Raw genomic sequence first — 72,089 nt, 5'->3', positions numbered from 1 at the left:
TGGAAGCTTTTTTAATATTATATACAAGCCATAGTTGCTGCTTATTTATCTTATGCAACTAACAACCACTGACAAAGCCAATAGTCCTGACTTGTTGTAGGTATGGTGTTACATGTTGTGTCATATATCTAGATGCAATGACAGAAACAGCAAAATACAAGTCAGGCGGCACACTATGTAAACACAGATTTTTAGTTTACATGTTTTAAGCCACGCCCTTAATTACATTGTCCACGCCCCTTTGAGAGACCCCCCCCCCAGTTTTTTCATCCCACTTAAAGCCCTGGGATTGAGCGTATCTAACCCATTGTACTGCTTAAAGGCTTGTAATAGCCTCTCATAGTAAGCATGTACTGACTCTTTAGGTTCTTGGGTCGTTCGATCTATCTTACCCCAATCCATGTCTTGAGGGGCTATTTTGGACTGCAACCATGTGATCACCTGATCGTACTTCTTCATAACCACAGGCGAAGGACCATGTGCTACTGGATCCCTCTCTGGCTCAGCAGCAGGCCACTCAATAGCGATTTTACAAGCAGACTGTGGGTCACTAGGAACCACAACTTCAAACAAGGGGCCCGATTCACAGAACTAACTTAAGACAAAATCCTAAACTTACTACCATTTTCATATTCACAGAAGGCACTTACTCATTTTGGTATTCACAGAAGACACTTACTCTCTTCGGTATTCACAGAAGTTAGGAGTCCTAGCTTTAGGACTCCTAACTGCCTTCTGTGACTACCGAAAGTCTTAAAATTAGGATTTTTGTCAGTTTAGGAGTCCTAAAGTTAGGACTCCTAACTTTACTACTACTAAACTGAGAAAAATCCTAATTTTAAGGCTTTCGGTATTCACAGAAGGCATTTAGGAGTCCTAAAGTTAGGAGTCCTAACTTTACTACTACTAAATTGAGAAAAATCCTAATTTTAGGACTTTCGGTATTCACAGAAGGCATTTAGGAGTCCTAAAGTTAGGAGTCCTAACTATACTACTACTAAACTGAGAAGAATCCTAATTTTAAGACTTTCGGTATTCACAGAAGGCATTTAGGAGTCCTAAAGTTAGGACTCCTAACTTCTGTGAATACCGAAATGAGTAATTGCCTTCTGTGAATACCAAAATGAGTAAGTGCCTTCTGTGAATACCAAAATGGTAGTAAGTTTAGGATTTTGTCTTCAGTTAGTTCTGTGAATCGGGCCCAAGGTATTTAACTCAATTCACACACTTTCAAGATTTTAACAAATTGATCGACTTGCTTATACCACTCCGCAGGTTTCTCCCTCAACCTAGGAAAATCATAATTGAATGTAGCTAGATCACCTCTACTCCAGGGACATACACATACCCTCCACTCGACACTTCCTGTAAATGATATGCCTCTAATCCCTGTGTTCCCCCTCCTGGAGGTGGTGTCCCTCTTGTTGCTTTTCTCATGCTCTTCTTCTTTGACCATCTTTGTTCCTACTTATCCAGCATACTCCAAGCCCTTATTCCTATGACCAACTCTGGGATATGCATTTTCAATCCCGTAACTCTCTGTTCCTGCAGCTCCTGGTCACTGTAGTTAAGCCTATGATTTCCCTGTAACTTTTTCGCTCGAGACAGGTTTACTCTATACCTCTGGGCTAACTCTGACAACTTCTCATGCGTTCATCTTGCCCTACGAGAGACATCCTTCGCTACAAACAACAGGTCATCTGGCTCATAGGTCTCTATTGTATTCAGAGGCACATTCCCACTGATGAACTTGTCTACCTCATATTCCTGGGGTCCTCCCTCTCCTACCAGCACTGAGTACAACCTTTTTCCCTCAATAGTCTCCGCTCTCCATCTTTTAAGCTGTGCGTCCCACTGTGCATCCGGATATGCCCTCACAGTTTTCCTCATTCTCCCTTGGTACTTCTCCCTCTGCTTAGCATGTGCCTCACGCATACATGCATCCAATGCCTCATACTGTGTTGGTCCAGGCAAAGGTCATCGTAGTGCAAACATCACTCCTTTTAACTGATGATATACATCCGACCGAAATGCACCAAGGTGTGGAAAAGACAATTCACCCGTCTTTTCAGTGATCTTATGCCAATTTTGGAGCCAAATTATAGTATGGACTTCACTTTCACTCCTTGCAGCGGCTCACCCTCCTTCACAATTTCTCCATATAAATTCACTCACACTGTCATCTTAAATCCGTAATTGTCTGCAATCTAAAAGATCGATGGAATTCATTCACTCAAGAACATTCACACGCAATGACCCTCACTTAGCGAGGATCACCCAAATCTGTATAGTTCTCCTCTGTACACAAGGTCCATTAGATGATTCCCATCTGTCCCATTCACACAAAGTTCCCTGTCTTAGGTGGGACTGCTGATGACGTCTCACAACAACTCCTCAATTCTTTGGTCAGACAATCACAATCTCGGTGTCTTCTACACCTTCTATATATCCTGGAATCTTAGGCCACTTTGGGACCTACAACTCAAATCTCAATCCTTGGACCATGTCCTGCCCGAAAACACATTCCCTCGACTATCTGCAAAATGACGAAAAAAAACGAGCCTTCATCTCAGGCTGATTTGAGCCCCGGGGACCCCATCCCCTGGGGCCCAGCCTCTGAAATTAACTGGGAAGGAGGCATGCGCCCCCCTGGCCGATGTTGGCCCTGGGATATCATCTCTGGGGTCCAGCCTTTTGTATAAACTGGGAGGGGGACATGCACCCCCTCCCCTGCTGATTTAGGACTCTGGGACATGTCCCAGAAAACCCTCCCACTGAAAAAGGGGGAGGGGGCATACAGACCCCCTCAGCGGGCTGATTGAGCCCCGGGGATCCAGCAGTTATAGATACCTGAGCTAACTATAACTTACGCACTTGTACTGCACTGCTTATGGCAACACATATTACATCACTCATGACATGATAACATCTCTGATGACATCACAATACTTGTTACATAATGATTCTTTGACCATTTGTTTGTTCACATTCGGTTGGAAACATAGATTCCGAATCGGATTTGGGGAATCCAAATTCCGTTCGGAGCCTTTCCGAACGACATCAGAATCGGCCCCTAAGTATTATTAAGTATTTACATTTGTGGGGGGCTCTAGAGGGCGCCCAAGCAAGATAGCCGCACTTGTGTGAGGCTCCGGTGGCCCCGGAGAAATAATATGGCATTATGCTGCTCCCACTATCGATGGTTTAGAACTGCGGAATCAACGCCGGATGGTATCTTGCTGCGGAAAGTCAGGCCAGAAGTAATTACGGGCCGGTGATCAGAAGAGAACAACGACCCTCCCCTACATGCTGCTGCACCGCGGCGGGAAGACGTGGCCTGAAGCTGGAGAGGCTGTGCTGAGACCTGCCGCTGCGAAGGGAGACGCCGCTCCCACACTGCGCGGTCACCAAAAAGTGCAGAGGAAACAAACCAGTGCACTCGCAATAGCAGAAACTGGCAACAGTTGTGGCCCGAAAAGACAAACGCAACAGTCTCCCTGACCCAGGGACTGGGAACCAAGGCCGGACCGCGGAGGCCCTAACAAGCCGCGAAGGCCCTGACCTGCAAGAAAAGGCATGCGCATCAGTGGTGCGTGAACACGAACACGCTCTGCTGCAGCCGCTGCAGCTGGAAGGCCAGGAACGAGCGGACTAACGGAGGGGTGCACAATTATTGGCAGGGCCGCACCCCCGCGATGTTGGAATCTGAGACTGCGGCAAGAAGCAGCTGTGGCCTGGATGTGGCCTCTACACATAGTGAAGCCAGTGCACCAACAGCGGTAAGTGCACACCCACAGACAAGCGCTTCGGTACATGCAATGCTTACCTATGCCTGGGGGGACTTCTACCCCCAAGCCACTGCTAAGGAGAGCGACTGTGTGAAGACCCACGCTTCAGAAGGCGCGAGGCCAGGTCCAGCTAGATGGAAAGCGCAAGGATACTGCAGACGCTGGCCGATCCAGGGAGCGGTTGAGAGAGAGACGAGCTGGCGCTCGGTCCCAAAATTATGGGAGACAAGTGAATTTGAGAGAGGACCTCCACTACCGCAAAAGACGGGGCAGACTGGGAGATGCCCTCACTCCTGATGCAAATAAATAAATAAAGCTAGGCGACGCCTGATTTCTATTGAAGTAGCACCGTTAACTGAGGGGGACGGGCTGCCTAGACAGAGAGCCCCCCGCCACCGCAGAGGACCGAGCTGAGAGGGAGTCTCCCCCACTCCCATTTCACTACTGGGAGTACTGAAACCCTGTAGCACGCAGCTTATACTACATGCTAAGTAACATCTGCACACTGCTGTTTAGGGGCAGGGGTATTTCTCTGGTCACCATATCCACTGAGCACTCTAACGATGAGACAACGGTCTTGCTCCATAAATATTGGGCAGTACACCCACCGACACAGGTGAATACCTGCGGACTACAGCCAAGCAAGATGGATAGGACGGACCCCAAGCAGGCTAAATTACCTTTTGAGGCTCGCAAGGTGCCGATACACCAGGGCGAAATTGAGCACTTACCTACGGATAATCAAGATGATGACTCGCAACCTGCAGAGGATGACCTGAAAGCACTCCTAGTCACCATGACACACAGCCTCACTTCTATAGAGTCCAAAATGGATACTATGTGCAACGGTATCGACTTGATGGCCCACAAAACATAGTAATACAATGCACGCATAGGGGAGGCAGAGCAGCGAATTTTGGATGTAGAAGACACTGTGACTACCAAGGAAAAGCAACTGTCACAAATGGATAGGTTGTTAAAAGTCATAGCGGCCAAGAATGAGGACCTCGAAGTGCGCTCACGGCACAACAACATTCGCATTTTGAGGATACCTGAGAGCGCCAACACCAGCAAAATGGAGGAATACACTGAAAAGCTACTAGGTAATCTTTTTGGCATGGAAGCCTTCTCGGCCCAGTTGGTAGTAGAGAGGGTGCATCGCTCCCTGGGCCCCAGGCCGCCCCAGGGACACCACCCATACCTATAATCTCCCCACTCCTTAACTATAGAGACCATGACATGGCCCTGAGGATGACGAAAACGAAACAGCAGCTGACGTATATCGGACACAACATTGCTCTACACCCGTACTTTACAATTGCTGTTCAGGAGGCCAGAAAGATATTTGCGTTATTCAAGCAGTAACTGATGCAAGCGCATATAGACTATGCAATGATGTACCCTGCGCGTCTCTGGATCACGCACCAGGGGAAACAGTATTTCTACACCAACCCCCAACAGGTGAAGGACTAGCTACGAAAATTGAAGAAGCAGAAATCGAATCAAGAGATCGATGATCCAGAGGCCCGATCGCTCTCGCAATTATCCGATAATTACTGAATACATCAGAGAGAAAAGAGCCGTGAGTGTAAAGCGACCGAAGTTGATAAACCAGAACTTTATACACACTGAACTGGTTAAAACTTGCAAAATCTTTACACAGAAATTCGAAGCAATAGCATGATACAAATGACAGCCTAGTATATAATCTAGGGAATTAGTGAGCATGTCTATTCAAACTCCCGGGCACCCCACTCCCACTCTTTCCTGTACCATAGGGGTGGTGGAGGCGGGTAGATGCGCCCTCTGATGCTATCCAACAGGGTGAACCCCCTGGCTATTGTAGAGTTGTCCCCCCCCTTCCCTAAAGAATGTTCCCGAAAAGACCTAGGTGAGAATCTAGTCTACATCCTTACTATTTGTGCATTTCTTTCTCTCCCTCTCCTTCAGGAGATAGAATCGAACTTCCCACTTCTTCCCCCCCTTTTTTTATCTTTCTATATCTCGCCCCATCTTTCTTCTCCCCCTCCTTTCCCTTGTTCACATTTGTTAGGAGCATTGTTGACTATTGAAGCAGTTTCTAATGGACCTGTTAAGTTTTATTAACTCAGAAAGTAGGGGTGGGTATGGCATTCACGACAAGTTTGCCTTGTCGATGTGGGCGGGGGCTGGTAAAGGGGAATCTTTGCATTTAAATTTACTGCAGGATAATACAATATATGTCTCAGAGTTCCGACACTGTGCACAGCATATACAAGGAGATACACCGCACAACATTACCAGAACTATCTGGCAAGGGGGAGTGAGACGAACAACACGCACTTAGTTGCCGGGGAACATATATCACGATAGCCTGGCCAAATGAATAACTCGGGCAACACCTTCACGATACGTTTGCTGACCAGGAAAATCAGGGGATTGGGAGACCCACGAAAATTCAGGCAAATACTCGCATATCTAGACAGGCACTCAATGCAGGTTGCGATGCTCCAAGAAACTCATCTTGATCCCAAGAGACCACAGAGGTTCACTGGTAAATGGGCAGGATACAGATGCTTTGCATCCTACTCCACCTACTTGCGAGGCACAGCAATCCTAATCAAAAAGAACACCTCGTGTGTGCCTGCTGGCATGACCTCGGGCCCACAGGGCCATTTCAGCCTGGCATGGTGAACACTAGCCTCTCATTCAGTGAAGTTAGTTAGATGCTATGGACGCAACATTGACGACCCTATGTTCTTTGCCTCACTATGGGGGAAAATAACAGATATAAGATCCACACATGTGATATGGGGAGGAGATTTTAACATTACCCTCAACCCGAGGCTGGACAGGTCGCGACTGCAACCACACCACTACACTCACTGCCAGCTCCAGGTAAGCGACTTAATGACAGAATAAGGCTTGCTGGATGCCTGGCGACACATACACACGAAGAGGAAAGAGGGCACATGTCACGTGGCAGCACATGCGTCGTGGTCGCGATGGGACTAATGTGTAATCACTAAAGGACTCAGCACCTGGCTGACTAATGTGAAACATATGGCACGCACCTACTCAGACCACTCCCCGGTACTCATGAGCCTCTCTCCACCGATGTCACACGCCCCCTACATGAATGGGCACCTAAATCCCACTATGCTCTTGAACAAATTCGTAAGCCTCGATTCTCAAGCTACGTCCTGTAAATACAGACTCCAGAAGGGGGCACTGCCAAGGACACATCAGCTATCTTTCAAATATTCCAGACCTTCTATTCCACGCTATACGCCTCGACTCAGCAATATTCGTTGATGCTACAACATTACCTGGAGCCAGTCGCCTTAGGCTGGCTGGGGAACTCACAGAGAGAATTTCTCTCTGGCGAGTTTGAAATAGATGAAATTCGCGCTGCAATAATGCAGCTCTGCTCTGGCAGGGCCTCTGGACCAGATGGCCTGCCAGCCGATTTTTATAAAACATATATAGACCATCTAGCCCCGCTAGTCAAACAGGTGTATGAAGAAGCTTTGGAGCTAAGCGAGCTACTGTCCACCATTAGGGAGGCCTCCATAATCTCCTTACTTAAACCTGGGAAGCCAGCAGATAGATGCGACTCATATAGGCCACTCTCTATGATTAATTGTGAGTCTCCTCATGACAGCGCTGGTCTTGCCGGACCAAGCGGGATGCGTGCCAGGCCATGCCACCTCCCATAATTTACAAATCTTGTTTGCGACGATGCAAGACATGGACCCGGATCTTGAGGCAGCTGCAATATTCTTAGAAGCCACCAATGCGTTTGATTCGGTGGAATGGGACTACCTGTTTGGAATACTGCAAAGGATGGGAATGCCACATAGCTTCTTGTCCTGGATATGACTGCTCTATATTCAACTGCGTGCAAGAGTAATAATAAACGGTGCCAGCTCGCCCTGGTTTGGCATCATGAGGGGCACGCGCCAGGGGTGCCCGCTGTCGCTGCTGCTGTTCACTTGGGCCATCGAGCCCTTGGCGGCCAGGCTTAGACAGCGGCATCGGGAATGGGCCCTCGAATATCCCACATGACACGTGCTGATTTCACTGTACGCAGATGACCTCACGCTGTATGTGCGAGAACCCAACACTAGTCTCAATCCAATCTTGAGAGCTTTCATTGCCTTTGGAGAGCTATCGGGAATCAAAATCAACTGGGGAAAGTCCCAGATGTTCCCGCTTACCGACGCTGTGTGCCCTTATCCTCTTGATCACCCTATACAGTGGTGCCCCAATGAAGTAAAATATCTGGTAATAATAATTACCAGAGACGGCTCGGAGCTCCTTCGGGCAAATTACGGGAGAACGATGGAGCACATCACGTAGTCGGTTGGGAGATGGGAGGCACTACCTTTTGTCTATGGCAGGAAGAATTTCCCTGATGAAGATGGTGATCCTACTTAAGTTATTATATCTATTTGTCAATATCCCCCATGCACCGGGACCGGCATTCTTCAAAACCCTAAGAACTCAGATGATACGACTCGCCTTGGAAGGGAAGCAGCCCAGATTGAAGTGGGAGACTCGGACGCAGCCCTATGCACAAGGAGGATTTGAAGCTCCTGATTTTGAACTGTACTATCTTAGTGCACAGGCACACCATGCAACATACTGGTTTAACCTCCGCCTTTCATTCCGCACTTGGCAGTGGATCAATATTATATGCATCCAACGCCACTGTCGGGGTTTATAGCCACGCAAGCTAGGGCGAGAGAAGTGGGCTCTACCACTGTAGAGTGCACTGTGACTGCATGAAATAAAATTGCGAAACAATTTGATATAGAAATGCTCTACTCACCTTTGCTCCCAGTAGTCCGACACCCCAACCTAGAGGTCACTAAGGAGCTGAAATGTCGCCAACTGCTCACGAGAGCAGGCATCATGAAATGGGGAGATCTATATATAGATGGGACGCTTCGCACCAAAGAGCAGTTTTTTACAGACATAGAGCCCGGAACGATGGACTTATTTATGTACGCCAGACCGAGACAGAGCGTGAGGGCTGTAACCCCTGCCTAGCCTGACAAACCCCCTACGTTTGGCCCTCTGCATCGCCTGCTACAGAATACAAACCCAAACCACGTAGTATCCTTAATATACCATAACACACAGATGGAGACACGTGTGCCTGCAGAGACTGCCAGAGAGCAATGGGAGTAGGAGTTGGGGGAACCCCTCGAAGAAGAGAAATGGAGATATTGCTGCCAGCAGACAGGCAAGGTGTCGGCCAGTGGCCAGCTGTGAATTATCCACTCCAAGTATCTTCAGAGATTATAGTATACCCCTGTCAAACTCTTCTAATTTAAATTACGAGACAGTGATGCCTGCGATAGATGTGGGCCGGAGAAGGCAGATATCCAACATGTGGCCTGGGAGTGCGCGGAGACCCGGCTCTTTTGGAGACACGTCCTTGAGGCGCTGGGGCAGATGATCTTGACAACATTAACACAAACACCTGTAGTGGCGCCCTTAGGCCACACCGCAGACACACCCTCAGCATATCGAAGATACGTATGCTGGGATTGATGCTGGCTAAGCGGAGGGTGGCATGGAGATGGGGCAGAGGGCGAGCACCTAAATTTAAGGAATGGATCCGAGACCTACTTTTCTGGCAGGAACAGACATTAACATATGCCGAACTACTGTCCGCAACCTCTAGGCCAAGAGACATTTGGAACCCATTGCGCACTTATCTGCTTACGAACTCAGAGGAGCTGGACAAACAGATAGCTCCATCCGCTTCTACTGAGTAGCACTGACGACTCTGACTTTCCAAAAACACTGAAAGGATACCCCAAAACACATATGCCTCCCCCCCGAAAAACACGAAAGCCCTCAGAAACTCTGGCTGATCACTGGGATGTGAGGCAACAGATGCCAGATCACCAAGTATACATGCAAGCTAGTCTATTCTCGTTTTTAAGACACAGCCTTATAAGGAAGTAAATGTGCAGAAACTGAATGGATGTACTGTATGTCTAACTGCAAATGACAATGGGACACCAAAAATGCAATTATATTGATTGTTTACTGTATGTTGTATTTGTAAATGTCAATAAAAAGATATATAAAAAAAGTATTCACATTTGTACTAGAATCATAGGTACTTCCAGTACACATTTCTTTCAGTACACACACATTTCCAGACAGGCCTGCTCTCTCCTTGACCACAGGGAAGTAAAACACCATATACGGCATAATGCTAACATTTGGAAGCAAAAAAGAGGGACCTTTAAAAAAAAATCTAAAAAATCTGAGGAATTTATTTACTTGCATTGATTTGGAGGCAATTTTAGGGAGGAGACAGCAAAAAATAAAGTTGTATGTGGTTTAAAAAGTCGTGAGTCACCCAGCTGAGACAGATGTGTTGGCACGTATGACATGGGTAGAAATGGAAGTGCATGCAAATATTCTTCAAGCGCAGAAACACTTTAGCAATAGGGCCGACATGCATAGGGGTTTTATCTAGCACTGTAAGTGGGATACAAACGTTTGAGAGGGTACTCTAAAAAAGGCATGAGCAAAGAAGTGTAATTTGGAATATTTTATTAAATGCGCCGCCTTAACAATATGAAACATCCTGTGTATATGATTATAATACCTTCATCAGCTTCATCCCAATTATTTTCAGGAAAACAATGCAAGTACTCCCGAGGCAAGGCTTAAATCCACCCTACCCTCCAAAACAATTAACAGTGGGGAGCCAAAGGCAATGGCCAATGGGTCAAGGGAGCCGCGGGTTGAAAAAGTTTGGGAACCACTGGTTTAAGACAATGGGAACGTCTTTCTGGAAAAGAAATAAACAAATGGTGGGAGTTAACTCTGAAAAAATATGTTGAGGTGTATAGAGTGCCCAGAGGGCTTCGCATATCTCTGATGCCAAGTTATCAAGACACTAGTGTAGAGTTACTGCAGGAATGGGGAGAACATATACTAGGGACCTCAATAGGTCTAGTGGTCATACTACTTAAACACATAGAAAAGGAATTATGGACATACAAAAACAACTTAGAGATTTAAAAAATGAATTGACAAAATATAATTATCATCAAAACTTAAAAAACTGAAAGAAGAAATAATGGAGACAATAGAAAAACAGGAAGAGAACGTCAAACCACGGAAATCGATGAAATTTCAGGGAGACAAGGGGAATTATGAAGAGGGAAGAATTTTTACATTTTCACAGAGGTTTGACTATTTCAGGAAAAAAGATCAACTAGACTCTGCAGCAAGGGAATATTCTGGTTATAAATCCCTAACAGATACTGATCAGAGTGAAAGTGATGGAAATGCTTCATCATCATCAAATACTGGAAGCAAAAAGAAGACTTTTTAACCAATATGCGGCTAGCCTTATAGCAGCAGCAATGGGCCAAAAACAAATTCTCGGCAGGAGGGATGGGACGAGGAAGCCAAAACAGACAAGGAGAAGTTGAAGGAGACATGGATGCAAACGAGAGGGAGTGCCAAGCATGGCAAGAACTAGAAACGGAAACACAAGAATTACATGTTATAAATCTATTGGAAAGGAAAATAACGGAAGAAGAAGCTACGTTATTAAAGATAGGATTGAATTTCTATCCCACTATACATATAGACCTGACACAGACAAGAATAGATCTCTATAAATACATTACAAAAATAAGGATAGCAAAAATGTTTGCTGAAAAAAACAACAAAAGAACAAGAAACAAATAAGAAATGTCAACAAGTAGTCTTTTGGCTGAGGAGAAATCTACGCTCTTAAATTTAATGATTGTGGAAAATGAATTAAGATTGGTGGAATTATGGGATATGGAAGACGATCATCCATCATTGGGGGCAGGAGAAAGTAGAAACAAACAAACATTGGCTAAACTAATAGATCTCGCCTTTGGGACCTTATAAGTGTTTAGCTAGAGCTATTGGCTTAGCAAATATGTTTAAGCTATGTTGTAGAGCAGTGTGGCTGCAGGCAATTTTTTCAACATCTTGAAATGAGAGACAAATAAAGAAATTGTGTGTGTGTTTGTTGTTGATCGTGAGATAATGTAAGCAAGTGCGAGAATTCGTGAAAGTAAAAGAGGTGGACTAGATAGGGTTTGTTATATAGAGAGTCAATGTAGGAGATATTAATTGAAATAGAGGATGGGTGTGTGGGTAAATATGAGATATAGAAAGAGAGAAGGTGGAAGAGTAGAGACTGAGAGAAAAAAGAGTAGCATACAGGAAAAATAAAAGTTGAAATTATCGCAATTACGGCTTATATAAAAAAAAAACTAGATATAGCTTTTAATTATTGTGCCTCGTTTACAGCAGGACTGTCTCCATCCTGTAGCTCCGAGTAAACTTGTAAAAGAAGTGTAAACGGCTGACATTGAAGTCAGATAAACAGAGACAAAATAAATCTTACTGATGTGCAAAGGTTAACTGAAACCTGCGTCTCCACCTTTCTACACCAAATGTAATCCAAAAACGTTTTGTTTTAATATACGTAATCATTTTTCTTCCTAAAACAAAAATCCTTTAGACTTTGCTTTTTGGGGGAGTTTTTTTCATAATGCAAACTGAAGCCAAAGTAATCAGCACACTATTTACATGAGCACCAGTTACAGTACACACAAAAACTGGGGAGAGGAGTTGGCCTAACGGCTAGGGCGCTCGGCCTCGGACCTGGGGAACTTGTTTCGAGTCTCGGCAATGACTCCTGACACGATTTAAAGATGGGCTCCCTGGTTAAAATTCAGCGGCTCTATTCGTAATATCCCCGTACAATTATGTCCAAAAGGTAAGAATTGCCCCGTTACTGCATTAGATGTACTGTAAGGGCTGCAACAGTGCCAATAGCGCAGCAAGTTCGGCTTTCTGGGCAGTCAAGTGGCCCTTTTTCATTTTATTTTTGTAACATTTGTCTAAAAACGTAAATTTCCAGATAAACTTATTTGCCTGCATGTGTGAACTGAATGCTCCTGAACTGTGTGAATTAAAACAGTTAAAATAGGTAAAAAAAACAATGTACTCAAGCTACGAAGATGTGAACAGCAGAGGCGTAGCTAGAGCTTGTGGCGCCCGGGGCTATCCCTCAGATTGCCGCCCCTGGAGAGGGGGATGAGGGGTGCTGGGGAAAAAGGACCGAGAGACACATAGTATCGCCGCTAATAGTTACCTCGATCATGCAAGTTACATGCACATACATGACACCGTCCAAGGCTACACAGTTAAATACACCGGTGACTGGCAGTACAAAGGAGAACACACAGACTGCCACCCTGCAGGATTTCAGGAAGGGCCTAAAAACATGGTTATTCGATTAACGTCCCTAATCAGCAGCACCGCCCCCACCCTCCAGCGCCTAGATACCCTCACAGGTGATAAGTAGCGCTATGCAAATCCTGTTTGTTTGATTGATTGACACCCGATTTCCACACATCGTTTGTGCGCTACATTAGTTTTATCTGTAAAATTGTATGTCTTTGCAAGTTAAATGACCACTTCAATGGAGATTGTGCTGTCTATAAATGACACTGCGCGAACACACCATGCTTTAATGATATATGTTCAACATTGTGAGTTCAGTGATGAAGCATTGATGGCAGCGACGCCACTCTGAAAATTGTTCGAGCACCACTGGGTGTTCCCAATCCTGTTTCTCTTGGTTATTACCTTCTCTGACTCAACGAAATTCTAGTCCCCCTCCCATATAAATGTGTCACAAGCCCTCTGGACATTATTAAGGCAGGTATTGGCTTGATAATGTGGTAACCAGATATTTTACTCATTTGCATTTTTAAAGAAGGGCGCATGTTGTGTGTGTTTTTAGTGTCTCACCAGAGTGACCAAAAAAAGAAGCCTGCTGTGGTAGGCCCTTTATAGTTTTCAGAGCTCGATACAGTCTCTGACAATTCTATGTTTATTCGTAAATTGCTGGCCCCTGTGCTGAGGCTGGGTGTTAAGCAGTCTGGATTCCTCCTTGCACAATTGTTGGCTCAATTACTTTAACTGTAACTCTAAACCTAGAACACAAACCCTAACCACAAACCTGCGGTAAGACCCAATCGAAACACTTGTGTTCATCCAAACCTTAAAACTAACCCGCAATCTAAGCATAATCATACATTTATCTCTAAACCTATTGTTAATCCGTGCAATGCTAATAATTCCAGTCCTCGTTCCACCCCTATCCCATTCATCTAACCATCACCCTCATCCTAGTTGTAACCTAATTCTTTATAACACTAATATTGACTGTCTCTCCAACTCAAACACTAATACCAGCTTTAAGGCAACCCCTATCTCGTGCCCTAACTCGAGAATAGCAGATCTTGTTTCTGTGCAAGATTTGTGCATGCTGTGGTGCCTTATGTTAAAAACAAGATCTGCAAACTTTAATCCATTCTCTAGATGTCACCAGGTAGGTATGTGAAACTGCCCTACTCACTGGCCTATCGAGCCTGGCTTCCCCAACATTATTATTAATCTCAGCAGTAAGGCTTACTGCAAACATGGAAAAGGGCAGACCACAGCTCATCAGTTAGAGAATGTCTGAGCTCGCTCCCAGTAGAGAAACACTGCATACTTAGGACAGTGTGCATAACCTTCAAAGCCCTTCACCAACCTGCCTAGCATCAGCAATTACATGTCACTGGGCAAAACAGAAACCCCAGAAACAAAGAAGCACTGATGCTTGTAGCTCTGAAATTCAATATAAAAAAATCGTATGGCCTTATTTAGAGATTGGTGAATGGAATACTCTGCCACACAGTGGCACATATCCTGTGCTCTGTATACAAAGGCTATAGGCTACAATGCACCTGTAATACATTTGTGTCTGAGCATCCCATCGGCCAAACTCCGAAGTAGGCCCTTACTCCATCTCAATAACAGCACCCAGAATATGGATTTTTTATTTATCCAATAAAACTCCATATTCATGCCTCATAACACCTAACACTAACACTTACGTTTGTGACATTTAATTGCAGCTCTCTCCAGCACCTGCACCGCCACATATGCAGTGTCATTCTTAAATCAAATATTGTAGAGAGGAGAACAAACTGACTACTTAACGTTCACTAAAAAACAACACGTCTTTGCTAACATGGATTTATATGACTTGGATGCATTTCTCAAAATATGTATCTACAAATTGCAAAATGCTCTGCCGTCATCCTGAACATTTCTTTGTAATGTATGTTTATTATTTGGAATCATTTCTCAAATTTTTTTGTAAAAATAAAAAACTGTAGAGTATTTTAACATCGTCTGCGTGTGGTATAAAATTTCAAATAAAGAAATAAAAACGTAGAAATTACCAGCATTCGCAGGGTTCTATTCTTTATGGAATGCTCTCCGACACCCCACTGTACAACCAGCGGCCATGTCTACGTTTCTACAGGGCAATGCCTGCAATGTTCAGTTCATGGTTTGTGCATGTGGAGGGGCGCAGCTGGCACCGAAAGTACAGCTAACAGCAGCAGGCCGGACATAAAGGAAGCATAGCTGCCAAGGTTTCAGATTGCTAAGTGTCACATTTTTATAATGTCAGCGTAATTATGAGTGACATTTCAACAACTATGAGTGACACTTTTTTCGCAAGGAAAATCAAGCAATAAAAACAAAGGCAACATAAATATCAGAAATTACACCCATTTGAGCAACGAGAAACTGTAAGAATTTTTTAAAACGGCTGCAAAGCACTGGAAATGGAAGGGTACACGCGTAGCTTAGAGGCCACAACCCCTCTGCAGACTATAATTTATCTCAAAGGGACACACTGAGCAATTTGATAAAAATCAATTTGTTGATAACAGCAGGGTGTGCATCACCGCCCGTTATTTATTAACAATCTGAAGCTACGTTGCATTGCTAGTCTAAGCAATTAACATTTAGACACAATTAAGCATGGGGGTGCATGCAAGCCTCAGGAGAAAAGTTTGATTAAAGTACACATAGGCTAGGGGTCACAATTCGGCTGTAGGCAGTTTTATTTCAAATATATGCATTTTGAGAGAGTGAGCATTAAAAAGCCCGCACTATCTAAGAGTACTTGCACCAGTGCGTGTTGTGTAGCAGGCTGTAAAAGTAGTCTAAAAAATACATATGGCACTGCACAGAAGTGTTTGCTTTAAAACATACCTGTACTCGTACTGACTCCTGAAGATGAATGACTTCTTGTGGCAGCTGTGCATCGGATCCCACGCGCAGGTGTCGACATGAGAAGCTTAGACAGCTCCTATACTTCTGCACAGGTTCGCCAGTGACTCAGAAGGCCTGCCTCACTCGAGTAAGCCATAGGTAGGCCTGAGGTCATGGGTCGAGTCGCCAGGCGGGATCTCATCATGCTGCTTTCAGCTGCTCTCAGCGGCCTTGCCCAGCACTTAGCAGGCTGTTGACCAACTTAAGTTAGCCGCGGACGGCGTTGCCTGGGCCCGCCTGTCCTGGATGGCATGCGTCGGTGGTGGGAATCAATCCATTTAGGGGAGGGGATGTGGTCCGTCGGCTGCGTTACCGACTTTGGTGCAGGAAACCAGGGTTCGAGCCTCGAGGTCGCGTCCACATCCTTTGATTCTGGGCAAATCACTTAATCTCCCCGTGCCTGAATATGTAATGTAAATACGGTGCTCATGTACAGCGCTCCAATACCTTCGGGTCGAGTTTGCGCTATATAAAAGATGCAAAAAAATATAAATCCCCACCGGGACATGGTCGAGTAGCTCGAAGCTGGCTCCCACGCTATCGCATTGTGCAGAATTATGGCGCCGCCTAAACGTGCAGCACAAACCTTCGATAAATGCCGCCCGCTCGATGTGCACCGCGGGCGGCAGCTGAGCTCAGCATGACTGCGGGACCTGGCTGTGACTCGTCCCCGCCTTAGCCCGTGTCTGTGCGCGGGAGGTTGGCATTGCCCAGGACTCGAGAGACTGGTGACCCGGTCGCGACTCTTGCACGCACCACACCACCACCACTATGCGGTGCGTGCAGCGTGCGTGCGCTTGTGCAGTAGTTGCAGGTCACGTGAGCTTGCTTGCACTTCAAACAGGGCTGCGAGGCACTGGCGGCAGAGCGTAAAGAAGGTTGAGGGGGCCCCCCTGCAAGGTACATGGAGGGGCTCCAATTACGGATTTTTGCCGGAGCTCTCAGACCCGAGTACTGTGCTGAGGGGGCCCCCTGCAGCTCACCCCCCCGCACCGCAGGGGCAGCGGGGGCCTGTGTTATGCCACTGGACAAAGCATGTGTTAAGGCACCTGCCTTAAGCATCTGCCTCAGGAAAGTGGCAGAGTGTGAGGGAAAAACTCTTGCTTTACATCCCTAGTAAGGTGTTTATTAAGGCATATTGCAGCGTGTGTTCTACAGCCATGCGAAGAACTTACAGCACGCCCATGAGTAAAAGGAAGAGCAGCACACGGTAAGGGAAACTTGCTCTTCATCCTCAGCAGAACGTTTAGCGGAGGATATCGGCAGTGTGTGTAACTGCTGTACGAAGAGTAACTATCACTGCTGTGAGTAAGGGTGATTTTTCTAGTATTCTGTTTCGCTGTGTCTTAGGAGGAGGTGTTAAGAAGTGGCAGCAGGGCGCGTGTAGAATCGGTAACGTTTGCCGCCTGTGTCAGGTGCACTGTCAAAGTTGTGGTGCTTTGCTACACTCTGGAGTGACTTCCTCTTTTCAAGAACTTCTTATGAATTTCTCTGTAGTGTAACTGCAGCTTCTTTTTGGGTACAGTGCCATCAGTGCCTCAGTGTGAGCCTTGTGATAGGAGCGCCAACGAGGGTGTTTAGATGGTGCTTCAAGGGTCTCAAGATGCGCTCAGTTGCGCACAGTTCCATATCCTCACAGTGGTGGTCTCAATTCTCAGCCCATCAGACAGGCACAGGCCATACTGGTTAGAATGCTGGTCCACAGTGTTCTGTGAATTGAGGCCTAAAATCACAATCCCGCAGCTTTTCAGCAGAGTGGTGTATTTCAGGGCTCCGGCCAAAATGGCTGCCCTGTGCCACACTAACAGAGTAATTGGAAATGCAGAGTCTGTACTGAAGCTGATCAGCGTGCAGGATGGAAAGATAATGGGAAGTGGAATCCAGAACAGCAATAAACAGCATAACCATCAAGACTAAAAGAGTGGCATTGTTTGGCTAATTGGAGATCATGCCCCTAACTGTCCACTGAAATGTAGGAGAAACTAAGGGTTTGGAGACAAGCTCCACAAAGCAGTAAAATGATGATTTAATGATAGACAACCACCGAGTGTAGATGAAGTCTGTCTAATCTTGCCGCTGAGTGAAGGTTATTTTTCGAGGATGCGGGCATAGGTGCAGTGGAGGAGCCCACTGTTATATATCACACTGGCACACTCAGCTTTCCTCATAACAAGCAACAATCTAGCTATGCCAGAGGTCCACATGACAGATGCCCAAGAGGAAGAAGCTTTTCCTATCAGTACCAATCTGCTTTTAATTGCAGTATTAGGTGACATGCTCGAGTCCTCGGATGACAGCCACCCATGTTTTCTCATCTACTATGGTAGTTCAAAAGGCAGGATGTGTTTAGATGAAACAGAACTGAAATGTTTTTAATTATACCATACAGTTTGCACTCAGCAAATAAAGGTACACTAATCCCTCTCTTTGATTCTACCACAGTGCTTCATACTGGCACCGATTGCGGATCTTCCTAAAAAAGATCTTGACCTATCATTATAACAGTATACTGATGACACTCAAGTTTACGTTAAACTGGACTTCACTGAATCTACCTCCATGATCACACCTGCTCTACAAGTCACAGAAATACGCACAGGCAGAAATACTGAAGTTACTCAAAGCCTGAATTTCTGTTACTTCCCCCAAAGCTAGCTGTATAAGCAAGAGTTTGTGGCTTGAAATCATTACCAATGCTGGCATTACTATAAAAGGTCCCCTCACTGCCAAATTCCTAGCATCCTTCTTTGGTGAAACCCTTCCTCTCAAGGAGCATATTCAAAGCATGGCTAAACTGGCAAGATTTCAACTTCACAAACTCAAACACTTAAAGCATAGCCTCTTCCATAAACCTTGAAAATAACAGCAGGAGAGGATGTGGTCTAATGGCTGCGGCAGTCAACCTCAAATCTGGCGAACGGGGTTCAAGTCTTGGCAATGACACTCAACATCCTGTGAATCTGGGCAAATCACGTAATCTACCCGTCCCTAACAAAAACGAATGTGCCCTTGTGTAATGCAACTGGTGCTCATGTGAAGGCTTCAATACGTTCAGGTCGAGTTAGCACTATATAAAAATCAGAGGGGAAAAAACAGCAGTGAATTTGAAAACTTGGACCACACCATAGCTCTGCTCACTACCCTCCCCAAAACCAGACAAGCCTTACTCAGAGCCGTGCCAAATCATGCTACGTGATTTGTGAGGAGTGCCCAAAACCATGAACATGTCACCCAACTCTCACTTTCTTCAAATGACAACACATTGATCATAAATGAACTATGAGAACTGCCTGCCTTGCCTACAACCCCAGAAATGCCTAACAAAAAAAAAATGAATGTGTCTCCTCATGCAATGTAACTGGTGCTATGTAAAGCGATCTGATATCGGATTGGATTCGGGTCAAGTTCGTGCTTTATAAAACTCCGCAAAAAAAAAAAATCTCTCATAAATTACCCATACCTGGAGAGTCACAAAACCTGCGATTCAAAAAAGTTGTCTCTGTACCCCGCAGTTCAAGAGGTGTGCCTTGCACAGAGCCTCCCTTTTCAGGCAACTTTCCGAAAGTGCCAAATGCACTTTTTGTAGTCTGCAGTACTCCTTCAGCTATTACTGTTTTCAAACACCTCCCAAAACATACTAACTGAGAAATATTTTCATGTGACTGCAAATTGTTTCACCCAGTGCTTTTTTTCCTACTGGTACTGCACAGCTCTGAAATTGTTTCATTAGTTTCCTCCAATAATACTATCATTATATCATTTTGTACAGTGTCAGAGTTCCGGGTGGGTGGAGCTCAAGCAATAGAAAACACCAGTAAATAAATCAATAAATATCTTAGGCTTACATACCACATTTAGCATAACGCTGCCACTCCTTGCATTACAGCTGCTACACTTTCCCTGCCTCTTTTCTTGTGTGCTGGTCGCTTGTCCCCTTCATCATGCGGTCTGCCTGATAATGCTGACTTAACCTTACATGGGCCGCACGCCCCTGCCCTGGAGTGCTTTTAGCCTATTAGCTCCCGTGACCAGAACTTGTTTCTGTTGCTCATTGCAACACAAGTGCACTCTTCCCTGTTAGCACAGGAGGCACCTGACCTATGACCTTACCGGGAAGCGAGTTACAAGTAATCAATTTAAATTGCAAGGTAATGAACCCTGCTTAGACTTATTGTAAGATCCGCTATATTACAAAGATAGGTTACGCATCCAACAGGTTTTGGGAAACATTTTTTAAGGCAAACGTTGTACAATTTCTCAGGGGTGTCTTAGCTTCATCACAGAGCTAATAAAACTCTTGTGTAATACAGAGCACAGCTCAGTCAGGGACAACTTACAGCTCATTCCATGTTTGTGCTTACCAGCAGAGCCGGTCCTGGGCATGGGCGAGCTGGGCCTTATCATCAGGATTATAAATGTTGATTTACTGCTGCCAGCCAGCCACGCCACGGTGCCCGCCACAACCACCAGCCACCTTGCTTCGCTTTCACTGTATTCACGGTCTCAAATGAGCAGAACGGGGCCGGGGGCTCGGGGCCTATATTACCTTGGCGTTTAATCCCGGCCCGGCAGCCCGCGCGCCCACGACGATGCATCATGCATGCATTCCTCCCATTTCATTCCACCCGATTGGAACAGGCGAAGGCTCACCTGCCAGGGCAGCAGAGAGGGCAGCAAGGCTAGCCAGGGGCAGGCTAAAAATAATTAAATCATGGCTGGTGGTCGCCGTTGCACGGTGCCTCTCAGTCCTTTCTGGGATCATTGGGATGCCTCCTCACCGCGGCCTCACCAGTCACGCGCACTTTTAATTGCAATGCGCATGACAAGTGATCACCAACCCCACCCTAAGAGTGACGCGGCGGCGGAGACATCTGCGCGCTGTGCACCATTACCTTTTTTTTTTATTTTACCATTTAATTTATGAAGACAAATCTCTAGAGCAAGCTTATGTTACTGAACCTAGCACCTATTAATTAATTACCTATCCCAGACGGTCACGGATGTGCTGCTGACTCCACTGAGGGGGCCCCTGGAGCACGCCCCCCCTTTAATTTATGAAGTCTAGAGCGAGTTTATGCTAACGCAAGTTACGTAACCCCTACCTATTAATGAATTACATCACATATGTGTATTGTGTAATGCTTACTAACTCCGCGCTGCCACGCGGCTGCTGCCTCCAAAACAGTGCCGCCTGGGGCGGTCCGCCCCCCTCGCCCCCCCCTAGCTACGCCACTGGTGAACAGTGCATTGTTAGAGATGCGAAGTCTAATACTGTTGCTCCCCTTAATAAGCACTAGGAATTACAACGCCATGGCACTAAAACGACGTATTTTTAATATAAACTTTAAGCGGCAGATTTATGTTTCCTGGCGCATCCCTGCAAATCAGCAAGGATGCTCCAGGAATGATGCATCACGCAAGTTTACCCTTGCGCCACACATGATGCGCCGCATTTACAATGCGGCGCATCATGGCGCAGGAATAAACAGATGCGTGACGCATCCGATGGCGTAAGGTTGGCGCAGTGCTTTTCAGGGGCGTTCCTGCGACGGAACACCCCCCCCTCTGTCGACACGCCCACGTGAAACCTGACGCAGGTTTTACGTGGCGCAGGGCTTTACATCGTGACGCATCTCCATAGATGCATCACGATGTAAATATGGCGCAACGTGGCGCAGGGTTTACACCGCCGCTGCGTCACAAAAGTGACGCAACGGCGGCGTAAAAGAGGCGCATCTCCAATATAGATCTGCCCTTAAGTATATGGCACATTAAGTTCACCTTCTATCTGGTAAATTGTCATAGCCTATCATGCAGCATGTAATTTAAACGCAACTTTTACTGTGATATGCAACTTTGTAGAGGTCAAAAACCCGCATGGTTTCAGATCCTCTTTACCAGCTGTAATAAAGAGAGCAATTATACCAAATGAATTCAAGGAAATACCCTGGAACTCCCAATGCCGAGACTGTGGTAGGGCTAAAGTAAATGCTCAAGATGGCACTTCATTTGCAAATGAATGTAAACTTGGTGAAGGAACGTTCTACTTCCGACTCATAGATGATGACATGCTAGCACTCTTTAAACATATCCAAATTGGTTTACCAGATTAACAAAGAGCGACACAAATCAGGAAGCAGTCATGTGCCAAAAGTTTACTGTAATATCATTCATAGTGGATCAGCATGTCGGAGCCAAACTTCTACCCTTGGCAACTATATTTGTGAGTTATGTCGTTTAAACAATAATTTTCATTTGTCCATAGGCTAAATAGTGTTTAATATTTAATCTACACAGTAGTAAAAAGTGGGAAAAGAAAAGTAATGATGATGCAGATGGTAGATCCATTACACATAATAGAAATCTTTATAGCAGTATTTAGATCACAGTCAAGAACTGCAATAACAAAGTCCACTGGCATAGAATGACATCAGTTACACCTGGAGGCCCCAGAACAGGCTTTTTGTGTAAAACGTAGAAGGAAAATACTCTGGAAATGTGTTAAATCACTTTATATTTGCATATCTGGTTTCACTTTATGCTGGATGGTCTAATAGCCCTCACGGTAAAAAGGATTGATGATGCCTCTGAATTTAGAACTCGATATTGCATAAGAATATATTCGAAATGAGGTGGTTCGGCACAGGATCTTCGATTTTAAAAGGAACCCCTGCCAGGTCGCAGCGAGATCTCAGAAGTTAAAGATCAGCCTATCGGGCATCGCCCAGAAATCAGAGGTCAAGAAAGGGGCTGGTTTTCTGTTTTTGCAAGTGGGGGAGGTGTACTGTGTCTGCCTGCTGGAAATCAAACAACGCGCAAACGTGAAAGTGAAAGCGCACGTGCTGGGTAAACATAAGAACTGTAACGTGATCTTGGAATGAAGCCTGGAATGCAGCTGGCACACTGCACGCCGCTGTTCACTCCGCTCGCACCCGAGACACATAGGCTAGGGGAGTGAACATTTAAAGAAAAGGCGGGACATACCCACACCTTTGGCCATTTGCGTGCTTTCATTTGTGAAAGCCATACGCAATGGCCAATAAAAGGTGTGGGTGTAAACAAATCCACACGGAAAAGTTGCAAGGAAGTTGGGAGTGCTTACAAGAAGCCTCCCATAGGGCTGCACTAGGCTCGACCTAAACAATTCATTCTATTACACAAACCTTCCACCAGGAAACAAAATTGCTTTATTTCATGAGGCATTAATCCAAGATATCTACAAAATTGAAAATCGCAAATGTGGGAACAACCTTACCCCCAAAGAACGAATAGCATTAAAAAGGTTACAAGAAGATGACTTGATAGAAATAAAATCAGCGGACAAAGGAGGAACTATCGTTATTCTGAATAAAACAGATGATATCAAAGAAGCCAATAGGCTACTTTCGGACCACAAATGCAATAGATGTCTGACCAACAATCAAACCAAACAAATTCAATAATCACTCATCTTGAACTTAACATATTGGGTAGATAAAATTCTGATAGATGAAGAAGAGTGTAAATATATAACCACTGGACATCCAGAAACTGCTACAATATATTTCCTCCCCAAAATACAAAAAGTCAGCAGAAATCCACCTAGAAGGCCAATAGTCTCAGCGAAAGGATCAATTTTAGAACCAATTTCTAATTACATAGATCATTTTGTTGGTCCTGTAGTCAAAGATCTCAACTCCTAACTAAAAGACACTTCGGAACTTGATGGTATCACATGGCAATCCACATATAAACTTGTTACAATGGACGTGATATCACTCTACACCAACATTCAACATCAGACAGGATTGAAAGCCTGTCAATACTTTTTGGGTAAAAGGAACATCCAATTTGATTACCATAATGAAATGTTATTAGAAACGATATCTATGTGTCTAGATAACAATGTTTTTATGTTTAATAATGAGATATTTAAACAACTACGGGGGGCTGCAATGGGATTTTCTTTCTCATGAACTATGCAAACCTAGTAATGGGCTGGTGGGAACAGAAATTTGCTTGGTTACCAGAACATGATAAGTACACTCAAAAAATAATAATGTGGCTACATTTTATAGATGATCTCTTTTTAATTTGGGACAGAACAGCGGAAGAATTTGAGGAATATTTTAAAACGTGAATTAATAACTCAGAAAATCTCAAATTAACACATGAAATACATCCCAACAGAGTAAACATTTTGGACATGGACGTTTTTGTACATGATAACACCTTACAAACAATATTATACAGGAAGGAGACAGCAACTAGACGTTTTGTATGCAGAGAGCTTTCATCAGCAAATCTCATGTGGAACATTCCTTATGGGGAGTTTTTAAGAATCTGCAGCAATTGTTCATTAGTTGAGGAATTTGAGGTACATAGCAAGGACGCATCAAAGAAATTTTGTAGTAGAAAAAAACCCCAAAAAATAATCACTGATGGCCTGTGGAGAGTAAAATAAAATAAAAGAACACAAATGTTACATGAATAAAAAAAAAACAGAAAGTGATCCAAAGAATATCATAATACTTAAAACAATGGGGCATATTAGAACTTGACTCCACAGTGGCTCAAATCATAGGAAATCATCCCAATACAACATTTAGAAGAGCACCAAATTTGAGAGATAAGCTCACACATAGCCACTTTAAAATGAGCACCAAAAAACGTGGTTTAAACCTGAAGGGTTTTGGTTCTGCAAAACTTGCAAAACTGCACAAAATAAAAAGCAAATCAAAATGGACAATGGCACAGTATGGAAAATAAGACAACGTATTGACTGCAAAATTAAGTTTGTAATATACATGATTATATGTCCGTGCAAGAAAAGATATCTGGGGAGTACCACATGTGAATTGAAGAAAAGAATTCTGGAACATTGGAACATATAAGGGCTACAACCAATAGAGATCAAAGTAATGCAGTTGCTAAACACATGGAGGAAAATCATAGCAGCAACTGGGAAGAACTGAAATTCTATGCACTAGAACAAATTGCAATACCAGAAAGAGAAGTTAACCATGAAAGAAATGTAAGTCAAAAGGAATCCAGACATGTTTTATTTTATTTGAACTTTAAATCCGAAAGGTCTTATCCAAAATGAAGAACTTTATGTACATTTGTAGCACAAGGAAGAATAAAAAGGAATCAATACAATCAAGCATCTAGCATGCTGGACGAATTGTTACAAAAATGAGGATCGAAAATGCAAACCGGAGGAAACTAATCAGTGATGTTGAGCATACCATAGAAGTTAAAGTTCACCCACCAATGGGCCAATATTTTATAATGAAAATGAACAACACAAGGAAAATCGAAAAGAGATATGAATGGTGATAGAATATCTAAACAGGACAAAGCTCACTGGAGGGCAGTAATTTAGTGTGTGAGAAAAATAATATAACAACTTTAAATTGAAGGGCTGAAGGAACACCCAGAAAAAGAGATAATAAAATAAATAACAAAAAGTTGAAAAGATAACATGAAGGCAGAATGTAAAAAAAATCTAACTGCATGATGAACTTTGAAATAGGAAACTGAATAAATTATTATTATTCATACCAGTATGAAATTGCACTGAGATGACTAATGAAGCCTCTTTTTAAACTACAATGAAATTTGAAATCCTGTTTTGCATATTGCACTAAGCATGCCTTGAACATTTGTTTCAATGCACTTTATAGCAAAATGTGCACCAATGCACTTAGTCACTTTAAGTATTACTCAAATTCCAAAAGATTTACTGACTACACGTACCATCATGTTTTGGAGTACATAGCAATGATGTCATTGTAAAGAGTGAATATATGTAACATAGGAATTATGAGAAACAGCCCGTGTGAAGGTCTGAGATCAGACCGAAATGCGTTGGGTGTAGGTGTACTCAATAATAAATTAGTAAAGCAAACCTGCAGAGAGTGCGTCCTGTTTTTAAGGTGCAGGAGTGCCAGAGTTGGTAAATCTATCTATCTATCTATCTATCTATCTATCTATCTATCTATCTATCTATCTATCTATCTATCTATCTATCTATCTATCTATCTATCTATCTATCTATCTATCTATCTATCTATCTATCTATCTATCTATCTATCTATCTATCTATCTATCTATCTATCTATCTATCTATCTATACATACATACATACATACATACATACATACATACAGAAATAGATAGATAGATACATATATATATAGATCGATATATAGATATATATAAACACACATACACACACAGACTACTTTCAAAGTGTTTTCTAAGCATAATCCACCCTGCTCTGACAGCACCGAGAGCTTCTTACAGTGGTAGGTAAAGTGTTGGCTACATGTCACTAGAGTATTTGTTTATGTCTGATTCCAAGCTAATATTATTTAGGTTTTGTTTCTCCAAAAAAGCTTCGGACTTTATCAGTTCAGGAGGGATTTTTTTTAAATATCTTTTGACCATATTGGGGTTTCTTAGCACCAGTCCCATGTCACATATGCTTCAAAGCCACCTTAAACCCTCAGGCTCAGGTGTATGAGGAGGTCCTAGAATGTTAGTTAAAAAATTTGGATCAATGTGCCTTTTGATTCCAAAACTTTGGAACAATTTGCTAAAGACCCCATTAAACTTTGAAAAAACATCTTGAGTTGTAGGATGAATTCAAATGCATGTGTGTTCGTATATTCGTCCATCTCAGCTCCTCATTGCTCTCAGCGTTAGTTTTAAAAAGGTAGAGGTGGTTACATTTCTGTTGTGGCGTTACGGGTTTTCTCACTCGCTCATACCGGCCATGTTTAAGATGCTGTAGAATCTTTCCCCCCTTTCACTGCCTCTCCTCCTATTCCCTGCACTCCACTCCTCCTGCCCTGGTGGAAATCCCATCTGTTGAATTGCTATGAGGAATATTCCACCTGCTTCAGATGCATACTGGAATCGAGTATTTTGTCCCCAACAATGTTGCGTGGAAACGCAAACCAAGCTGCAGATGGCGTCAGTATTATTCTAATTATGGACATTTCAGGAAAAAATAAAAAAAAGTAAAGAAATAAACAGAACTTTAACAAATGAAGGGATTTCAACATAGATTCATATTTACAAAACAATAAAGAAAGAAAATCAGATTTGGTGTGGTTAGCTAGGTGACCTGAGCCAATAAACTGTAAGAGCCTCGTTGAAAACCGGGATTAGGCTGCCAGTTCCAATCACATCTGTTGGCATCATTTGGTGTTTTTTAGGTCTCGCGAGCCAAAGGCTCGAAGAGACATTTTATATGTGGGATTTTCAAAGTGCTACCCACTGTTTTGGCTGGCCTAAACCTTGAGTGCACGATCACATGTACGTGCACAGCTGCTCCCACTCCCCCCTCCCTTCTCTATAGCTTTGGCTCCTTTGAAGCACTTCAAAGGGTCCGCTCCCCCGCCCCCAAGCGCTCGCGCCCACGCTCCGCCGGGCTTGTTGACATTGTTGTGCACTCGTGCTTTCACTTGCTCCCTTTCTCCTCCCACCCTGCAAGTCTCTGTCTTGCTGCCCCCGCCCGACACCCCTCCCCACCGTCACCGCTGGTTTAAAAAGTAGGCTCCTTTCAGAGTTTTATTTATTGACATTGTTGTGCTTGTACGTTTGAAACCCAAGTATGGAGTTTCCCCAATCCATCTTGCCAGAACGCATGCCTTCATTTCACCGACCACCTCCCGCCCGTCGCTCTATTTGTTATTCATATGTTCACAGTGTGATTTACGATTTTTTTAATTTACTTGAAATGTTTTGTTTGTGGCGCTCGTGTTTTCAGTAGCTAATAAAAAAAGTTGCTCGCATTTCTTCTTTCATCTCCAACCTACCACTTCTCCGTGTTGCTGCCTTCCATCACCTCCCTGCTGCTCACTCTCTATTTAGGATTTCTCTTGTATGTTTTGCTCGAGACTCTTCCTATTTGCTCCCACCGTGCACTTCTATGTATTGCTGCCCCACACCATACCTATAGCTTTGGCTCCTTTGAAGCACTTCAAAGGGTCCGCTCCCCCGCCCCCAAGCGCTCACGCCCACGCTCCGCCGGGCTTGTTGACATTGTTGTGCACTCGTGCTTTCACTTGCTCCCTTTCTCCTCCCACCCTGCAAGTTTCTCTTGTATGTTTTGCTCGAGACTCTTCCTATTTGCTCCCACCGTGCACTTCTCTGTATTGCTGCCCCACACCATACCCTTCCCCACCGTCCCTGCTTGTTTAAAGGGTATGCTCGTTACAGCCTTTAATTTATTTAAACTGGTTTGATCATTTGTTTGATACCCAAGTATTGTTGTTTGCCAATCCATTGCCAGCAAATCTTTATTTTATCTGCCTTAAGAGATGATACATAAATGGAGCAGATGTATAATTCAAATATTTGATACCCGTTTTAAACTATAATTTCATCGTTTGGTTAGCGGCAGCTGTCAGTGAAACAAACTCTACAAATGTTTGACATTTATTTATAAGAGCTTCTCTTATAGCACAAACTGTAGGATACACGCACCTGTGCACAAGAGGGCTTTAGGGGTATGTGGCTCTCGAGGGGAACAGCTTTGCCAAAATGCACTTATTTGGTCTCACGGTTTTGCTCCTCTGAGAAATATAACCATCAGTTTACCACATCCTCCCTCTCCTCAAAACACCCAGTGCTCCTTCGATTACTATTTATATACTTTATTTACTACTCTGAATCCCACGCTGCTTTGCACCTCTGTGACCCCCATCCTTATGTGTAGTCATGCTTTTCATACCTCCCTTGTGGCCCCATGATTCTTTCGCTCACTCTTTCCTTATTTCAGTAGCAACAAGTTGCATTCTATAACTTACAGTTCCGATTTGAACTAAGTATGTACTTCAAAGTCGAAACTTACACAAGAATTGTATAAAAACCAAGACTAACAGAATCTATTGAGCGCCTGGGGTCACTACCAACTCTGATTTGACCCTATCCCTGTATTACTCTGCAACCCCGCCCCCGTTGTATCAGTATCTTCTTTTTGATGCTCCTGCAGCACTTCGCCGATTCCCACAATTCCAGTGCGGACTCATCCATGCTCTGCCCTTTTCACATAAGAATACTGTACCTCTTCTTATCACCTAGGAATCATATACATTCTATTTCAAATATTTTTCACATATGTCAGACCATATTGCTTGGTATAAGCAATTAATGACTACAAGTCACAGCACACATTTGGGTGGCAAAAGATAGGACCGGAAACACTTACTACGGGCTACAAGAGAGATTGAGGCCTAGTTTTTGTTCCTTTCTGCCCTCTGCTCCTCTCGTTTTTGTGCCCTTCTGCCCTCTGTGCCACTCGTTTTCGTGGCTTTCTGCCCTCTGTGCCACTCGTTTTTCCCTCTTTTTTGTGCCTTTCTGTCCTCTGTTCCACTCGTTCTCCCTCTTTTTTTGTTCCTTTCTGCTCCTCTCGTTTTTGTGCCCTTCTGCCCTCTGTTCCACTCTCGTTTTTGTGCCCTTCTGCCCTCTGTGCCACTCGTTTTTGTGCCTTTCTGCCCTCTGTGCCTCTCGTTTTCCATCTTTTTTTGTTCCTTTCTGCCCTCTGCTCCTCTCGTTTTTGTGCCCGTCTGCCCTCTGTTCCACTCTCGTTTTTGTGCCCTTCTGCCCTCTGTTCCACTCGTTTCCCTCTTTTTTTGTTCCTTTCTGCCCTCTGCTCCTCTCGTTTTTGTGCCCTTCTGCCCACTGTCCCACTCTCGTTTTTGTGCCCTTCTGCCCTCTGTTCCACTCGTTTTTTTGTGCCTTTCTGCCCTCTGCTCTTCTCGTCTTTTGTGCCCTTCTGCCCTCTGTGCCACTCGTTTTTGTGCCTTTCTGCCCCCTGTGCCTCTCGTTTTCCACTCTTTTTTTGTGCCTTTCTGTCCTCTGTTCCACTCGTTTCCCTCTTTTTTTTGTGCCTTTCTGCCCCTCTCGTTGTTTGTGCCCTCTGTTCTATTCGTTTTTTTGTGCCCTTCTGCCCTCTGTGCTACTCGTTTTTCCTCATTTTTTGTGCCTTTCTGCCCTCTGTTCCACTCGTTTTCCCTCTTTTTGTGCCTTTCTGTCCTCTGTTACACTCGTTTTCCCTCTTTTTTTGTTCCTTTCTGCCCTCTGCTCCTCTCGTTTTTGTGCCCTTCTGCCCTCTATTCCACTCGTTTTTGTGCCCTTCTGCCCTCTGTTCCACTCGTTTTTTTGTGCCTTTCTGCCCTCTGCTCCTCTCGTCTTTTGTGCCCTTCTGCCCTCTGTGCCACTCTTTTTTGTGCCTTTCTGCCCTCTGTGCCACTCGTTTTCCACTCTTTTTTTGTGCCTTTCTGTCCTCTGTTCCACTCGTTTCCCTCTTTTTTTGTGTGCCTTTCTGCCCTCTGGTCCTCTCGTTGTTTGTGCCCTCTGGTCCACTCGTTTTTTTGTGCCCTTCTGCCCTCTGTGACACTCGTTTTTCCTCGTTTTTTGTGCCTTTCTGCCCTCTGTTCCTTTCGTTTTTCTGTGCCCTTCTGCGCCACTCGTTTTTTTCCCTTTTGTGCCCCTTTTGCCCTCTGTCCCACTCGTTTCCCCACCGCTGTGCCCCCTGTGGACCCCTTCCAACACTACATATTCACCAAAGGATTGTGTGTGTGGGGCTCGGTGTGTGTGCGTGTGTGTGTGTGTGTGTGTGTGTGTGTGTATAGATGCAATAGGTCTCGCCTTTGCGAGAGCTAAAGCTATTGGCATTGGAAATGACTATGCCATTTATTTATCTGTTTTCAAAACCAACCCATAAATAAAAAAGTTTGTCATTTACAATCACCAATAGCTCCAATTTATGCAAAAGGCGAGACCATTGCATTGTAAATGCTTTTTTTGATAATTCAGTAACTTATCAATGGTTTGCAACACCAACTGGTGTTACAAACCAAGCCATTGATACATCGTGTTTCACAATTGCGAGGGAAGCCCCTTTGATGCCCATTGCTATCGGCAATTCAGAAAGAGTCAGTAAAACCATTTTACAGTCTTGAAATGCTTTAATGAATTGTTGGCACAAACTCTGCGATTCTGAAAAAAATGCAAAATGGCTTTGTACATCAGGCCCTTAGTTCTCTTCTAATGAGACTCTGAAAGACCGTTGAAATAAAGCCTCTCAGAAGTGCCTCTTTGATATCAAGCAGACACCCTTATAATATGTTCTGTCTCTGCTAAACCCAGACCACACCCAGAAACTACTGGATTCATCATAACACACCTGGACTGAGGCTCTTCTTTCTAATCTAAAGCGGAGCGCAAATTGAACTCTTATTTAGATTCTGGCATGCAGTACAACATGAATGCAATAGATTGCAAAATCTCATCTTTCACCACAAAAATGGTTTGCATGTCCAGACGTCAGACACAGTCTACTTGAAGACTAGCTTTAGAAAAAAGCTGGTGTGCTGTACCATTCTCTCAGGGCAGCAGGGACATTAATCCACCCTGGGTAATACCTTAGTAGTGGGAATCCAAGCCAGCCTGCTGCTTCTAAAGTGTTAACAGAGGCAGATGCTCCTCTCGCCCACATGAAAGTACAAAATGAGTACTCCTGCCAAATTCACAGCACTGTCTCCTTTTTAATTTTTAATAAATGGCAGTAGGTACAGATTGACATTAACAAATATAAATACTGAATGGGCCTAATCTGTTTATTTACATTAACCCGAAATATCACAGGTACAAACCCACCACTCAAAGATTTTCTAGTTAACGACCGATGCACGTGATTGTCAAGAGTACTTATACATCAAGAAGTGCAAAAATGCTCTTAGTCAGAGGAGGAAAGAGAAAGCAGCATTCTGGTACTTTACGTTTCTAGCCTTATTTTACAAATGCCAACACCGAAGAGTCTTTATGTATCAAGGTCCAAAGGTGGTGAAAGCATTGTGCTTTGCCAACCAACAGGGAAAGGACAATCAGAATATCATTGATGCTAGAATGGTAAGCTGCATCTGTCAAAGAGATTGAAGAGCTCTAGCTGAAGAAAAGTAGGGTTTGACCCCCCTTATCATTTGGTTTCTGCACATTTTACACTCAGATTCCATGAGTAGATGGAAAGCTGCAGACAAATTTATCACCACCATCGGGACCGTGCCCAAATAACAGTGACCTGTAATAATGCCTACACATATACGCTATCATATGAATGTTCCAGGGAAGCTAAAAGCAGTAGCGGTTGCTTGGATATATTTAGGACAACCAGGGTATTTGAAACAGATGATGCAACCTGGGTCTGTTAAGATAGCACACCTTTTTTAACCACACCGTTAAACTACATCAGAAGGTCAAACAGGTCCACCAAGGCCACCTTGACAACTACAATTCCTGGTGGCATCTAAGCTATCTGTGAACCTGGAGACCCTGTGTACAAGTCTAAGCCACGATACAGCGTATAGGGAGTTAAATCAAGACAGAAAGGCAGATGTAAACAAGCATTTGCAATGCAATAGGTCTCGCATTATAAAAGTGTGAGCAGCTGGCATTGCTAATAATAATGCAACACTAGCTATTGGCTTTGTAAATGATAAATAAATGCCATTATGTGTTTTATAAAATAGATTAAAAAAGGCATTGTCATGAACAATGCCAATAGCTTAAACTTTTGCAAATGCGAGACCTATTGCATTGCAAATGCTTGTTTGTAACTACTAGAACATCTTTGTTTTCACGCAGCCCATTGTCCAAACTCTCCATGTTTTGCAACTAGATCCCGTAGAATCTACTTGTAGCTGGTAAAGTGCAAATGTCCCCAGGCAGACAGAGCGCGCGCCTGACGCACGCAGGCCGGCTGCATTTCACTCCGGACAGAACGCGGGGATATAAGAGCAGGAAACAAGGGTTGAGGAAGAGAGGAGAGCACACAGAGACAGCCGAGGCCACGGGGCGGCTATGTAGCAAAGGTGCAATGGGCCCCAGTGCAAGCCAGGAATATGGCCCCCTAGCCTAAAATCTGGTAGTAAAAACGACTATATCTTGGGTTCATTCAGGGACATCTTAAGGATTTGGGGGGCCCTGGGCCAAACATATTTGGGGGCCCCTGCTCAGGACACCTTTGAATTTATGATCTAATTGTTCATTAGGCCTCTCACACCCTTGGGCCCCGGTGCCACTGTACCTGCTGAACTATTGAGAGCTACATCCCTGTAGGGGAGGGAATATAGGCTCACTGCGTGGACTGACAATACCCGGCCGGCCTCCCTTGCTGAGAGTTGCTGGTGCAGCATTTACAGAGCGCCAGCTGCCTGGTACAGCCTGTGTTGGCCTTGACACTTTCCAATCGCTTCCCAGCTCTGTATTTTGTATACATTTTACAGTAAATGTTGTGTAAACTGTGTGCATTGTGCACTGGAACCAGCATGTGCCCGAGCTGAAGAAGCGTGGGGGTGTCCACAGTTACAGTCTTTCTCAAGTGGAACTGCCGCAAAACGTTGCTTAAAACTTTCCCTTTAAGGGACATACTGTGTCAGCTTTTTATCAGCGTGGGTCGGTTATCTCCGCTAGAGCTGCAGATTGTCCCGCGTTTTTAAATTGTTGTTTCATCTTCATTGTTTTTGCAAATAGCCCAGTGTTTTCTGAGAGTCCACAGTCTCCTTCCGCTGCGTCCTTGAAACTTTTCCTCTTGAAGCACCTCTTGAAATGCTGATTTGGAGTTTAATCCTGCAGAGCTGCAAATTTAAAAAGCCAAAAACACAAAACAAAGGCTTGCTGAGGATCCCGCCAATGTCCTTGGGGTTTAAACAGTGGTCGAAGTGAGGGAAAAAAAGTAGGGGAACTGTGGGCGGAGAATCAGAGGGCGGGAATAACCCAAGATTTGGCTCAGTGGGCGGAGCCAGAGGTGTGGCCAGAATGTGCAAATATTCCAATTTTTATTATTTGTTTGGCATTTCACTGCCCAGTTTAATCAACCAATGGATACACATGATTATATAAGGTTATTATGAGTTATTGACATTAAAACACATTCACAAAGTGGGATATGCTTCTAATCACAGAATGTCCCAAATCCGATAAAATGTGGAAGCACAAGCAATTTTTCGCAGAGCCATGGTGTTTATCATTAGCACTTCTCCCTTTTTCCACAACAGCAGTTCAAACATAAATGGCAAAATATCCTAGTTTGCAAATGTTTTCTATATAACTCTGGCTCTGCCATATTTCCCTCCTAATGCAAGATCTACTGCATGATCTGACCATTTAAACTAATAAATTGTTTATAGCTCAAATGTATCAAAAGTTAACAAAAAATGTGACTTGTTTTGCTGCAGAGTGGATGGCTTATTGCAAAGGTTGACTGATCATCTTTCTCACTGTTGCATTTGTATGTTACACTGGTGCTAATAAGGCAAAATCTTTCCAAAGACTGTTAGCATGTGTACACGTCAAAATAATAAAATATCAGAAAATATACTGCATTACGCTGCAGCCTTTTTTAAAATGCATAATTTAGTCAACACTGTGGCATAATTGTGTCCTCCTTTGCTGTATATTTAATTCCAGTGACCCCACAGCAAGCAGCACATGTTAAAAGTGCTTGTGAATGAAGCAGAGAGACTGTGAAGTTTGCGAACTTAGTTTGGTTTGCGTGCCAAATTCTGCATTGCCAATCCCTGGTGAGTTGCAGCTACTACTTCTGAAACAAGGCCAATGGAGCTAACTATGGTTGAGGCAGACTGGCCTCAAGGGCAGGGCCGGTCTTAGCACTGGTGGTGCCCTGTGCATTAATGTTTGTTATTACCCTCTAATGGCCACCTCTGTCATGGATTCCCTCACTACCACCCTTTAACAGTGCCCCTCAAGTCTCCATAAACACACTCTCTCTCAGATGCATTTAATTTGATTTACAACGCCACTCATACCAGTGTGGGGTGTCAGAGCACTTTACATCACACACATTACTCAGAGACAATCAATATGTGTGTAAATCACTGTATAGAAAATGTTACATAAGACTAATGGACTAGAAGGTGTAGGAATCACATGACAACCATACTACTAGGTGGTATAGTTTAATAGTGATTGGTCTGGAGAAACAAACTCAGAATTTTAAAACGTAATACCATGGTTGGGGGTTTTCTTTAATAATCAGAATTGATTTCTGTCCAAAAGAACACTTTTTGCAACATTAGGATAATAAAAGACTGGGGGAGAAAACATAACGCTCTAATTTATACCTTGCAGGTTGTATGCAGTTCTTAGATGAAAGTTAATAGCTCACTGTTGTATGTTAGGATTTTAACTTATAAATTGCAAGTAACAAAAGGATCTCTCTGACAAAAGCAGTAGCCCACTGACCTATTTACATTATGTGCACTTTGTGATCTGTGTAGGAAGGTGGAATCTGACTACATGGTTGCCCCCACTTTTTTCCTGGTGTTTTGCTGGTTTTCGACTTAGTCTGACTGGGATCCTGCTATTCAGGACCCCAGCCTATCTGCTTTCTCCCTTAAATTGATTACAAGTACTATAGGTACACTCCAGATTGGATTCTGGGGTACCCCTATAAGTCCCTAGTATATGGTATACTATGTACCAAGGGCATAGGTACCCCAGAGGCCTACCAGGGGCTAGAGCATGTATTGTGTCACCCCTGGGAAGCCTTTCAAAATAAAACCAAAGGAAATGATGGACAGAGTGTTGAACATTACAAGCACTCACCCCCAGTCAACTGATCTGGGTTTAATCCATCACCGTTCTTTAGCCCACTCTGCCACCTCAGTTCAGACATGGCCATATGCAAATCTGTCTGACCCTGTGCCTCATGGGAACAGTCCAGCCCGAACTGCCAAGCCATGTCTTCCCTGGACTGGAAACAAGCTTCCTAGGACCGGTTTCTGGCATTTCAGCCGTCTTCAGCCAGGCTTGCTTGAATCCAGTGGCAAAGTGAGCAAGGGACTCACGTCTGAGCACACCCTGCCAACTTATGGCGAACAAAGCAAAACCGAAGGAAGCTTGTTTCCGGTCCAGGGAAGACATGGCTTGGCAGTTCGGGCTGGACTAGTTCCCATGAGGCATAGGGTCAGACTGATTTGCATATGGCCATGTCTGAACTGGGGTGGCAGAGTGGGCTAAAGAACGGTGATGGATTAAACCCAGATCAGTTGACTGGGGGTGAGTGCTTGCAATGTTCAACACTCCGTCCATCATTTCCTTTGGTTTTTGCTTTGTTTGCCATAAGTTGGCAGGGTATGCTCAGACGTGAGTCCCTTGCTCACTTTGCCACTGGATTCAAGCAAGCCTGGCTGAAGACGGCTGAAATGCCAGAAACCGGTCTTAGGAAGCTTGTTTCCGGTCCAGGGAAGACATGGCTTGGCAGTTCGGGCTGGACTGTTCCCATGAGGCACAGGGTCAGACTGATTTGCATATGGCCATGTCTGAACTGAGGTGGCAGAGTGGGATAAAGAATGGTGATGGATTAAACCCAGATCAGTTGACTGGGGGTGAGTGCTTGCAATGTTCAACACTCCATCCAACATTTCCTTTGGTTTTTGCTTTGTTCGCCATAAGTTGGCAGGGTATGCTCAGACGTGAGTCCCTTGCTCACTTTGCCACTGGATTCAAGCAAGCCTGGCTGAAGACGGCTGAAATGCCAGAAACCGGTCCTAGGAAGCTTGTTTCCGATCCAGGGAAGACATGGCTTGGCAGTTCGGGCTGGACTGTTCCCATGAGGCATAGGGTCAGACTGATTTGCATATGGCCATGTCTGAACTGGGGTGGCAGAGTGGGCTAAAGAACGGTGATTGATTAAACCCAGATCAGTTGACTGGGGGTGAGTGCTTGCAATGTTCAACACTCCGTCCATCATTTCCTTTGGTTTTAGCCTTTCAAAATGACACCACAGGTCTGCTACTGCAGCCTGGGTAAGATGGTGCATGCACCCCTTACTGAGATATAGGTTCACTATATCTCTCCATATCACTGCACATATAAACCTATCAGACACCCCTATGGCAGGCCTTACCAATCCTGAAGGCAGGGTGCTGGGTTTTATGTGAGAGGGTGCCCATGCATGAGCAGAGCCCCTCAACAGCCTTCAGAACCTTTATTCTGGGGTTGTTTGTGATGCTGCCAAACCATACACTCTTAAGTGCATTATAACCAAACGGTAAATGCTAACTTTGGAATAGCTGCACGGAAACATGTTGTATTTGGTGTCAAACACTTTGGAATCATACCCCCACACCAGTAACTGGTGTGGGAGTATGATCCCACCCTTCTAGAGGGAGAGACATGACAGCACCGGTATACCTAGTACCAGCTAACAGAGCCCTGGCATCACAAAATGGATGCTGTCAGCCACAGACACGAGTCTGCCCTCCTGTTGCTGGACGAAACTCCGGCAGGGGAGGCCTGGACAATAGGTTTCCTGTCACAGGGAGGTGTCACCACCTCCCAGAAAGGCTTTAGTGTATTGGGGCTGGGTGGGTGCACTCCAAGAGTGCTTTGAAGTTCAGCACTGGGGGCACATTTGGTGTCCCTGTGCATAGTCCAGCTCAAACCGGTTGCAGGGGCTACCAGCCCCTGCTCTGGCGCGAAACTGGGCAAAGGAAATGGGTGTAGCCACCCCTCTTTCCTGACCCTCCCATAGGTGGGTCCCTAGAGTTTGTCCCACGCCTTCCTTGGGTATAAGAAAGGAACCCCTGGCTACAGGACTTTAGATTACACCTGGACGAAACTCTGATACTGAATCCTGGAACTTCTACATTGAACTAGATAAGTAAAGAATCTCCCTTGGAGTAAAGGAGTTACTCTGATACTGAATCCTGGAACATCTACATTGAACTAGATAAGTAAAGAATCTCCCTTGGAGTAAAGGAGTTACTCCCCTGCAAGGCAGGCACCAAAGACAGATCTGACCGGTTTGCATCTCCAAAGCTCCCGCCAGACTCCGAAGAATTTTGCAACACAGGAGGTGGGTTTCCGTGGTCTTAGAGGTCGAACAGTGCCCACAGCAAGTCTGAGGCCCGTATCCCTCGTGGCGACCGTGCAAACCGAACCCCTGGACACCACATCACTTTGCAGAAGAATCAGCTTTCCAACAACTCCTGCAGCTAAGCTTTGGATTACTTATAGCCCTTACCCCAAGCAGCATTTGCACTGAAGATTGCCCGCCTACACTCCACGAGTGTTCCGTGAGCTGGCCCTTTGTGTTTTCTCTCGAGGTCCCTTCGCGATCCCTAGTCCGTCGACTGGTGGGTCCCTGTGAAGGCAACTTTACCTCTAATTAGGCTTACCTGATTGCTCCAGACGTGTCCTGACTCTCCATTGCTTGGGGAGTCCCCAGGACCTTGCTGGTCCGCACCAAAGCATCTTTTCTCTTCCTGCGTGGGTTGCTGTTGCCAAGGTTTGTTGTGTTCAATACGAGGACCGACACCCCAGCACTCGACATCCTTTGTGGGACAGCTCAAATCCAGCTTCTGGTTGTCGTCGACTCCTCCTGGTCCTCGTGGCTGCAGAGTCAAGCTTCGCCTCTTCGCACTTGAATCACCCAACATCGGTGGGGTTTTGTCTACCGTGCCCCTGGTCACTGGCAAGTGACCCAGACTCCGTACCCTCTGCTTTCAGGTTCTTCTGATCTTCGATCTAGGCTTGGATCACACTGGACACTTTTCTCCTTCCCGGCAGCAGCACTTTGCAGTAGATCGCCATTGAAATCAACGACGATCCCCGACACCATTTGACACCTATGCACCCTGCTTCCCTGGGTGAGGTAACTCAAGTACTCCGGTGCTCCCGTGGGTGCTGGCCCTAGAACCCCCTAAGTCTAAAGGGGTTTTCTCAAAGTCCTCTCCTAAGTGTCCTTAACTTCTAAAATTCCAACCGTGACTTTCCCATAAAATAAGACGGGGCTCGCGCCTGTGTTCTCACACTGCACACGTCCCCTGTGGGTCTCCTGTGTCACTACCTTGGGTGGTTCCTTGAGGTCCCAGCGATTCTACGTGCTTTAGACACTGTGTCTAGTGAAGTCGTGGTTCTTATACCACTTTCTTAATATATGGTTTGGTCTGTCCCTAGGGCCCATTATATATTGTGCTATTTACTGTCGTTTTAGAACTGTATTATTGTGTATCTTGGACTCTAATCTCATAAAGAGATTAGTAGTGAGTGCTTAGAAATAAATACATATATTTTATATATACCTTGTGTGGATCTCCTTTCATGTAGTAATTCAAGAGGTTATAATCTGGTAAACCAAGCTGCTTTACACTCCTTCAAGACTTAGCCTGAAGGCTACTCTCCACAGCTACCACTAGGATAGCTTTCAATAAAGGTTGTCTTTAAACCTATCATCAATAAGGGTTGTTTGGACTGGTACAAGGTGCCCACTATGACTAGTGGACAGCATATACCAGGCCAACTTCTCACAATCTGTATGGTACATGTTCTTTGCAGCAGGCACATTAACCCTCTGAGCTACCTTTCCATGAATCAGAACTTCCACTAGACAAAATGATCTCTCTCTAGGAAGAACATTAAACACCAGAGTCATCATGACATTTTTATTGTTGCTGAAAATTGCTGGAGGCCAGGAAGGAGGCAGCAAGCACTTTTAATACCTTAATATACTTGCAAACATAATGCCTCCACCCAAAGTCAGCACCCGGTGCGGTCACACCGGTTGCACTGCTCTAGAGCTGGCCCTTCTCAAGTGTCCTGTGACCTCAGTGACAGAGTCACTGTCGCTCTAGGGTGTGCTGCTTCATAGGCCTGTCTGCAAGACTGGAGGTGAACTTCAATATGGATTGTGGTGGACAAACCTTGAAGGTTAACCCACACTTGCCACTGCTAGGGTCCACCTGCTGGTGCTAAGACACCAGGGTTTCTAAGGTCTTGCGCAGCATTCTAAGGTCTAGCATGGGATTGTGCTCTCTCAGGAGAGTGGTCTGGCGGATTGGTTATTAAGGCTGAACCTGGTTCCCCAGTTCCAAATTCAGCAGCTCTGGCCATAGTGCCACATCCTTTCCCCCACTGAACACCATACTGCCCCACTGAGAAAAACTCACACTGCCTTCAACTACAACCCAATTGCTGCCGGGTATGAACAACTGGATGCGGCTCAATTTAAATGACGCAGAGCAATATGCAGTCTACAAAAAAAAGTGACAACATCCTGCAAAAAGCAAACACTCATAGGGAATGCAAAATTTAGCAAACCATGTGAATTGTAAGCAGGAACAACATGGTTACCTTAATGCGTTTACACTCACTATTCAGAATTCAGTGAGTGCTCTTGCCTGAAAAGTTAAGGACATGACTACAGGGCCCTGAATGGACCCATTTCAATGCCCATTGCTTATATCCTTACAAAACGTAAGCAGTATGGTAAAAAGACCACATCCCTGTACGCAGAGCCGCATTTGTTTTCCATTCCACACTTTGCAGTACCTCCAGGATTGGTGCACTAGTTGAAAGCCCAGGGAAAACAAAGACAAGAAAACAAAAATAGCGCTTCACTGGCAAACTCTGTAAAAGTGGCGCTAATGTGTTTGGGTGTGAATAAAATCAATCTGGTCAGTTTGCTACCAGCAGGCGCGCAACACCCATTGGACTCACGTCGTGTGTGGCAGCCCGGGATGAGACAGCTTCCCGGGTACACAGACAGCCGCACCCGAGCACTTCACAGGTCTTTTAAAGACCATTTGCATGTTAATGAGGCCTTATGGTTGTTTCACCCCTTCTAAGAGCCCCTGCAGCTCCACTCTGCCTATTGCTTAAAGATTAAGCCCCCCCCCCCGGAATTTTTTCTTTGCCCTCTGGCTACCAGTCTGTCTTACTTTACTTAGTTATTTTTCCTATGTTTAACCTTTTATTCCAGATGCTGCACTTTGGAATTATAATACGACATTTCCAGCAAAAATTATTTTCATTTTTGGATCCATTTCACAGGGGAGGAAATAAGAGAAAGGAGAGGGAAGAGAGTGAGAACCCTGTCTTGAAATCTCGGTTTTCTGTAAGAGAAGAGCTGCTAGACAGAAAGAGAGGGAAGAGGGAAAGAGTTGGGGGGAGGGGGGAAGGCAGCTGAAGCGGCAGAGCAGAAGTGGACACTGTATTTTTCTTCTCTGGGTAAGAAGAAAAAGACAGGGTCTTGTTACTTCTCTGCTGCCCGTCCTCGAACGCCAGGAACGCCGAGCTTTATAGGCCATGCCGATTTCTTGCGTCCCGGGACGCATTTTCAAAATAAAAAAGTAGGGGAACGGAATCGCCGGAATTGAAGAAGTAGGGGCACGCCGGGCCCTGCCTTCCCCCCACACTTCGACCACTGGTTTTAAGGAGCCTGTAATGAACACCCAGAGATGATCTGGAAATCCACTCAGTGTAGGGGTTTCCAGCGTGCCTACTTTTCCACCGGCTGCCACCTACTGACATGGCTCCTCACAGGGTGACTGCGTGAAGGGAGCTGGTATCGTTTCACAACGAGGGGCACTCTGTGAGTTGGCAGGTCTGTTCCTGTATTTGACGGCTGCATTCATCCTCTGTCTCTGGCTGCCTGCTGCCTTCCGGCCAGACTCACCATATCACAGTAGCCGGAATGAGCTGTGCATTCTCAGCATTACAGCAGAAATCCCACAGACGTTTTTAAGGCATGGGCAAAGTGGGTAATTGCCCAGGGCCCCCCAAGTTTCAAGCCCCCCCCCCACAGAAAGTGATTTTTCTCTGTTTGACCTCTATCCTATTTCTCTATCTAATATCTGTCCCTCTGTGCCTACCTCCAGCTCTCACTGTGTCTTTCTACACATTTCCTGAATTTTTGGGGTCCCGGGCAGGGCATATTCCAACTTTTAACATGCGTCATGCTGGCTTAAACTAGCAGGAAATGTGTAATACAATTTGAATTAATTCCATACAGGGACCCCCAAATATATCTTGCCCGATTTCCCCCCAAAAAATGACACAGATGAAACCCTGTAATGCTGAGCATAGTTTGTGGATCTGTGACTGTGGTAGATTGACAAATATACAACTGTAAGAGTCTAGTCCAATACAAAACTATGGGCCCATAAACCTTCACTGATTTTCTAGAATGGGAAGAACTTACTCTCACATTGAGAGGTCCACCCCCCAAACTTCAGGCATCATAGACAACTCCATTCTGGAGCCTTCATTTCTATTGCCACATCTCCTTTGAACCATGCCTCTGATGACCCCTTGACAGGTCAACTCTTCATAAACAATGGTGGCAGTAGAAATTTAGGGGATATATTTACAATGAATTGACAGAGTGTGGCGTTAGACTTCCTGGCTTAATCCCACACTCCACCACTTCAGACAGAAACGCTGGGCTGCACCATATTTATAACAATATGGTGCGGTACTGCATTTCCCCCTGCGCTGGCGCTAAACTTAGCAGCCTAGCGCCTACTCAGGCTCCCTTGCACCATAGTGCAAGGGTGTCTGTGTTGAGAAGAAGACTGTTTATGTGCAGGAAGGTATTGCACATAAACAATCTATAAATGACGTTTTGTAACTTTTATGTGTGCTGCTTAATGCAGTACACATAGAAATAGCAAAATGTAATTTCTATTTTTGATTGTTTATGTGCAAGAAGGAACACCTTCCTGCACGTACAAAATGAATGCCAATTTGTTGTTTCTGTTTGTGCTGCACAACGCAGCACACATGGAAACAGCACAAACGAGGAGAAATAAAGCATTTCTCCTTGTTTCGCTAGTTTAAGACCAGGTTTTCCCTGGTCTTAATGTTGGGGCTGCCTCCAATTTACGCCACCCTTGTAAATAGAGGACCGCGTCAAATTCAATCTATATGTTGAAAGGAGGGTTGGGCACAGAGTTTGGAGAGACCGCTGGCCAAAAGTGTTATTGCCAAAACTTTGCTTTCTTACCTGCCAACGTGGGACTCCCCACGGTCCAAAAGGGGAGATCAGAAACCGGCAAGTGCAGTTTATTCTGACTTGTCTTTGAACACACAGATCAACACAGTTACTAAGGGCGTGGACTACAATTAGGGAGAGCCAGAGTTAACAACTGCTACCCATGGCTTTGGCATTTGATTTGCCTGGCACTACCCTTTCTACACCATCGATTCAGCAGCAGGAAGACAGTAGGCAATGCCTTGCTTTCTATAGTGTTCTTTTTACTTTCTGAAGATTTCACTCGCTGCCCTACCTTATTGTAGACCTACTCACAGTGCCCCTAATCAGTTGGTTATACTTGTATATGGTGGCCTTTGGGAGACCACTGTAGGCTGCTCATCAAAAAGAGGTTGTGGGTGCCCTGGCCTGCATACCTACACACAAGAGGGGCTGTATCTGCTCTTGAATTATCTGTGACAGCCTATGATTTCCAACCTCCCTTCTCTGTGCTCCTGTTGAGGTGTATCTCAACCTTGCACAATGCCAGTGGCAGCAGCCATACTTGCATATGAGTGATTGGGACTGTCTCTCTTCGAATTTGCATCAGTCCTTGCAGGGTGCAGAGAAACACAAGAGTAATTTGGGCCTCCTCAGTGCACACAATTGGCTTATACACCATGGAGCAGCCATGGACAAAATACACTAAGGGGCCTATTTACAAGCCCCTTTGCGTCGCTCTTGCGTACGCAATGTGGAGAAAGAGTGGCGCAACTTCAAAATGAAATTTATGAAGCCATGCAAGCAGGGCACGAGTCGGAGGTACACTCGGATGGACGTCGTCCGCTCACTATTTAATGCCTGCCAAGAAGTTGGGCCCCACTCAAAAATGTGCTGAACTCGTCGCGGTGTAATTTCCAAACACCAGGACACTTTCAGCAGCGCTTGCACGTTAATGTCTGCTTTAGATCTACAACAACGTGCAGGCGGGGACGGGATGGGGCTGTCTTATTTTAGACACCTGCTGGGCCCATAACAAAGGCCCAATTTGAGGGGTCATCAGGCCTCCTTTTGTTCGAGTCTTCTGGCCAGAAGCAGTCAGGAGACTCACACCTGATGCAAATGCAGCAGTGGGAAAACAAACGCTCACACCTAGCACTTCACCTATACAAGAGGCAGCTTTCACTTTGTTCAGTTCCTGCTTACAAGATATGCATGCAGTGTAAGAATGTCAGATGCGTTGGTCGTGCCCTGTATTTATACATAATAAATAGCATTTATATAGAGCTTACTACATCTGAGGAGGCATTGAAATAATTAAAGTACCACTATTTTTCCCTGTAAAGCATTATGGATAGAGGAAGTTTACGCTGACAAAAGGCAATACTGTTTTATGTGTAGCTCACAAAAGTGTTAATCCTCTGCCTAAAGCAGGAGGGTATGCCTGTATACTCGAAATATGCTTCAATGTACTCACGATAGTTAAACATATATGTGAGGGCTTAAGATCTGATGTCACTTCTTGTGATGCCATTTCCTGTGATGCCATTTCCTGTAATGTCACGTGCCGTGATGTCACGCGCCATGATACCACTTGTATTCTGATTAACTAGGTTAGTCCCCCCACTTCTTTTTTAGGACTTGTATGGCCACCTTGCGTAGCCCTGAGTGGCTTCGTAAATCTCGAGTATTGCAATGCACCAGGGAGGAATTTTAATGGGTATTGCGTATTTATCCTCACTTTTTCCTCTTTCTATGTGTGCTGCAATCAGCACTTCTGGGGTTACCATTCCAGACCAGCGGCTGTGTTGGCTTGTGAAGAATTTCATTTCAGCATTGTGAAAGTGTGTATTACTACGTGCCAGCTTCCATTAGTTGTGACAGAATATTGATTTTTGTTTGTGTGTGTGTGTTTATGTGTATATATATATATTCACTGAAAAAACCATAGGTTTCACACATGTTATAGTTAGCTGGACATTTTACTGATAAAAAACCTATGAAATTCCCCCGTTATAGTTAGTGCAGGCAACTATAACTCACGCGACCGCAATCCTCTGCAGATGCTAATACTGTATTTAGACACTTATTTGCCCATGTCTTCTTCCATTAAATTTTAGCTATACATATATTACAAATATTTTTTTTTTTCATAAAGACACATATGTCATCAGCAGAGGATTGCGGTCGCGTGAGTTATAGTTGCCTGCACTAACTATAACGGGGGATTTTCATAGGTTTTTTATCAGTAAAATGTCCAGCTAACTATAACATGTGTGAAACCTATGGTTTTTTCAGTGAATTTGCAAGGTTTTTTAAATGCTAATTCCTAACTATAACGTGTGTGAAACCCATGGTTTTTTCAGTGAATTTGTACGGTTTTTTAAATGCTAAGTTACTTTACGCCATTCGTGGCGTGCGCGCCCACTTAACGCAGTTTGTTCCGTGCGCGCACGGTGCGCTTCGCGCACCGCGCGCCCGCTTTACGCAGTTAGTGCCGTGCACGCACGGTGGGCACGCGGTGCGCTACGCGCACCACGTGCCCACGTTACGCTGGATGGGCCATGTACGCACGATGCGCTTCGCGCACCGTGCGCACATGGAGGGCATATTACGCGCTTCGTTGTGCAAGGTAAACTTTTACATTTTCATTGCATACATATGCCTTGCACAAATGGTGCCCTTCGGCCACCATTTGCACACGGGGTGGGGAGAGTATGGTAAAAAAATTTTTTTTAAATATTTATATTTTCATTTTAATTTTATGCCATGCACAAAAGGTGCGCTTCGGGCACCATTTGCACACGGGGTGGGGAGAGTATTGTTAATTTTTTTTTTTTATATATTTTTTACCGTACGCGTACGGTAAGCGTAATCGCCGATTTTTCGAAAAAAATAAATATTGCCTTTTTGGCCTTGGGGGTTCTTTGGGGACACCTTCATCAAGGCTAGGTGGTTAGGGGCAGTCTAAACAGCTCCTTTATATGTTTTTTCCCTTTGTTTTGCCTCTCCCACTGAGAGTGCGAGAGAGAAAATGGCGGCCGCCGCTTCCTGGTTTCGACCGATTCGAATGTTTACTAAGATCTAACAGCCAATCAGAATCGCTTACCGTAAGCGCACGGTAAGCGCACCGTAAGCTGCCACAGATATATATATTGATTTAAATGCTATTTTCTCAGGAACTACTGAACAGATTTACACCAGACCTACAAAAGGCACTTCCTTGACCTGAGGACTACCTCTCTGCCAAATTTCAAGTAACTCTGTTCAGCCGTTCGGGCTGTAGCTGTGTCTAAAGGTCCTATGGAAAAATGCATGGGAAAAACGCGTTTTGGGACCCCCCTTTTTTCTCAGCCCCCGCTTGACGAATCCCCCCGAGACTTTCAGGGTAGGAGCGGAGCGTAGCGCCCCACCTATTTTGAAAATTTCGCGAGGATTCGTCGACCGGCGCCAAAGTTATTCCAAATAGAATGTTGCGGATTTCCTATGGAAACAGGGTCCTAACTATAACTACCTACTGGCGACCGCCAGTAGGTAATATCTATATATCTATCTATATATATATATATATATTCACTGAAAAAACCATAGGTTTCACACACGTTATAGTTACGAATTAGCATTTAAAAAACCTTGCAAATTAACTTAAAAAACCATAGGTTTCACACATGTTATAGTTAGCTGGACATTTCACTCGTAAAAAACCAATGAAATTCCCCCGTTATAGTTAGTGCAGGCAACTATAACTCACGCGACCGCAATCCTCTGCTGATGACGTCAGATATTACATCACTGTATTTAGACGCTTATTTACCCATGTCTTCTTCCATTAATCTTTAGCTATACATATATTACAAATATTTATTTTTCATAAAGACACATATGTCATCAGTGATGTAATTTCTGAGTGAAATGTCCAGCTAACTATAACATGTGTGAAACCTATGGTTTTTTAAGTGAATTTGAAAGGTTTTTTAAATGCTAATTCGTAACTATAACGTGTGTGAAACCTATGGTTTTTTCAGTGAATTTGTACGGTTTTTTAAATGCTAAGTTATGTATTTATTAATGGTTTTTTTTTCAAGGTTTTTTACTGTGCGCGCACCGTGCGCGCGCGCACCGAGCACCCACGGTTCGGCGTGCGCGCACCGTGCGTGCACCTCGCGATTTAAAAAAAAAAAATTAGTTTTTTTCGCACTTGGGGGTCCTTCTGTGACCCCCTGACCAAGGCTAGGGGGTCAGGAACTGTCCACTCTGCCCCCTTTTCACGTTCTCCACCTTTTTTTTTCACCCCTTCAGACTGCGAGAGACAAAATGGGGGCCGACACTTCCTGGTTTTGACCGATTCGAATGTTTACCGACATCTAACAACCGATCAGAATTGTGCTCGCGCACGGCAGGGTGCGCGCACAGTGCGCGCACGGTGCACGCGTATAGATATTGATATGCTTTTAAATGCTATTTTCTCAGGAAATACTGAACAGATTTACACCAGACCTGCAAAAGGCACTTCCTTGACCTTATGGCTACCTCTCTGCCAAATTTCACGTAATTCTGTTCAGCCGTTCGGGCTGTAGCTGCGACTAAAGGTCCTATGGAAAAATGCATGGGGAAAACGTGTTTTGGGACACCCCCTTTTTCTCGGCCCCCGCTTGACGAATCACCCCGAGACTTTCAGGGTAGGAGCGCCCCATTAGTTTTGAAAATTTCACGAGGATTCGTCAACCGGCGCCAAAGTTATTCAAAATAGAATTTTCAGATTTCCTATGGAAACTAGGTTGTAACTATAACTATCTACTGGTGACCGCCAGTAGATAATATATATATATATATATATATATATATATATATATATATATATATATCTTGAAAACGTCTCCGCTGCCCGTTGTTCACCGGCAATCCCCAAGGATGGACACAAACCCAAGACTGTGTGCAAAATTATTCCGTCTTTATTCCAGATGTCGCCATAACGCGTTTCGGCTCGCCTGAGCCTTGATCACATGACAATGGCATCAAGATTTTGCACGACTTTTAAAGTGACAGTGTGTCGGTAATCATGATCACGTGACAAGCATTGCGCGCACATTTTCAATGAACATAAAGAAAAGTTTAACCACAGTCTATCTAATACAAGCAATTGGACTTGGTTTCAATATAAACAATAATAAATTAACTGTTTGTTTTTTTCTTTTCTTTTTTTCTTTTCTTTTTACTTTTCAATTGTAAACATTGTTTTAAATAAAAAGATTTTTTCTGTAAAATACCATCAATTTGTTCATGGTTTAAGTCGTATGCTCATGTTTATACGGGTTTATCTAAAAAATATGCATATACGCTCCTTTGCTTGTGTTTTAATATGTGATTCATAGTACTCGATTAAAAGCAGAAGTAATAAAATATATAAATATTATTTCTGTAAAAAGTGCAATGTGCAAATCCACCCTATGTGAATAAGAAAAGTTGAAATCTATAAATTCGAACAGTTGATTGTTATTGTGAGATTAGATTCATTTAGGTAAATTGGACCTCGTAATAATGCACATGTGTATGTTGCTTAGGCCTATGTATAATATTATGGCAAGCAAAATATGTTCCATAAAATAGGGAGTAGGGCACTGTCACTGTTGCAGATTGGCTGGTCTTGCAAAAATTGTTGAATTTGTGTAGGTAAAATACCAAGGTTTATGTTACCCTTTATGAAGCGATCTTGTAGCAATTTTTTCTCTATGTGGGTAACTGTAATATCTCATTTGAGACAATTCAATTGTTATATGTATATTACAATCTACTATGCATGACCGAATAATAAAATCGGACATGCAAATGAACTGACTGCACCAATAAAGTGCGTGAGTGCCAGTGCAAAAGAGTGTGCAAAAAAAGCAATTTTTTCATTTTTCGCCAATAAATAGTTAAAAAGGATAATAAGACCTTTTAAATTAAATCTATTGACCTATCTGTGTTAAATTACATTCTGATAGGTGCCACTGGAGATGATTGTATTATAATAGCTTACATACCATGAAGATAAAATCATCACGCATTGGTAAAAGCATATTAAAAATGAATAAATATTAAAATATCATTTTTAAATATATATACATATAAAATTTGAATGAAACCTGATAAAAACAATTATTCAAATTCAATGATTGACAGTTTATACAATATGTTAAAACATTTTTAACAAGATCTAACCAGTGTGTATATTTTATTGTAATGCTCTTCCTATTATGTCAACAGACTTTGCTAAATCACCTTATACTAGGCATGTGTATAAATCTTCTGTAGCATTGAGCCCAGCAGGGTACTTGGTGTCCATTTGCAAGATATACCGTGTTTCAAGTTTTCTTAGTTTGTTCTCACGGTCACCACCTCTCCTGTTGGGTGCTATTGAGTCAATGACAAAATATTGGAGGAGGTGGTTGTCAGATTTGTGTTTTTCTCTGAAGTGTCTTGCAACGGGATATGTGTTGTCCTGATTGGTGATAGCCCTTAAATGTTGTAAAATACGTTTGAATACAGGTAATTTTGTGCTGCCAATGTATTGCAAGTTGCACGGACATGTAAGGACATATACAGCATATTCTGTTTTGCAGGTTAAAAGTTTAGTGATCTTGTGGTTGTAATCACTAAAAGGGGTTCTGTATGTGCTGGTGTTTACTCCCTGGTTACATGCCTTACATGTTTTGCATCTAAAGAATCCTTTCACTGTTTGCATCCAACTACTGTTATTGATGACTTCAGGACTGGTGTGCACTAGTGTGTCTCTCATCGAGGGTGATTTGCTGTAAGTAATGGACACCCTCTGCGGTAGCAGGGGTCCTATTACTGGGTCACTAAGAGCCAATGGCCAGTTTCTTTGTAAGATTTTGTTGAGACTCTTGTGTTGTTGACTGTATTGTAATATAAGTCTGAATTCCTCTTTGGCATATGTGCTAGCCATAGTGTCCTGAGATACATTAGTGCAGTTAACTTCTCTAGTGTTGTTGACCTTTGTCTTGTCCTTGAGGGTTTCATCCCTAGTGCAGGCCATAGATTTTTTTATGGCATTGTCTATAATACACCTTTTGTAGCCCCGTTGTAAGAAACGATTTTTACTCTCATTCTGTGCTGTTTGTAAGTCAAGATCATTGCTACAGATGCGCCTTATGCGCAGCATTTCCCCGTAGGGAATACTATTGATAAGGTGCTTTGGGTGTGCGCTTGTGGCATGCAAGGTAGAGTTGCCCGCTGTCTTCTTTCTGAATAGTCGTGTTTCTATTTTATTGTTGCAGATATACACTTGGGTGTCAAGGAATTCAATTTGAGATGGGCTAATGGCGGCTGTAAAATGTAAATTCAGATTATTCATATTGATATTCTGTATGAATTCATTGGCCTGCTGTACTGATCCTCGCCATACTACAAATAGGTCATCTATGAATCTAAGCCAGATGACTACATTGTTTCTGATATATTCCTCATAATGATCTCTGAGGACCAGCTCCTCCCATTGGCCCATATGCAAACATGCATAGCTCGGTGAGAAGCTGGCCCCCATAGCTACTCCCCTGGTTTGCTGATACAACTGGCTGTTGAACATAAAAGTATTGTTATGTAAACAGAATTCAATCATTTCTATTAACATTTTATTATGTTCAAGGTGTTGTGTTGACCTTTGTTCTAGGTAGTGTTGTACAGCCGAAAGTCCGTCTCCATGATTAATACTAGTGTATAGCGAGGTTACATCCAATGCTATTAGTAAGTAGTCATTGTGCCATTCCACATTATTAATCTTTCTCAAAAAGTCACTAGTGTCTTTAACATAGGACGGTAGACTTTGAACATACTCCTGTAGATAATAGTCAATATATTTCGTTGTATTTTCTGTGAGACTATTTTTAGCGCTGATGATCGGTCTTCCTGGAGGTTCATAGCAGTTCTTATGGATTTTTGGAATGAAGTAGATGGTTGGTACTGTAGGGTTATCATTCTTCAGAAATTTCAGTTCATTGTTGCTGATCAGTTTTGCATTGTTCCATCTAATTAATTTGTGATGAAATATATATATATATATATATATATATATATATATATATATATATATATATATCTCATGCCAAGGTGCCTCTGAACATAAGGACGCCACTCCGCTGGTGAAAGTTTGCAAAACCATTTATTTTCAGAAGCTGCACATTATGTCCGGTTTCTTAAAGCCTCCCCCGACGCGTTTCAAAGCTCCTGCTTCTTCCTCATGGGGCAATAGGCAGCACGTGACGGATTTAACCACAGCTGTCATTTATAGTCCATTAATTGCATACTCTCTCCGGTGAGGTATGCTGGGGGCTGTAGTTCAATTTTTACCCTTCAGTGGGGTCCGTGCATGTGCCATAATTTGTGCCTTTAAACTCTTTTTGCAGCCCTCCAGTGGGCTCCAGGCATCATCTGCAGCAACCCAGTTTAAAATTCACCAGCGCTGTAAACAGGCAGAGCAATCCCCGCCATACAGTCTCGTTGCGGTAATTCCTGCCGGGTGGTGCATCCTCCGCGGCTGAGGCCGCCGCGTCAAACATCATGCCAAGGTGCCTCTGAACATAAGGACGCCACTCCGCTGGTGAAAGTTTACAAAACCATTTATTTTCAGAAGCTGCACATTATGTCTGTGAACAAGGTGGCGAGAGGCCATCGAAACGCGTTGATGTGAACTCATCAATAAAGGAAGCCATAAAAGAAAACCCCTTGGAGTGCAGTGTGGTTACTGTAGAGCTGTTCGTAACCCTATGCTGAATATATATATATACATATATATATATATTATCTACTGGCGGTCGCCAGTAGATAGTTATAGTTAGGACCGTATTTCCATAGGAAATCCGCAACATTCTATTTGGAATAACTTTGGCGCCGATTGACGAATCCTCGCGAAATTTTCAAAATAGGTGGGGCGCTCCGCTCCTTCCCTGAAAGTCTCGGGGGGATTCGTCAAGCGGGGGCTGAGAAAAAGGGGGGGTCCCAAAATGCGTATATATATATATGCGATGGTGTATGGGCTTGTGAAATAAATCTGTAAAGAAGCACACAAACCTGGGTCTATCTTCGTCTTTTCTGCAAATGCTTGACGACGGAGTAATGGATATATATATATATATATATATATATATATATATATATATATATATATATATATATATATATATATATATATATATATATATATATATATATGATACCAGCCTGACAGCGTCCAAACAAACAGGCACCGACTCCGTGAGTAGTTTCAGCAAAGAAAAGGTTTTATTCCAACGTTTAAGGCACAGACGCGTTTCGACGGACTCAGCCGCCTTGTTCACTGCATCCAGTTCTTAATGTAATTGACATGTTTAAATAGTCATAAGGTTTACACTTTTTCTAAATGATCGTCATGGTAACCAACATCAGAAAAAAAGGGAAAAATAGACATAGTGAAAAGCCTATTGAGCTTGGTTGTTATAGCAACCAAACAAAACGACTACCATTCGTTATCTATGCAACATTAAATAGATAGTATAAAGGGAAAAATGCAAAATAATACAATTAAAAGTAAACAATTGTACTAGGGTTATATTGTCACCCAATAGTTGCAAAGAAAAAGACAAAATAAGTGAAAAATTGGAACATAATTCAATCATATGTTTCACCTCCGGATTTTTAACATTGTGTTGGTTACCTAAATACATGTCAAATGTGAAAAAGGCCCACAGTAAGTGTTTGTAAGTACAGTACTGCAATTAATGTGCACAAAAACGGGGTATATACATATGGGTTTTATGGTCGAATATCATGAAATGCTCAAAGGGAAGAAATAAAAGTGAGCAAATATGCTAGTGTCAGTAAGAAACTCAATTGTTCATAACTGTACTAGAGCCCATGTGGGCAGAGAACTGACCAATCAGACCCATTGTGCATAGTTACTGAAAAGTTGTATTGTGGGCAAGTGATCGCAATAGAGATGAAAAAGTGAATCCTATGGGTGTGCCAACGTTATTAAAAGAAGGGAGCGTGCAAGAACTGGACGCTAGGAGGAATGGATCATAAAGAAACAGAGAGGGTATTTGGCAAAAGTTTACAAGTGAACACTGAGAGCTTCATCGGCATTCATCCCATGTGGGATATATATATATATATAGATATATATATATGTATTATAGTTAGGACCTATTTTCCATAGGAAATCTGCAACATTCTATTCCCAATAAGTCTGGCGCCGGTTGATGAATCCTCGCAAAATTTTCCAAAATTTTGACCAGCTCTGCTCTGCTCCTACCCTGAAAGGTTTGTGGTGATTCGTCAAGCGGGGGCCGAGAAAAAAGGGGGGTCCCAAAACGCATTTTCCCCATGCAGTTTCCCATAGGATCTGTTGTCGCAGCTACAGTCCGAACCGCTGAACGGAATGACACCAAATTTGGCACAGAGGTAGTCCTCAGTTCATACTCGTGCCTTTTGCATAAATGGTGTGAATCCGTTCGGTAGTTCCTGAGAAAATTAGAGTTAAAAGTACATAAATATCTATGGCCGCGGAGGATCCGCGGACCGTACACACACCGTACGCGCACCCTCCCCGAACCGAGCGCGCACCCTCCCGATCGCGCGCTGAATGCTAATTGGCTGTCGAGTGTCTCTCTACATTCGAAACCAGGAACTGTTGGTGGCCATTTTCTTCCTCGCCAGAAGCGAGGCTGAAGAAGCAAGGGGAATAAGTGTGTAAAACATATAAAGGGGGCAGAGTGGAAATACTCTGACCCTCTAGAGGTGCTTAGGGGGTCCCAGAAGGACCCCCTGTGGCCCCCTTTACGCGGATCCACAGATTTACAAAAAAAAAATACAAGAAATCATTGGTTGTATGACTACTTTGTGCACTGAAAGGTAGGGTGTATATTTCTGTTTTTTAAAGGTATGATTCTTAATGGTTAACAAAAACAGATTGTAAGGAACATTATATATAATTAGCTGATATGTTGAAAAGTGAAGCACACTTTCTCTCTTTCGTAGGAACTTCTGACCTGTGTGCTTAGTGCAGTGTTCCATGACCTGTTTCTATGGTAACAGGCAGAAGGCAGATTGGGGGAAGGGTTTAAATGTCTTTCAGTTGGAAAGGGTTGAAATGTTTAACCAATAGAAATGTGTGTTTGCTTTTGAGTTTATGTGTGAAGGATTGTGATTTGATGTTTACATGTATATGTGTGGAAAATTAAAGGGAAACTTTTCCATTCTTTGTTTTTGCTGAGAGGTGCACAGTGCAGAAATTCTGTAAAAGAAAATATGGTGAGTGACTGATATACTTCTTAATCTACAAAAGAACTTGAAAGATGAGTTATTTAATTGTGAGGGGATGTATGTAGACTAGTTGATTTTAATCAGACTAATGTATTTCTCCTGCTAAAGTGTAGGGAGTACTTTTTTTCTCTACAATCTTATTGACAGTGTGTGTGCATGTAGAAACCATTCTGTGATAAGCATTTGTGTTTTTCATGTGTTTGCAGACAGATAACTGTGCTGTTTTTATATTTTGGTAGAATTAGAAGCCAGTCATTGTTTATGAATTTGTGAAATGAGTTATGTTATGTATCTATACTAGGCCTGGGCGTTAAATTCCGTTCCGCTCGCGGAATTTGCGGAATTTGTGGAATTTGCGGAATTTAGGTAATTTCGCGTTCTGCGGAGAATGCGGAATTGCCCAAAATTCTGCTTTCCGCGGATTCGCGGAATTTTTGCTTGTTTGCGATCTCAAAATGCGTGTTTGCGAGATATTTCCCCGAGCACGCAAACAGCGGTCGCGAACAGGAAAAAAGCATCGCGAACAAGCAATTCCGTGTGTTCGCGGAATTTCTGCGTGTTCGCGGAGATTTTAAACCATTTCGCGGAGATTTGCGTAACACGGCTACGCAAATTCCGCCCACCCCTAATCTATGCTAAAATGTAGTACTCCTTCTAGATGAAGAAATGTGTTTTGGTATAGTGCAAGGGATAGTGTTGTTTGTCTAGAATCACACAGTGAGTATGTGTGCATTTAGGAAACACTGTGAGAGAAGCATTTGGTAACATCGTGTATTTGCTGACAGATAACTGTTTTAAAACCTGTCATGTTGTCAAGTTTTAGTAGCATTAGAAGCCAGTGTTTGCTTATGCATTGATAAAATAAGTCATGCTTTGAGACTAATGTGCTGTACTTTAATATGTAGATTGTGTGTAGTCTCCTTACCCCTTGCACAGTAGTGAATGAGTTTTGGTAAGCTGCTAGGGATAGTGTTGCTTGTCTAGAATCACACTGTGAGTCTGTGTGCATTTGGGAACCACTGTGAGAGAAGTATGTGGTAATATCGTGTATTTGCTGACAGATAACTGTTTTAAAACCTGTCTTGTTGTCAAGTTTTAGTAGCATTAGAAGGCAGTTTTTGCTTATGCTTTGATTAAATGAGTCAGGCTTTGACACAAAAGTGCAGTCCTGAAATATGTAGATTGTGTCCAGTTCCCTTACCACTTGCACTGTAGTGAATGAGTTTTGGTAAACTCCTAGGGATAGTGGTGCTTGTCTAGAATCACACTGTGAGTTAGTGTGTATTTGGGAACCACTGTGAGAGAAGCATTTGGTAACATTGTGTATTTTCTGACAGATAACCTTTTTAAAACCTGTCATGTTGTCAAGTTTTAGTAGAATTAGAAGCCAGTTTTTGATTCTGCTTTTATTAAATGAGTCAGGCTTTGACAGAAAAGTGCAGTCCTGAAATATGTAGATTGTGTGCAGTTCCCTTATCATTTCCACAGTAGTGAATGATTTTTGGTAAAGTGCTAGGTATAGTGGTTGTTGTCTAGAATCACACTGTGAGTCTGTGTACATTTGGGTAAGGATTGTGAGAGAAGCATTTGGTAACATAGTGTATTTGATGACAGGTAACTGTTTTAAAATCGGTCATGTTGTCAAGTTTTAGTAGCTTTAGAAGCTATTCTTTGCTTATGCATTGATAAAATGAGTCAGGGTTTGACACTAAAGTGCAGTACCATGTACTATTCTCTTCACTGTGCCAGAACTGAAAATGTAAAAGTTTTACCCAGGCACTAAGCTAGCAGTAGTCTGATGATTTAGTCAGTTTCCAAGTACTCATGTTGTGAACCATACATTACCACATAGATTGTTTGAAATGTCTATGTAGTATGCATGCAGTCTTCTAACATACTATACACTTGTCTTTCACATTTTCAATTCGCTAGTCAGAATCCATACACTTCCAGGAAACACCCTGTAACTCCCTTTGCAGTCCTCTAGTGACCCATTCACCATCATGTACTAATCCATTCACTGTGCCAAAACCCAAACACTTATAAATTCACCAAGATACTATCTTTGGAGGACTCTAATCATTCGGTCAGTGCCTAAGTATTCATGCACTGAGCCAGGCCTTAGCACATGGACTGCTTCAAACCCCTATCCACTATGTATGCAGTCTTCTAACCACCTAGACACTTGTCTTTCACACTTTCAATTCCCTAGTCAGTATCCACACAGTCCAGCAAACATCATGTCACTCCCTTTGCACTCCTCTAGTGACCCATTCAGTACTAAGTACTAATCCATTCACTGTGCGAAAAGCTTACCACTTATAAATTCACCTAGGCATTCTCCTTGCTGTACTCTAATCATTCAGTCAGTACCCAAGTAGTCATGCAGTGAGCCAGGCCTTAGCACATGGACTGCTTTAAATGCCTATGCAGTATGGATGCAGTCCTCTAATCACCTACACAGTTGTCTTTCACACCTTCAATTCCCTAGTTAGTATTCATACACTTCTAGCAAACACTCTGTCACTCACCCAGTGTGTCTCCTTATAGTACTGTAATCATTTAGTCAGTTAGCATGTAGTCTTTTAGTGAGGTAGGCTTTAGGGCATGAACTGCTTCAAAGTAGTATGCACTATGCATGTAGTGTTTTAACCATCGTCACACTTGTGGTTCAGGGACATAGTTTCTTAGTCAGTATTTATATAAAATGTGTTTGTACAGTAATGGAATAGTATAATTTTGAAAGTTATTAATATACATTTATTTGTGATTCTTTTTTACAGATACAGAACAGGAGTGTTTCTCATCTGTTTGCACTCTTCTCGTGCAAGATTGTTTGGATGAAGGGTCCTTAGGTGTTTCATCATACTTGCTGTGCCGCACAAGTATTTTTTGTTAGGATCCCCTCGTAACAGAACTCTTTTGCAAATCTTGCGCGTGACGAAGGTGGCATTGGTCTTTGTTTGCCCCTCGAGAAAAGTAGAACATTTCCACATCACTGAAGGAAAACGTTGTGGGCGTGGTGCATCCTCCAAAAATTCGTCCTTAGATTCGGTGAATATTTTAAAGTGACAACATTTACAGTTTTTGTAAGTTAAACTTATAAAATTTTGTTAGCTGTATGCATTTTATATATCTGTGATTTGTATCTTGTTTTTTTTTTGGAGAATAGCATGTTGGTTTTTTAAAAAAAAAATCTTTGAGATTGTTTTTTTTTTGCCCGCTGTTAGGTGATGAGTACGATTGAAATCACTATTTTTAGTGAAATTTAATATATTCTGAGAACAGCAAAAAAGGCAAAAAAATTACTTTGTGGAAATTATGCTGTGTTGTAAAAAATGTGTTATTACATGTTATAATTTTTTTTTTTCGTTTTCTTTCACAGATCCAAATTTTAAAATAAGCAATTTTTATAAATTTAGATTTGAATGAAAATGTGAAACAAATGTGTACCATTTTTTATTCCTATTACTGTGAAGATAAGTTTAACTAAGTCTCAATATGCAGAATGAGGAGGTCTGCAAGAAGCTACAAAGTTGAAACATGCTTCTAAAAACACTCTGTTTATACCTTTGTAGTTTTGAAATCTGACCATAATCAGATATCATGTGACCTGCAAAAAAAGAGATTTGAGGGGTTCATAATATTTCCTATTTTAGCTATTGAAGGACCGCAATTATTTCAATCATTCTTCTTTGAACATCTTTGCAGACAAAACTCTGTTCTTACTTTTTATCATTCGCAAGGAATTTTTAAAATGGAACTATGTCACTTTTTGTAACATAGTTATTGTGTAAGATACTCTTTCATATTTACAAAGAGAGGAAAAGGCACTCTGTGCACTTTTTATACTCCATGTAAATACAACATCATCATGCAGACCACTTTGTGTTGAAAGGGTGTTCTATAAGTGTTGTTGTGCATGATTGCACTTAATACTCATAAAACAAGACACATGTCTAGATTTATCAGAAATCATAAATCTCGATATGTGTGTGAATGGTGCACCATTCTAAAATTGGTGTAGGAAAGCACAACAAGGAGAATTGTTTTAATTTCTCCACATTTTTATGTCTTCAATGCATGCTGAAATGTTCAGCATAGGAGGAGGAGCCAAGCGCGCAACCAAGATGGCCGCGTAGGTGCGAGGCTCCCGAGGACCTCCGCGACCTCCTGAATTAATCCTGGCGATATCCTGTCCTTGTTGAGGGGACTGTGTCGGGGAACCCGAGCTGAGGCGCCACCCGTTTTTCGGGCTCGAATCGGACCCCGGACACCGGTGGGAGCACCGATCGAAGGTTGCGGCCTTCTCCTCGCCGGCCCCCCGGATTGGAGTAGTGGGGCGATCCGGGGACACAGTGAACAACAGCGGCGGGCAGGGCTGGGCGACTCGCGTACCCCGCACTTTCACTTTCGCTTTTGTGCCCTCCTTGCACTCAAGCGAGGTTGGGTTGCGGAGCCGGGTGCGGTGGTGTGGTCTTGTCCAGGAGCCCGGCTGGCCCGCCGGCGGTGGGTTGACCTGCGGTTCGGTGGTCGCCCCCGCCCCCCCCCGGAGCCCGTGAATTGGTATAGCGGCCCGTTCGAGGAGATTGGCACGACGGTGGGAGAGCAAGCATGTCCACCAAACAAGATGGCGACCGGGCGAAGGTGAAGACAACCCGCCGTGGCACGGCGCACCAAGCTAACAGTATGGACCGCTACACGCTCCAGAAGGGTTCTCCGGAGACATCGCGCGCATCCCCGGTGGGCCCGACGGAGGCATCTGCTCATCCTGTGGATCTGACCCTCCGGGACGTCATGGGCGCCATTGCAGAGATGAAGGCCTCGGTGGACCAGCGTTTCGACACCCTAGCGCAAAAAATAGACTCGGTCCTGGTGGATGTGAGCCTTGTGAGGGCAGACTTGTCCAAAACGAACGACCGGGTCGATTCCCTGGCCCACACCACAACGAGCCTCACGACGGACGTGGTGGCCCTCCAGAAGGAGGTGCGCCGGCTTGGCCAGGCGAGCGCCCTGATGGACCGGCGACTGGAGGATTCCGAGGGTCGGGCCCGGAGGAATAATGTCCGTATTGTGGGGGTGCCGGAGGGACGAGAGGCGGAGGCGGCGGATCTTTTTGTGGAAGAATTGATCCTGACCCATCTCCAGCCCCGGGGGCTGAGTAAGCTTTTTGCGGTGGAGCGTGCTCACCGGGTCCCTGGGGGCAGACCTAAGACCGGTGCCCCGCCGCGGCCTCTCATCGCCCGGATTTTTAATTTTCGGGACAGAGATGCTATCCTCCAGACCTCCAGGCAACAGGGACCGGTCAAGCTCGACAACATGGATGTGCATTTCTACCCAGACTTTACTCCGGCGGTTCAGAAGCAGAGACAGAGTTTTCTTGGTGTTAAACGTCGCCTACGGGACCTGAACCTCAAGTACTCAATGCTTTTTCCAGCTAAGCTGAGGGTGGAGGTGGATGGTCGCACGCACTTCTTCGACCGGCCCGAGGCGGCTGGGGACTGGTTGGACACTCTGCCTGGAGATCGGGGCCGGGGGGGCGGGGGGGCGCGGCTGGCGGGGAGGGCCCGCCGGATCAGAATTGAGGGGTGACTGAATAGGCCTTGCTCTGGACGATGTTCCTTCACCATTTATTGATTGCATATGTTCCCCTCCTATGGAGGTCGTGCGGGGTCTGTTGGGGGCTTCCCTCCTCCTCTGGGGGACTAGTTAGTTTTAGCTATGGGGCGACAGGCACACTGCACTTTGGGGGGGCTGTCTGGGCTCATGCAGGGGTGCAGGGAGGGGGGAGTTCTGTTGGGATGGGGGGGTGGGGGGGGTGTGTTGTTTGTTTGCACCGCAAGGCAAACCCGCTACTGTGTTGTTGTTTTTAAGATGCTCGGTGGGGGACGACCGATTGTTTCGACGTATGATGGGGGGTAGGGATTTGACTGTGTTGTCATGGAATGTTAACGGCCTGGGGGATAGGATTAAGCGTGGTGTGGTCCTGCAGTACTTAAAACGTATTTCACCAGATGTTGTCTTCCTGCAGGAGACGCACCTTATAGGTAACTCCTTTCATGCAATGAATCGGCGGGGATATCGTTTGGCGGCCCATTCTGGCTTCACTTCGGGCTCGCGGGGGGTGGGCATTATGATCAAGAACTCGCTCCCGTTGGAGATTGATGAGGTGCGCCATGATGAGAGGGGACGCTACACTGTTCTGGTGGGAAGAATGGAGGGTAGAGTGTTTATTTTTATATCAGTGTACGTCCCGCCTGGGTTACAAGCCACCACATTTGCGGATCTGGGGCACCTCCTTCTGGACCTTCCGAGTGGCCTGCTGGTGGTTGGAGGGGACTTTAATGCGGTAGCTTCTGGGTCTATGGATCGCCATCCCCCTAGGGACCTCCCCCGGGCACAGGCGTGGCTGCCCGGCCTTTTAGACACGCTGGGCCTGGTGGATTGCTGGCGATTAAAGCATCCCGCACAGCGGCAGTACACCTTCCACTCGGGTGCCCATGGTAGCCTCTCGCGGCTTGATTACATCCTTGTCCCGGCGGCCCATGCAGGGAGGGTGGGGGAGGTGCGCCATCTGGCGCGGGGTATCTCAGACCACTCCCCATTGCTGTTACATTTCGATGTCTTCCCGAGGGGGGATGGCAGGGTGGCTCCAATCAATGCATGGTATTTGCGCGACCCCACCATTCGTGCCGATTTGATCAAATCCTTACAGCGATATTTCGACGAGAATGTGGGGTCGGTCCCTTCGGCCATCTCCCTGTGGGAGGCTTTCAAGGTAGTTCTTAGAGGGGAGGCCCTCTCCTTTATCTCCCATGCCCGGCGGCGCGAGCGGGAGGAGGTGACCCGGGTAGAGGCCGAGATTGCAGAACTGGAGGGTGACCTGGGGAGCGGGGTAACAGACGCCAAGCTGCATGTTCTACACCTAAAGCAGGCGGCCTATCGGGCCCTCGTCACGGAGGCGGCCAGGGGCCTCAGTAGAGAGCAGCAGGGGCGATTGTATGATGTGGGTGATAAGGCTGGCAAATTGATTGCGTGGTTGGATAAGAGGGAGAGAGCGAGCCGCGTGGTTCCTTTGATTGAGAGTGTGGATGGTGCGTGTGTCACCGAGCCGGAAGCCATTGTCTCCTGCTTTGCGGATTATTTCCGCGAAGTCTACTCCCCGGTTTCCCCCTGCTCGGAGGAAGATTCCCATGCCCTGCTTCGGGACATCGCACTGCCCTCCCTTACGGTGGAGGACAGGGATTCGCTGGACGCTCCTCCCACCTCGGACGAAATTGCCTTGGCTATTCGCTCGGTTGCATCCGGCAAGGCCATGGGCCCCAATGGTATTCCCATTGAGCTATACAAGCTACGCCCGGATGTGTTGGCGCCCCACCTGCGCGCGATGTTCCTGGCGGCCCACTCGCAGGGTTCCCTCCCGCCGGACCAGCGTCTGGCCACAATTGTGGTGATCCACAAGGAGGGGAAGCCCCGTGAACGGGTCACATCCTATAGGCCGATCTCGCTCTTGAACGCGGAGCCCAAAATCCTCGCCAAGGTGTTGGCCAACCGGTTGGTTGGCGTGGTGGGCGATTTGGTCCACCAAGACCAATCTGGCTTTATACCACACCGCAACACGGCGCTCAATATGCGGCGCTTGCACGGGGTGCTCGCGCGTGTCCCATTTGTGCGGGAGCCGGCCATCTTGGCGTCCTTGGACGCCACCATGGCGTTTGACACGCTGGAGTGGCCATACATCTGGGCGATGCTGGCGAAATTTGGATTTGGACCGGGCTTTATCAGCTGGGTCAAATTGTTGTACTCGGGCCCATTGGCGCAGGTGGTGGTGAATGGGCGAGTCTCGGTCCCATTCGCGCTGGGGCGGGGCACGCGACAGGGTTGCCCCTTGTCACCTCTCCTGTTTGCACTGGCCCTGGAGCCCCTAGCGGAGTGGCTGCGGTGGCACCCTTCCATCCGTGGTCTCCGCTGGACCCCCGAGCATGAGGACCGTGTGTCCCTCTATGCTGATGATATCCTCCTGTATCTCGCCTCCCCGCGTAAATCACTGATCGTCCTGGTTGATGTTTTGTGCTCATTCGGTCGCAACTCAGGACTTGTCATCAACTGGGCGAAATCCTGTGTATACGTGCTTTCCGGGGAGGCTCCGGTCCTGCCACGGGACTGTCCGATCCAGATTGCCTCCCAGGGGTTTCGGTACCTGGGTATATATATCACTCTTGACCCGGAGGCCCGCTATGAGCGGAATTTGCTGCCCCCCCTCCAGCGCTTGAAGGAGGACGTGGTGCGCTGGCGGCGTCTGCCGCTTTCGCCGCTCGGCCGAGCGGCCTTGTTTAAAATGATGTCCTTGCCGCGCTTCCTCTACGCCCTCCAGAATACTATGGACTTGGTTCCGGCACGCTATTTCCGTGAGGTGGAGGGCCTCCAGCGGCGCCTGTTCTGGGACGGGAGGCCGCGCATTGCTCTAGCTAAACTGACGCTCCCGTGGTACGATGGGGGGGTCGCCCTCCCGGACATTAAACGGTATTACTGGGCCTCCCAACTGGCTGCAATTAATCATGGCCTTTACGGGCCCGCCTTGAACCCGGCGTTTGAGATGGACAAGATGCTCCTGCCCGGTGGCGACTACAATCGAGCGCTCTACTCTGCCGCGCCCGACTCCCGTCTGACGGGACCGACGCGTGTCATGGTGCGTGTCTGGCACGCGGCTAATGCAGCCATGGGGTGGAAGGACCGTTTGACCCGAGCGTCACCGCTGTACGCGTCTGAGAGGTTGGGCTCCCTGTGGACGTCGAAGGGCTTCGAGAAGTGGGACACGATCGGAATCAGCACGGTGGGAGATCTCTGGACGAGGGGGGGATTCAAGACTTTTGCGGCGCTGCAGACGGAGTTTCAGCTGCAGGGCAGTGAGTACGTTAGGTACCTACAAGTCCGCCATGCGCTGGGCTCCGTCTTCCCGGATGTCGCGTCCATTCCGGAGTCTTCCCCCCTGGAGGACAGAGTGCTGGATGGCCATGTCCCAGACAGCACGATCTCCCTCATATATAAAAAACTGATCAACGACAGATCGTGCCTGCTGACTAGTCTCCGCGAGGCCTGGGTCGCCGACGGGCTAGAGCTGGACGACGAGGATTGGATTTCCGCGGTGGCCTCTCCAAAAGAGGTGGCCATCCCGGCTCGCCTTCGTTTCGTCCAGCTTAAGATCCTTCACCGGGTTTACGTGACGGGGCCAAGGCTTCTACGTATGGGCTTTGCTGGTGACGGAATGTGTAAGCGTGGCTGTGGTGCGTTGGCAACTTTCATGCATATACTGTGGGAGTGCCCAAAGGTGGAGCGATTCTGGCGTGGTGTGCATGAGGTCCTGCGTGTGGTTACGCGTGTCGCGCTGTTGCCTGAAGCGAGGAGATGCCTGCTGAATGTGTGGGAACCAAATGACTATTCGGTCCCGCAGACGCGGTGGGTGACTCTGGGATACATGATAGCTAAGCGTGATATTGCTCAATTGTGGGGATCCCAGAGGCCCCCTGCGGTGTTGGCCTGGAAAGAGCATATGGATTGGTGTATGCTTCGTGAAAAGGTGGTGTATGTGGCGAGGGGTAAGCCTGGGGCGTGGGTGAAAATCTGGGGCCCCTGGAACGCTTACCGCGGGGGTATTTGTGAGCCGCCACTGCTACCGGCTGCCTCGCCTGCTCCGTCTCCCTAGATGGCCCCCCTCCCTCGGCCGTGGGCACGCGGTCCCCCAGTCCCTGATCTACTCCCATTCCCCTCTTCAGAGTTCTGCTGCTGGTTTGGATCCCCCACTTATGGAGCACGTGCTGTCACTTTGGATCGCGGGTTGCCTTGCGGGTGTGGTTTTTTGTGTTGTTTTGTTTTGAGAAAAGGGAACCGTACTGTGGGCATGGAGCTATGCGGCCTGCAACATTGATTTCTCCTGTTTCGCTACTCTGCACTGCCAAGAGACTCTTACTGTATGTATGCAATATGCTTTTGTCACTCTAGCGGCCGGCCGGGTGGTTGTAGGCCCATACCTGTAACTTTTACAAACTGCAATAAACGGTTTCAAAAACAAAAAAACAAAAAAAATGTTCAGCATACATTGAAGGAGAAAAATGCATTTTCTCATTGTTTTTGTGCAGGAAGGTGTGTCTTCCTGTAGAAAAATAAACAGCACATGACAAAGATATCCTTGCACTATGGTGCAAGGGTGCCTTTGTCACCACATGGCTGCAGTTTAAGCAGCCGTGCAGACAGAAGCATAGATTTGCAACATATTTATGTACATATGTTGCATCCCTGTGCTTCGGAAGTACTACAGCACACTGCAATTAAAGAGGTTACTGTGTGATGCTGCAGCACTTCCTCATAGTTCTGCACTTATACATTCACCATACGCTACTAATGCATTCATTCAGTCAATTACGTACTACACATACATTCATCTAAACTAACACTAACAAAGAAATGTAGCTCTTTTTTTAAACCAGGAAAGTTAGTTCTTACCAGAACTTTTTTTTTCTTCTTTCCTCTTTTATAATTTTTTTTGAGTTTTCTGAACATTTATATATTTTTTTTGGTTTTTCTGCAAAAAAAAAAACAAAAAACAAAACGGGAGAAACCAAACAATGAACTTCAGGGAACAATAAAAAAAACAAAATAAAACTAGCAAATGTGACTTTCTTGCCGGCGGCAGATCAGATCGATCGACTGCTCACCATAGCACAAAGTGGCATTGCACTTAGTGCAGAGCACTTTTAAAAATTGAAATTGAGGACGGATGTCCAAGGTTTGGGCTGATGGATGCACTCTTGAGGTGCTCGGCTGTGATGAGGTGGATGGCGCAGGAGCAGGAGTGTTTCTCATCCGTCGGCACTCTTCTCTTGTAAGATTGTTTGGATGAAGGGTCCTCCTGTGCTTCATCATACTTGCCGTGCCGCATGAGTATTTCTTGTTAGGATCCCCTCGCGACAGGACTCTTTTGCAAATCTTGCACGTGACCAAGGTGGCATTGGTCTTATTCTGCCCCTCGGGAATAGTAAAAAATTTCCACACCACTGAAGAAAAACGTTCTTTGGGTGGTGCCTCCTCCAAAAATTCATCCTCAGAAGTATGAGGTGATGCAGGTGATGACTGCTGCCCTGAAGCCATTTTTGGTTGAAAAAAGTTAGAGCTAAGTGTAAACTTAGTCAAAAAAATCTTCTTCTCTCCAAAGAGCTGGTGCTCTAAAGAAGGTCAAAGAAGAATGATTGAAATGGGTGGGGTCTTTCAATAGTTAGAAGAGGAAGTGTAATGAACCAATCAAATCTCTTTTTTTGCAGGTCACATGGGATCCGCGCACCCTGCGCTTACGCAGCACGCACCCAGCGCGCATCCGCGAAATTGAATTAAAAACAATTATAGGATTAAATGTGAAAATATATCAGTTTTAGACTAGTTTAGAGTTTGTCTTCAATTAATATTCACATGAAATACATATATATATATATGTTTTATAAAATGTTAAATATTTTGCGGGATCCGCGCACCTACCGCGTCATAGACGCAGATGACGCATCGCGGAAGCGCGTAAACGTCGCGTTACGTACATCGAACGTGTCGCGTATAGGCTGGGAGTCGCGTTCCGGTTGCATTGCAATCGCGCACTAAACACGTACCCAACGCTTACCATGCGCGGATGCTATCGCGTAGGGATCGGGAACGGTGCGCTTAGGGTGCGCGGATCCAAAAACATTGAAAAAATATATATAAAATAAAGTTTTTAACATATAGTTAAAAAAATATGTTTGAAAAACCCATTAAGTTCAAATAATATTTTTTAATTTTTAAAAGAATTAATTGAAAAAATAAGTTTCAAAAATGGTGATAAAAAAGTATTTTAAAAAAAACGTAATTAATGAAATTGACACACTAAATTTGAAAAATATACAAATCCAATGAAAATCATTAAACATGATATCTTCAGAGATAAGTTATAGATAGGAATTAGCATTTTAAAAACCATTGAAATTCACTGAAAAAACCATAGGTTTCATGCACGTTATAGTTAGGAATTGGCATTTAAAAAACCTTTGAAATTCACTGAAAAAAACCAAAGGTTTCAGGGGCGTTATAGTTAGGAATTGGCATTTAAAAAACCGTAGAAATTCACTGAAAAAAACATAGGTTTCAGGGGTGTTATAGTTAGCTGGACATTTCCCTCGTACAAAACCCTAGAAATTCCCCTGTTATAGTTAGTTCAGCTAACTATAACTCGCGCCCCCGCAATGCACTGCTGATGACGTCACATATTACATCACTCATGACATGGTCAGTGACATCACTGATGACATCACTGATGACATCTCAAATGACATCACTAATGACATCACTGATGATGTCATCCAGTGACTGTGTGTTTTTCTGAAAAGTTTAAATATGTTTTATATATTTATAGTGAAAGGCCTGTGGAAGAATGAGTGGGTGTACAAGTGTGTGAATGGATGATTTTCTAGGTGCGTAACTGACTCTATAAGTGAGTCATTAAATGTATCTTACTGCAGACTAGTGACTAAACTGTGTGAAGGTCTGTATGTGTCTGTCTGTTGGTGTATAAGTGGCTGCATGGTTTTGTGAATAGTTATATGAGTGTCTATATGGGTTATTGATTGGTTGTCTGAGTATCTGTATGGGTGCCTGAGTGTTTGTGTGGGTAGGGTGTGTGTGACTCTGTGCATAGATGTGTGACTGGGTGATTCTATGGGTGCATGTTTTTAAGAGTGCATCTGTGATGAACTGTATGGTTGAGTGAGTGTATGTATGGGTGTGTTAGGGATTGAATGTATATCTCAGTTGTACATGTGTCAGTAACTACATATGTGAAAAGCAGTATATATACGTGTAAGAGTATATAAGTGGGTATATGTGAGAGTATGTGATTGTGAGAGTGGCTGTATGGATGAGTGTGTGCTTGTATCAATGATTGTATAAGAGCGTAAGAACTATTTTAATGAGTAAGTGAACTTGAGTGTGTATAACTGCATAGGTGAGTAAATGGGAGTGTGATTAATTATTTGCATGACTGACTAGGTGTGAGAGTACCTCTATGGATGATTGGTGGTGTGTGAGTGTCTATGTAGGTGTATAAATGCATATGATAGTCTTGTACGGAGTGACTGTAAGTACGAGTGACTGTACAGGTGAGTGAGTGGAGGTGTATGTAGACCTAAGAGTTAATGAGTGGGTATGTAGTTATTGGAATTGGAGTATCTATGGTTTTCAGAATGGACATCTGAAATTTTGAGTTGTTGTTTCAACGGTTAAATTAGGGTGTGAGAAGATGCAGTAATTTATCACATGGATGATGTCATCAGTGATGTCATCAGTGATGTCATTTGAGATGTCATCAGTGATGTCATCAGTGATATCACTGACCATGTCATGAGTGATGTAATATGTGATGTCATCAGCAGTGCATTGCGGGGGCGCGAGTTATAGTTAGCTAAACTAACTATAACAGGGGAATTTCTAGAGTTTTGTACGAGGGAAATGTCCAGCTAACTATAACACCCCTGAAACCTATGGTTTTTTCAGTGAATTTCTACGGTTTTTTAAATGCCAATTCCTAACTATAACGCCCATGAAACCTTTGGTTTTTTCAGTGAATATATATATATATATATATATATATATATATATATATATATATATATATATATATATATATGTATATATATATATATATATACACAAATAGATAGATAGATCTATATACCTATATATATATATTAGACCTGGCACCATTGGCGTGGGTCTCCCTTCCAATTTTCGCTGTCGTCTCCTCTGTTTTTGCTGGTAATAGATGCTCTGGGCGCTGTGCCACTGCCATTCAGTGCCACAACGCGAATGCTCCCCGTGTAAAGATGACACTTGAATTGGTATATCCATGATTGGCTTATTTGGTTTGCCTGTTAGTCCCTAGTAGCGTGGCCTGTGTGTGCCTAGGGCTGGTAAACCAAATGCTGCTGGTGGGCCTGCAGCGCTGGTTTGCGCCACCCACAGAAGCAGCTTGTAAAGTGTGTCTCAGACCTGCCACTTCAGTGTCTGCGTGCAGTCTAGAACTGCCGTTTTGGCTGTGAAGTGCACCCACTTCCCAGGCCCCTGAACCTTCCATTGGCATCATGTAAGCCACCCCTATGGTAGGGTGCATTTTATGTGTAAGGTAGGACATGCTCTGATGTGTGTAGCATGTCCTGGTAGTGAATTATACCCAATTTCGTTTTTCACTACTGTAAGGCTACCTGTTCTCCATAGGCCAGAATGGGAGGTTTGGCTATTACATTCTATAGTCCTAACTGACCCACAGAACATGGTAGAACAACGAATTTAGTATGCCTGAGCTCAGAATATTAAAATACATATTTTAGTGAAGTTTATTTTTATATTCTGTGTTTGAAAATACCACTTTTAGAAAGTAGGTATTTTCTTGCCTAAGCCTTCCAGTGTGCTCTACTGTTATGTGTATTGGCTGTCTGGTTTTGGAGGGACAGGGCAGGCTGAGTCAGACCTGGGTTGAATAGAGAGATTTGCATTGGAGTATGGGGAGGGGTAGCTCCTGGACCTGAATAGGGCTGTGCCTGGCAAGGTGAATGCTGGCTCCACCTCCCACTGTGCGTCTGATGCCAGACCCCCTCTTTCTGAAAGGAAGGATGCAGCCTGGTAAACAAAGTGCTCCAGGGCTGGGCAGAACTGGTTCTGCCTGGGTTCAGTGACTTGTAGCTTGTGAGAACAAAGATTTTTGGGGTATAAATATCTGTGCTGAAACCCCTACAATTGGTATTGCTCCTGGACAACAAGAAGAACCTCTGTCCATGTAACTGAAGGAATCTGCAGGAGAGGACTGTCCTTGTGCTTGTGTGCTGTTTCTTGGACTGGCCTGCAGTGGTTACTACTGGACTTGGAAGAAGAGGAAAAGGACTTTGAAGGAACTTTTATTTTATCTTGCTACAGCAATCACCCAAGGGCTAGAAGAGAGCTAGCCTCCTGCTGGAGTCTCAGGCACATCAGACTCCACCACCAGCCTCCTGTTTCCTCCCAGCGAGGATTTTTTATCTGCAGGTGAGGCTCCTGTGAGTTCCAGGGCTTCTAGTTCTACTGTGGAGAAGAGAGTGCTGAAAATCGTCGCTAACACTCGTTAGCGAGCCGCCGCAGCTGAAGAGCGTAAGGAAAATCAACGCGCTGCTGCTGCTGAGTGATCGCTACCGGAGATCATCACATCACACGTTTGCAGGCTGCCAAATGCTCGCTAACCCGAAGATTATCGCATCGCATGTTTGCGGGCCTCCAAGTGCTCGCTAACCAAAGATCATCACATCGAGTTCATCGCTTCACGACATCGCAGCGCAGAAGCTGAGCGTTCGCCATTTTCATCGCATCACAACAGGATCGTCACTCCCTCGCAGGGCGCCATTTCTTTTCATCGCAACAGGATCACACACGCAACAGGCTCGGCGCATCATCCTCCCTTCGTGGCAAGGATTTCATCGCATCGCTTGCTTAGCGTGTAGAAGTTTGTCTCTTTGTCCTGCACACAGATCAGTGCATCATCCTCCCTTGCAGCAAGGATTCAACGCATCGCTGGTCACGCGTGAGGAAAATCATCGCTACAACTCCTCAGCGACATTTTGGTTGCTTTGCTATAGAATCCAGGTAGTTTGTGAGTAAAAGGGTCGCAGAGACCACTGCCTTGAACTGAACTCCTCTTTGCACACTTTGAACTATTTTTGCAGCATTTTAAGAGTAACCCTATTCTCTAGTACTGTGTTTTTTTACTGTTATTGGTCTTGTGTTAAGTCTATATATAAAGATACTTATTTTTTATAACTACTTGTGTGGTGTCCCTTTGTAGTGTTCTTCACTGTGTTGCTGTGTATGGTCATAAATGCTTCACACACTGCCTCTGAGATAAGCCTAACTGCTCATGCTACGTTACCACAGGGTTGGGCAGGGGTTATCAAAGGGTGTAGCCCGCTTACTCTGACTTAGGAAGAAGGGTCCCTACTTGGACAGTGGCCAGCCATTGCCAACTAGAGACCCCCATTTCTAACAATATATATATATATGTATATATATATATATATATATATATATATATATATATTACCTACTGGCGGTCGCCAGTAGGTAGTTATAGTTAGGACCACGTTTCCATAGGAAATCCGCAACATTCTATTTTGAATAACTTTGGCGCCGTTCGACGAATCCTCGCGAATGTTTCAAAATAGGTGGGGCGCTACGCTCCGCTCCTACCCTGAAAGTCTCGGGGGGATTCATCAAGCGGGGGCTGAGATAAAAGGGGGGTCCCAAAACGCGTTTTTCCCATGCATTTTTCCATAGGACCTTTAGACACAGCTACAGCCCGAACGGCTGAACAGAATTACTTGAGATTTGGCAGAGAGGTAGTCCTCAGGTCAAGGAAGTGCCTTTTGTAGGTTTGGTGTAAATCTGTTCAGTAGATTCTGAGAAAATAGCCTTTAAATCAATATATATATCTGTGGCAGCTTACCGTGCGCTTACGGTGCGCTTACCGTACGCGTACGGTGGCGTGCGCGAGCGCGATTCTGATTGGATCTTAGATCTTAGTAAACATTCGAATCGGTCGAAACCAGGAAGCGGCGGCCGCCATTTTGTGTATTTCACTCAGAAAAAAAAGGGTGATATCTTGAAAAGGGGGCAAGGGAGAGAGTTACAGACCCCCTAACATTTGTAAGGGGGTCAAAGAAGGACAGAAAAGTACAAAGAAAACATTTATTGATTTTAAAAAAAATCACGGGGTACGCGTACGGTAAGCTCAACGTACGCGTACGGTAGAAAAAAAATTAAAAAAAAAGAAATGAAATGCAGATTTAAGAGTTTAGATATTAGGGGGCTCTAAAAAGAGCCGTTGTGTTTATGAAGTGATTTTTTTGTGGTACCTACAAGTAAGTACCGATGCAGAGTCTAAGGTTCAAGAGGAAGACTCTGTTCCCTTCATCATTGAAGTGCACACCATCTCCTCTATAAATGTCTTGCATGTCGTAACGCAAGTTGTTGTGGTAAATGGAACCCATACCATAGTCACGGAGGAAAGCAGAAACAGATTTGTTGACGTGCTTTCTTGCTTTGTCAATCTGCAGACAGAAATGATTGGACCAGTTCCGTTTTTGCCTTTGGCATATGTTAGAAAACACAAAGGCAGTTTTAGGGAAAAGTGAAAACAGTTGTGCAAAGGTGTCCTTCATAAGCATTTCCAGACCTACCCCAGTCAAAGTGCCTAGGTCATTGCCACCACAGTGCACTATTATGAGGTCAGGGTGTTGGATTTGCATGAAGGATTTCACCAATGGCATCAATTGGTGCCACTTTAACCCTCTCTGACCAATCCATTTAATGTCTACATTTGGCAAAGCAAGGTCTCTCACCATATCTGTTTTCTCTGCATACTTTTCACTCCAGAAGACATAGCTGTGCCCTACAATCCACACTGTGAACATCTTCAAGGGAGAACTGGATGCACTCAGGAGGTGTAATTCAGTAGAATGGTAAAAAGAAATGAAAGACAGTTTGGAAATGGAGGCATACATATTTTTTTTATAAAAAAAAGAACTGATTGGCTGTTTCATACCATTCTAGAATAAAAACTAGGCTGTATGTGTAAATTAATAGAAGCATGGTTTGTATTGGTATAGAAAAATGTGTTACCAAAGAACAGTACTTTGGATTTGCTGTTAGGTTTGAAAAGTCAAGCACTCCTGCTCTTTGGAAATGAAACATTGTGTGGCGAACTTCTGACCTAACTCCACACAGCAGTGTTCCATGAGCTGTTGCTATGGTAGCAGGCAGAAGTCAAGTTGGGGGAAGGGTACTAGGCAGAAGTCAAGTTGGGGGAAGGGTACTTTTGGAAAAGGGTTGGTTTTCAACCAATAGAAATGTGTGATTACATTTGAAAAAAAGGGGGAAGCACTGAGATTTGAAATTAACATGTATATGTGTGGAAAAAGAGAGGGAAAGTTTGCCATTATCTGGTTCTGCTG

This window comes from Triturus cristatus, chromosome 4_1 (assembly GCF_964204655.1).
Source record: "Triturus cristatus chromosome 4_1, aTriCri1.1, whole genome shotgun sequence".
NCBI classification, from domain to species: Eukaryota; Metazoa; Chordata; class Amphibia; order Caudata; family Salamandridae; genus Triturus; species Triturus cristatus.
The sequence above is the reverse complement of the archived record's forward strand: the minus strand, read 5'-3'. Positions refer to the sequence as shown.